Below are 72,089 nucleotides of genomic sequence, written 5' to 3'. Positions count from 1 at the left end.
AACTACAGACACACACATTATAAACCTGCACATTGTCTCAACTACAGACACACACACATTATAAACCTGCACGTTCTATCAACTACAGACACATTATAAACCTGCACGTTCTATCAACTACAGACACATTATAAACCTGCACGTTCTATCAACTACAGACACATTATAAACCTGCACATTCTATCAACTACAGACACATTATAAACCTGCACGTTCTATCAACTACAGACACATTATAAACCTGCACGTTCTATCAACTACAGACACATTATAAACCTGCACATTCTATCAACTACAGACACATTATAAACCTGCACATTCTATCAACTACAGACACATTATAAACCTGCACGTTCTATCAACTACAGACACATTATAAACCTGCACGTTCTATCAACTACAGACACATTATAAACCTGCACGTTCTATCAACTACAGACACATTATAAACCTGCACATTCTATCAACTACAGACACATTATAAACCTGCACGTTCTATCAACTACAGACACATTATAAACCTGCACGTTCTATCAACTACAGACACATTATAAACCTGCACATTCTATCAACTACAGACACATTATAAACCTGCACGTTCTATCAACTACACACACACACACATTATAAACCTGCACATTGTCTCAACTACAGACACACACACATTATAAACCTGCACGTTGTATCAACTACAGACACATTATAAACCTGCACATTGTCTCAACTACAGACACACACACATTATAAACCTGCACATTGTCTCAACTACAGACACACACACATTATAAACCTGCACGTTCTATCAACTACAGACACATTATAAACCTGCACGTTCTATCAACTACAGACACATTATAAACCTGCACGTTCTATCAACTACAGACACATTATAAACCTGCACGTTCTATCAACTACAGACACATTATAAACCTGCACGTTCTATCAACTACAGACACATTATAAACCTGCACGTTCTATCAACTACAGACACATTATAAACCTGCACGTTCTATCAACTACACACACATTATAAACCTGCACATTCTATCAACTACAGACACATTATAAACCTGCACGTTGTATCAACTACAGACACATTATAAACCTGCACATTCTATCAACTACAGACACATTATAAACCTGCACGTTGTATCAACTACAGACACATTATAAACCTGCACGTTGTATCAACTACAGACACACACACATTATAAACCTGCACGTTGTATCAACTACACACACATTATAAACCTGCACGTTGTATCAACTACAGACACACACACATTATAAACCTGAACTTCCATCGTTCAGACACACACATATGCGCTCTCTCACACACACACAGGCCCTGTTTGAGTGCATAAAATCTGTGATGCATTGTGGGTAAATTGTGACTGACTAAAATACCTACAAAACGGTAATGAGTAATTATGATGATAGTTGATTTTTTCAGTCAGATGAAAGTCACACTCTCTCTCTCTCTCTCACCCTCTTGACAGCCAACGTAGCGATGCCCAGCACCGCGGCCCCTCCCACTCCCAGGACCAATCGGGCATTAGCCAGCAGGAAGTTTATCACCACGGCGATGCCCTCCTCGCCCCGGCTCCTCCCCCACCGGAAGTCCATCACTTCCTGTCCGGCAGAGTCACCTGATAGAAACAAGAAGCAGAGAGAGAGATGACTTTCCGTTTCTGTTGAGGGGTATATATGTATAGGCAGGGGGGCGTAACTTTCACTGGGGAGATGGCCCCCCCCCACCCCACATTCTGAAATGGCATTTTTGTCCCCCCCCCAGTTTTATCATTGGAATGTGATACAAAACAAGGCTTTAGGACTAAGCAGACTGGTTCAGTCGGGTTTATGAGTGTTTATCTGACTGGAATTTAAAAAAATATACAGTACCAGTTAAAAGTTTAGACACGTCTACTCATTCAAGGGTTTTTCTTTATTTTTACTATTTTCTACATTGTAGAATAATAGTGAAGACATCAAAACTATGAAATAACACATATGGAATAATGTAGTAACCAAAAAAAGTGTTAAACAAATCAAAATATATTTAATATTTGAGATTCTTCAAAGTAGCAACCCTTTGCCTTGATGACAGCTTTGCACACTCTTGGAATTCTCTCAACCAGCTTCATGATGAATGCTTTTACAACAGTCTTGAAGGAGTTCCCACATATGCTGAGCACTTGTTGGCTGTTTTTCCTTCACTCTGCGGTCCAACTCATCCCAAACCATCTCAATTGGGTTGAGGTCGGGTGATTGTGGAGGCCAGGTTATCTGATGCAGCACTCCATCACCCTCCTTCTTGGTCAAATAGCCCTTATACAGCCTGGAGGTGTGTTGGGTCATTGTCCTGTTGAAAAACAAATTATAGTCCCACTAAGCACAAACCATGATTTTTGCCTTCATTATTATTCTACAATGTCCAAACTTTTGACTGGTACTGTATACGACTGGTTCAGTCTCCAGAACCTAGACCTATTAGTCAACACCAGAGATAGGAGGTGACAGGTCTAAGATCTAGAGACTGAACCAGTCCTGTCAGTCAACACCAGAGATAGGAGGTGACAGGTCTAGGTCCTAGAGACTGAACCAGTCCTGTCAGTCAACACCAGAGATAGGAGGTGACAGGTCTAGGTCCTAGAGACTGAACCAGTCAACACCAGAGATAGGAGGTGACAGGTCTAGGTCATAGAGACTGAACCAGTCCTGTCAGTCAACACCAGAGACAGGAGGTGACAGGTCTAGGTCCTAGAGACTGAACCAGTCCTGTCAGTCAACACCAGAGATAGGAGGTGACAGGTCTAGGTCCTAGAGACTGAACTAGTCAACACCAGAGATAGGAGGTGACAGGTCTAGGTTCTAGAGACTGAACCAGTCTAATCAGTCAACACCAGAGATAGGATGTGACAGGTCTAGGTCCTAGAGACTGAACCAGCCCTATCAGTCAACACCAGCGATAGGAGGTGACAGGTCTAGGTCCTAGAGACTGAACCAGTCCTGTCAGTCAACACCAGAGACAGGTGGTGACAGGTCTAGGTCCTAGAGACTGAACCAGTCCTGCCAGTCAACACCAGAGATAGGTGACATGTCTAGGTTCTAGAGACTGAACCAGTCCTGTCAGTCAACACCAGAGACAGGTGGTGACAGGTCTAGGTTCTAGAGACTGAACCAGTCGTATCAGTCAACACCAGAGACAGGTGGTGACAGGTCTAGGTTCTAGAGACTGAACCAGTCCTGTCAGTCAACACCAGAGATAGGAGGTGAAAGGTCTAGGTCCTAGAGACTGAACCAGTCCTGTCAGTCAACACCAGAGACTGGAGTTGACAGGTCTAGGTCCTAGAGACTGAACCAGTCAACACCAGAGATAGGATGTGACAGGTCTAGGTCGTAGAGACTGAACCAGTCCTGTCAGTCAACACCAGAGACCGGAGGTGACAGGTCTAGGTCCTAGAGACTGAACCAGTCCTGTCAGTCAACACCAGAGATAGGAGGTGACAGGTCTAGGTCCTAGAGACTGAACCAGTCCTGTCAGTCAACACCAAAGATAGGAGGTGACAGGTCTAGGTCCTAGAGACTGAACCAGTCCTATCAGTCAACACCAGAGATAGGAGGTGACAGGTCTAGATCCCGGAGACTGAACCAGTCCTATCTCTGGTGTTGACTGACAGGCCTGTGTCACACTTTCCTTTCCCAGCTCTACGTGACCGTTTTCTGTTGGTGTCATATTTATCTCCTGCTGCACCTGGCAGACAGAAATAGCCTCAGCAGATCACTCTGACAGAAAGCAGAGTCAGGTCATAGGATGTCCCCTTGGCTACCCTGGCACTAGATGGAGCCCAAGACTTCATCCCAAATGGCACCCTATTCTCTATGGGTCCTGGCCAAAAGTAGTGCACTATATAGGGAAAAGGGTGCTAGGGCCCTGGCCAAAAGTAGTGCACTATATAGGGAAAGGAGTGCTATGGGCCCTGGCCAAAAGTAGTGCACTATATAGGGAAAAGGGTGCTAGGGCCCTGGCCAAAAGTAGTGCACTATATAGGGAAATGGGTGTCATTTGGGATTCAGCCCAGTCTATTTAAAGACTGAGATGAGCTCCATTTGTGCAGGTCACATTATATTCCAGCTACTGTATATTCCTGGACCTGCTCAGATATAACAACCACCAACCAACTACCAGGGACCAGAACCTCAACGTCCAAACTCTCTACATATGTATCTGCCATGGACCCTATTGACTTATTCTCCCTGTGTCAGTATGTGCAACCCGAGACACGTTGTCCAATTCCAAATTCCAGGCATCAGCTGAGAAAGGGAGCTAGCTATTCATTCACCAAATGTTAACCCTTTTCTAGTACAATAGCACACATCAACATAACGGGGTCGATATATCTAACTCGCTGTAGCCATATCTATTGACAAGGTTAAGAGGACGTGTGTGATAGCTAGCTAGCCTGAGATAGTAGTTACAAAGCTAATACAGGTGCACCGTCTCTGTTTATCTCCCCTTCGCCCAGTGTTTAATTGCAGCTGGTCTGGTTAGGTGGGATGGGCGCCGTACATTGAAATGTTTGTTTTGAAACTAGCTAGGTTAGCTGGTTAGCAGTAAATCAACTATCCGTAAAAACGCTGTAATGTTACTGTGAAAAGACAGCGGCCCGGATCTCACCGCACATCAACATGGGCGGGACAAAACTTTTGTTTTGCATCCTGTAACTAGTTAAGTTAGCCACATTACGTTAGCTAGCTAAGTTAGCCACATTACGTTAGCGGGTTAAGTTAGCCACATTACGTTAGCTAGCTAAGTTTGCCACATTACGTTAGCAGGTTAAGTTAGCCACATTACGTTAGCTAGCTAAGTTAGCCACATTACGTTAGCTAGCTAAGTTAGCCACATTACGTTAGCAGGTTAAGTTAGCCACATTACGTTAGCTAGCTAAGTTAGCCACATTACGTTAGCTAGCTACAGCTGTTGTTATCATTTAGCTTAGCTGTTCGGGGACTACTCACCAATCTACAACTTCTGCTATATTGTATTCAAACTCCAATCCATTTTGTTAAAATAAAAAATATAAAAGCACCGTTATTTAGCCGACTAGTCGACCATATCTTGTCTTTTGATTATCTGTCACCATGAAAAGAACACACGTCATACATAGTTACGGTTACCTAGGGTCGGATCCCCTCTCGCAGACGTTACATGCCACACGTCATCGGATGGCAGATAATGTTCTTAGATTAAAAATTAAAAATATATTAAAACATATTTTTAAAAAAAAATATATATAATGTTCTTAGATTTAAAATGTAAAAAATATATATATAATGTTCTTAGAATATATACAAAAAAAAAATATATATATATATATTTTTTTAAATCTAAGAACATTATATATATGTAATTTGTATATATTTTATATATATATATATATATATATATATATATATAATGTCTTAGATTTAAAAAAATAAATAAGAACATTATATATATATATATATATATATATATATATATATATATATATATATATATATATATATATATATATATTTGTAATTTTTATATATATAATGTTCTTAGATGACACGTAAAATACCTGTCAAGGCGTTGTAAAATCTGGCAGGCGGGACAAAAAAGAATTGTAAGTGTATGCATGTCCCTTAAGGTCCTTGTGTAATTGTAATGTGATATTGTACCCCCTAGTTCGATTGTCCATTGTTTGTGTGCCCTCATGTGCTTTATGTATTGATTTGTTGTTAATAAAAAAATAAATTAAAAATCTGGCAGGCGGAAGAAACGCCTGTGCAGAGGAATAGGCCCATTACATTGTCCATATAATTGACAACCAGGCGGACCAATGGCAGGAGACGTTATGTTCTGACGTTGACGTTTGGGGTCTTTGCAGCTGAAGGGGTGGGAGTTGTATTTATTTATATTTTACCCCAAAACACGCATAAAAATATTGTGTGTAAAACATAATTTAGTCGGAACTAGGACATTTCCGACCTGCTAACTAACTGGTTTGCCTGTGTTCAAATAGTTAGCAAGTTGGACATTTCAGAGTTATTACCTTTTCAATTTGCGGAGAACATTAATTCGACCTGGTTTTGATCATTAATTAGCGTATAATCCTGCGTTTTTTCTCTTATTTTGGTTGTTGTTGTGTTTATTATGGATCCCCATTAGTTCCTGCAGCAGCTACTCTTCCTGGGGTTTATTATGGATCCCCATTAGTTCCTGCCAAGGCAGCAGCTACTCTTCCTGGGGTTTATTATGGATCCCCATTGGTTCCTGCCAAAGCAGCTCCTCTTCCTGTGGTTTATTATGGATCCCCATTAGTTCCTGCAGCAGCTACTCTTCCTGGGGTTTATTATGGATCCCCATTAGTTCCTGTTAAGGCAGCAGCTACTCTTCCTGGGGTTTATTATGGATCCCCATTAGTTCCTGCCAAGGCAGCAGCTACTCTTCCTGGGGTTTATTATGGATCCCCATTAGTTCCTGCCAAGGCAGCAGCTACTCTTCCTGGGGTTTATTATGGATCCCCATTAGTTCCTGCCAAAGCAGCTACTCTTCCTGGGGTTTATTATGGATCCCCATTAGTTCCTGCCAAAGCAGCTACTCTTCCTGGGGTTTATTATGGATCCCCATTAGTTCCTGCCAAGGCAGCAGCTACTCTTCCTGGGGTTTATTATGGATCCCCATTAGTTCCTGCCAAAGCAGCTACTCTTCCTGGGGTTTATTATGGATCCCCATTAGTTCCTGTTAAGGCAGCAGCTACTCTTCCTGGGGTTTATTATGGATCCCCATTAGTTCCTGCCAAGGCAGCAGCTACTCTTCCTGGGGTTTATTATGGATCCCCATTAGTTCCTGCCAAGGCAGCAGCTACTCTTCCTGGGGTTTATTATGGATCCCCATTAGTTCCTGCCAAGGCAGCAGCTACTCTTCCTGCGGTTTATTATGGATCCCCATGAGTTCCTGCCAAGGCAGCAGCTACTCTTCCTGGGGTTTATTATGGATCCCCATTAGTTCCTGTCAAGGCAGCAGCTACTCTTCCTGGGGTTTATTATGGATCCCCATTAGTTCCTGCCAAAGCAGCTACTCTTCCTGTGGTTTATTATGGATCCCCAGCTAGCTGGGTCCAGTAAAGTGAAGGCAGTTATATATAAAAAAAGTAAACCATTCCAATACATTTCACAACACATTGAGTGTCAAGCCACTACTCTACTACCACATATCTACAACACAAAATCCACGTGAACGTGTGTGTTGTCATGTGTCTGTGCCTGTTTTTTCTTCAGTCCCTGTTATTACCTGATGTGGAATAGAATTCCATGTAGTCATGGCTCTATGCAGTACTGTGGAATAGAGTTCCATGTAGTCATGGCTCTATGTAGTACTGTGGAATAGAGTTCCATGTAGTCATGGCTCTATGCAGTACTGTGGAATAGAGTTCCATGTAGTCATGGCTCTATGCAGTACTGTGGAATAGAGTTCCATGTAGTCATGGCTCTATGTAGTACTGTGGAATAGAGTTCCATGTAGTCATGGCTCTATGTGGTACTGTGGAATAGAGTTCCATGTAGTCATGGCTCTATGTGGTACTGTGGAATAGAGTTCCATGTAGTCATGGCTCTATGTAGTACTGTGGAATAGAGTTCCATGTAGTCATGGCTCTATGCAGTACTGTGGAATAGAGTTCCATGTAGTCATGGCTCTATGTGGTACTGTGGAATAGAGTTCCATGTAGTCATGGCTCTATGCAGTACTGTGGAATAGAGTTCCATGTAGTCATGGCTCTATGTAGTACTGTGGAATAGAGTTCCATGTAGTCATGGCTCTATGCAGTACTGTGGAATAGAGTTCCATGTAGTCATGGCTCTATGTAGTACTGTGGAATAGAGTTCCATGTAGTCATGGCTCTATGTAGTACTGTGGAATAGAGTTCCATGTAGTCATGGCTCCATGTAGTACTGTGGAATAGAGTTCCATGTAGTCATGGCTCTATGTAGTACTGTGGAATAGAGTTCCATGTAGTCATGGCTCTGTGTAGCACTGTGTGCCTCCCATAGTCTGTTCTGGACTTGGTGACTGTGAAGAGACCTCTGGTGGCATGTCTTGTGGGGTATGTATGGGTGTCTGAGCTGTGTGCCAGTAGTTCAAACAGACCTCTGGTGGCATGTCTTGTGGGGTATGTATGGGTGTCTGAGCTGTGTGCCAGTAATTTAAACAGACCTCTGGTGGCATGTCTTGTGGGGTATGTATGGGTGTCTGAGCTGTGTGCCAGTAATTTAAACAGACCTCTGGTGGCATGTCTTGTGGGGTATGTATGGGTGTCTGAGCTGTGTGCCAGTAATTTAAAACAGACCTCTGGTGGCATGGCATGTCTTGTGTCTTAAACAGAGAGCTTGGTGCATTCAGCATGTCAGCATATCTCTTACCAAAACAAGTAGCGATGAAGTCAACCTCTACTCTACTTTGAGCCAGGAGAGATTGACATGCATGTCATTCATGTTCGCTCTCCATGTGCATTTAAGGGTCCAAGTCCTCTTTGTGGCACCAGAGTACACAGTAGATCAGTAAATCATTATTGTCAATATTAGTGTGTTTTGTGATGACTGAGCCATCTGACAAATGAATAATGGAGCGGAGTTGACCCTTTTTGTCCTGCACACCTGTGCCCGTCACTCTCGGGGCCTGTCACTCTCTGGGCCTGTCACTCTGAACCTAGACCTGTCCCGTTGAGCCTGTCACTCTCTGGGCCTGTCACTCTCGGGGCCTGTCACTCTGAACCTAGACCTGTCCCGTTGAGCCTGTCACTCTCTGGGCCTGTCACTCTCTGGGCCTGTCACTCTGAACCTAGACCTGTCCCGTTGAGCCTGTCACTCTGGGCATGTCACTCTCTGGGCCTGTCACTCCCAGGGCCTGTCACTCTCTGGACCTAGACTTGTCCCATTGAGCCTGTCACTCTGGACCTAGACCTGTCACTCTCTGGACCTAGACCTGTCCAGTTGAGCCTGTCACTCTGGACCTAGACCTGTCCCATTGAGCCTGTCCAATTCTCCCAGGAGTAGAACTTTACAACCACTAACTCTGGTCCTGTCCCACTCTGGTCCTGTCCACCTCTCCCAGGAGGAGTAGAACTTTACAACCACTAACTCTGGTCCTGTCCCTCTGGTCCTGTCCCACTCTGGTCCTGTCCACCTCTCCCAGGAGTAGAACTTTACAACCACTAACTCTGGTCCAGTCCCACTCTGGTCCTGTCCCACTCTGGTCCTGTCCCTCTGGTCCTGTCCACCTCTCCCAGGAGTAGAACTTTACAACCACTAACTCTGGTCCAGTCCCACTCTGGTCCTGTCCCTCTGGTCCTGTCCCTCTGGTCCTGTCCACCTCTCCCAGGAGTAGAACTTTACAACCACTAACTCTGGTCCAGTCCCACTCTGGTCCTGTCCCTCTGGTCCTGTCCCACTCTGGTCCTGTCCACCTCTCCCAGGAGTAGAACTTTACAACCACTAACTCTGGTCCTGTCCTACTCTGGTCCAGTCCCTCTGGTCCTGTCCCTCTGGTCCTGTCCCTCTGGTCCTGTCCCTCTGGTCCTGTCCCTCTGGTCCTGTCCACCTCTCCCAGGAGGAGTAGAACTTTACAACCACTCAGTCCAATAAGAAGAGAAACAGTTTAGGAAGATATTATTTTAAAACGGAAGCATTTTTGTGGAACAGTTCTTTTTTTACAGTTTAAACTAAAACCTAAACAGATCATTACTATTATGTATCAGTCCACAGTTCTTTATACATGAACCCTGTCAGTCGAACAGCAGGTTTACAACAGGGCTTCCCTGAACAAACCCCCCCTGGTCTAACAGCAGGTTTACAACAGGGCTTCCCTGAACAAACCCCAACTGGTCTAACAGCAGGTTTACAACAGGGCTTCCCTGAACAAACCCCCCCTGGTCTAACAGCAGGTTTACAACAGGGCTTCCCTGAACAAACCCCAACTGGTCTAACAGCAGGTTTACAACAGGGCTTCCCTGAACAAACCCCCCCTGGTCTAACAGCAGGTTTACAACAGGGCTTCACTGAACAAACCCCCCCCACACTCACCTGCATCCCAAATGGCTTCCTGTAGTGAACTAGGTTTGACCAGGACCCATTGTGCTACCCCCCCCCCCCCTGGTCTAGCAAAGAGCACAGCACAGGGAACAGTGTACCAATAGGACATGTTATACAGTCCACGGTTCCTCTGTGTACCAGGCAGTAAACCAGGCAGTAAACCAGGCAGTAAACCAGGCAGTAAACCAGCCAGTCAGTCAGCTCTGTTCATAAATGTCTTTAAACTGTACATCTTATTACAAACAATGGTTACATACATGTCATCATCATCCTCATGGCATCTGAACAGACACAAACTAAGAGGTCAGCCCACTCCCGAACGGCTCCCTATTCCCTATTATAGTGCACTACTTTAGCCACTATGTTTTAGGTGTTAATTAGGTGTTTGTTGTGTAATTTGTTAGATATTAGGTTCTGATGAGGTGTCTGACCCTCTGGCCAATAGTAGTGTTACTTAGGGAACAGGATGGTGGCTGACCCTCTGGCCAGTAGTAGTGTTACCTAGGGAACGGGATGGTGGCTGACCCTCTGGCCAGTAGTAGTGTTACCTAGGGAACAGGATGCCGTTTGAGCTGAACAATAAAAAGGGATATAGCATAGATATATGTTTTCTAGAATATGCAACAGAACGTTTGACTGGCCGGTCGGACCGGTGAAGGGGGTGTTGACACGGTTACCAAGGTTACAGCGGGACGTAAGGTGTGGAAAAACGTTCAGGTAGAAATATGCTATGTAGAAGAAACACGCCTCTCTGACAGACGTAGAATAAGGAACCGTGGTCGGCTCTATCCGTGACATTTCTAGCTGCTCACGTTTCACAACGTTCGGCGACTGAACGTGGCCCCTGGTCAGGTGTTTAGCTGTAACCACGGTTACACCCCTTAGTTAAATCCTGTGTGTTTAATGATGTCAGATGCTCAAATTAAAGTGCTGGAGGGAGGAGGGGTTTGAAAAACGTACTGCCGTGACTCCTCTCCACCCCTCTGACGTTTCATTAAGTCTACGGGCCAAATCAGCACCTGAGAATTGGTGATTTGTCTAATTGATCAGCGCAGGGGAAATAACAGCTCCTCGCGAATCCAACAGTCTGTGGACAGACAGCTACTTATGCCATTTATGTTAGGTGCATCTGTCCACAAGAGAACGAGCCCCCCGCCCCCTACCCTCGCCCCCTACCCTCGCCTGTCCGCCCCCTACCCTCTCCCCCCGCCCCCTACCCTCGCCTGTCCAACAGCCAAACTAACAATAAAATAACTAACGATCAACCAATGGGGAAAGTCCAGGTAAAGATGTAGAAGTAAAAGAGGTGACTGTAACAACAGGTCCTGTAGTAAACAACGTAACATGCAGGACGGGGGGGGGGGGGGGGGGGGGGGGCTTAGAGAAACTAGAAGAAGATGTAGCTCTGGTCCAAGGCGTTACTACTGTAGGTGTCCCCCCCCAGGCAGACGGAGGGCCCCCCCCCCTACTCTGTCTATGATTATCAGGGTACATGGATACAGGCGGTTAGCAGAGGAACGCCCAGGACCAGAGCTATGGAAAACCCTGATCCAGGAACAGATACTACCTGCCTATAATGGTTCAGGGTGACAGCGTAGATCACTGATCCAGGAACAGATACTACCTCCCTATAATGGTTCAGGGTGACAGCGTAGATCACTGATCCAGGAACAGATACTACCTCCCTATAATGGTTCAGGGTGACAGGGTAGATCACTGATCCAGGAACAGATACTACCTCCCTATAATGGTTCAGGGTGACAGGGTAGATCACTGACCCAGGAACAGATACTACCTCCCTATAATGGTTCAGGGTGACAGGGTAGATCACTGACCCAGGAACAGATACTACCTCCCTATAATGGTTCAGGGTGACAGGGTAGATCACTGACCCAGGAACAGATACTACCTCCCTATAATGGTTCAGGGTGACAGGGTAGATCACTGACCCAGGAACAGATACTACCTCCCTATAATGGTTCAGGGTGACAGCGTAGATCACTGATCCAGGAACAGATACTACCTCCCTATAATGGTTCAGGGTGACAGGGTAGATCACTGATCCGGGAACAGATACTAACGGACAAACCCTATGGGGAAAGATCTGACTTTCCTCTGGTTCGTTCAGCCATTCCTACTGGTTCGTTCAGCCATTCCTACTGGTTCGTTCAGCCATTCCTACTGGTTTGTTCAGCCATTCCTACTGGTTCGTTCAGCCATTCCTACTGGTTTGTTCAGACATTCCTACTGGTTCGTTCAGACATTCCTACTGGTTCGTTCAGACATTCCTACTGGTTCGTTCAGACATTCCTACTGGTTCGTTCAGCCATTCCTACTGGTTCGTTCAGCCATTCCTACTGGTTCGTTCAGCCATTCCTACTGGTTTGTTCAGCCATTCCTACTGGTTCGTTCAGACATTCCTACTGGTTCGTTCAGACATTCCTACTGGTTCGTTCAGACATTCCTACTGGTTCGTTCAGCCATTCCTACTGGTTCGTTCAGCCATTCCTACTGGTTCGTTCAGCCATTCCTACTGCTTCGTTCAGACATTCTGATAATATCAGTCAGTTAACATCACCTTAATGATGAAGTCTTCACGTTGTGGTTCTCTGATAATATCAGTCTGTTAACATCATAGGGTCTCTGTCCAATGAACCACGGAGGAGTTAGTTCCTACAGAAACACCATTCATCTCCCCCATAGGGTCTCTGTCCAATGAACCACGGAGGAGTTAGTTCCTACAGAAACACCATTCATCTCCCCCATAGGGTCTCTGTCCAATGAACCACGGAGGAGTTAGTTCCTACAGAAACACCATTCATCTCCCCCATAGGGTCTCTGTCCAATGAACCACGGAGGAGTTAGTTCCTACAGAAACACCATTCATCTCCCCCATAGGGTCTCTGTCCAATGAACCACGGAGGAGTTAGTTCCTACAGAAACACCATTCATCTCCCCCATAGGGTCTCTGTCCAATGAACCACGGAGGAGTTAGTTCCTACAGAAACACCATTCATCTCCCCCATAGGGTTTCTGTCCAATGAACCACAGAGGAGTTAGTTCTTACAGAAACACCATTCATCTCCCCCATAGGGTCTCTGTCCAATGAACCACGGAGGAGTTAGTTCCTACAGAAACACCATTCATCTCCCCCATAGGGTCTCTGTCCAATGAACCACAGAGGAGTTAGTTCCTACAGAAACACCATTCATCTCCCCCATAGGGTCTCTGTCCAATGAACCACAGAGGAGTTAGTTCCTACAGAAACACCATTCATCTCCCCCATAGCGTCTCTGTCCAATGAACCACGGAGGAGTTAGTTCCTACAGAAACACCATTCATCTCCCCCATAGGGTCTCTGTCCAATGAACCACGGAGGAGTTAGTTCCTACAGAAACACCATTCATCTCCCCCATAGGGTCTCTGTCCAATGAACCACGGAGGAGTTAGTTCCTACAGAAACACTGTTTACTAGGACATGGGAGGGGGGGGGGGGGCGGCGTAGCAACAGGGGGGGGCAGCGTAGCAACAACAGAATTTCCCACAGTCTTACTGTAACCCCGCCCCCTGTCCTCAGGCCAGTCTCTGATTGGCTGACAGCCTCGTGGCGTGTTCCATCCATCCAAGCATGCAGGGGGGGGTTTAACAGACTGACGATCCAACGCCCTCACTCACACACACACACTCTCTCTCTCTCTCTCTCTCTCTGAGCCCATCCAGTCCGGTGTTCAGTGACGCCGCATCTTGACCTTGCGTGACACGTCGCCGTCTTGGCTCCGCCTCCAGTAGTTCTCGGAGCTGTTGCTACGGCGATGAAGGCGGGACGAAGAGGAGGAGTGACGATTCTCCTCCTTATCCATCTCCAGAACCCTCGGTCTGACAGAGAGAGAAGAGTTAGGGGGGAGGGGCTCTAGTCCTGTATCTCAGGTAGGAGGAGTTAGGGGAGGGGCTCTAGTCCTGTATCTCAGGTAGGAGGAGTTAGGGGAGGGGCTCTAGTCCTGTATCTCAGGTAGGATGAGTTAGGGGAGGAGCTCTAGTCCTGTATCTCAGGTAGGAGTAGTTAGGGGAGGGGCTATAGTCCTGTATCTCAGGTAGGAGGAGTTAGGGGAGGGGCTCTAGTCCTGTATCTCAGGTAGGAGTAGTTAGGGGAGGGGCTCTAGTCCTGTATCTCAGGTAGGAGGAGTTAGGGGAGGGGCTCTGGTCTGGTATCTCAGCTAGGAGGAGTTAGGGGAGGGCTCTAGTCCTGTATCTCAGGTAGGAGGAGTTAGGGGAGGGGCTCTGGTCTGGTATCTCAGCTAGGAGGAGTTAGGGGAGGGGCTCTGGTCCTGTATCTCAGGTAGGAGGAGTTAGGTGAGGGGCTCTGGTCCTGTATCTCAGGTAGGAGGAGTTCGGGGAGGGCTCTAGTCCTGTATCTCAGGTAGGAGGAGTTAGGTGAGGGGCTCTGGTCCTGTGTGTGAGTGTATGTCTACCAGTGTGTGAGTACCTGTGTGTGAGTGTGTCTACCAGTGTGTGAGTACCTGTGTGTGAGTGTGTGTCTACCAGTGTGTGAGTACCTGTGTGTGAGTGTGTGTCTACCTGTGTGTCTACCAGTGTGTGAGTACCTGTGTGTGAGTGTGTGTGTGTCTACCTGTGTGTCTACCAGTGTGTGAGTACCTGTGTGTGAGTGTGTGTCTACCAGTGTGTGAGTACCTGTGTGTGAGTGTGTGTCTACCAGTGTGTGAGTGTGTGTCTACCAGTGTGTGAGTGTATGTCTACCAGTGTGTGTCTACCTGTGTGTGTCTACCTGTGTGTCTACCAGTGTGTGAGTACCTGTGTATGTCTCCCAGTGTGTGAGTACCTGTGTGCAGCGTCTGGGTCAGCTCTGCGGTGAGAGCGTTTGGCCTTCAGAGGGGCGTGTCTCTCAGGGGGGGAGGGGTTAGGGGAGGGGCTCTGGTCTACACGGGGAGCATCTGGTCTCGTCCTGCACACACCAATACCACACCATAGACACACACACACAGAGAGAGAGAGAGAGAGAGTTAGTGCAATAGCCTGACGCCACAGTCAACCTGCTAACTCTTGGTTGTCATGGTGACAGACATACTTCCTGAGGATGATGACGGCTCGTCTCTCCTTGATGTCCTGGGGGCGGATACAGTGGGTGATGTCATCAGCCGCGTAGCCACTGAGAGGAGAGAGAACACTATGACATCACACCTCTCCCTCTCACACTCTCTCTCTCTCCACCTCCCTCGCCTACCTGAGGACAGTAACACTTCCTCTCCTGACAGGAAGCTCCAGGACGGGCTCAGACACTCTGATTGGTTTAAACTGGAAGCGGCAGCCAAAGCAGAGGGCCGAGTCTGAGAAGAAGGACACAGATACGATTGGCCGGGCGAAGATGTGGAGCGGGTCGACATGTGACACGATGCAGCCGCCTGGTTGGTAGTCGTTGATCACCGCTGAGTTCACAAAACCTACAGGACAACAACAACATCATCAACAACAGGCTTTTCCTGGAGACAGGAAGTGGGGTGGGCTGGAGCACAGTTAAGGTCAAATCGGAGACAGGAAGTGGGCTGGAGCACGTTAAGGTAAAATCTGAGACAGGAAGTGGGCTGGAGCACGTTAAGGTCAAATCGGAGACAGGAAGTGGGCTGGAACACAGTTAAGGTCAAGTCTGAGACAGGAAGTGGGCTGGAGCACAGTTAAGGTGAAGTCTGAGACAGGAAGTGGGCTGGAGCACAGTTAAGGTCAAATCAGAGACAGGAAGTGGGCTGGAGCACAGTTAAGGTCAAATCGGAGACAGGAAGTGGGCTGGAGCACGTTAAGGTAAAATCTGAGACAGGAAGTGGGCTGGAGCACGTTGTTAGAGGTTAAAAGTTATTACCTTCAGGTACGACCCCGCTGGCGACCAGTTTAGTGATGACGAGGTCGTGAACCCAGGTCGGGATGTCGTCCACCTCTCCTTTAGGGTACAATCTCTCCTGACCAGGTCCTCTCTTCTCTAGCTGGGCCCCGTATGTATAGCCCTGGAAGACGAGACGAGGTGAGAGACAGAGAGGAAGAGAGGGGTTTAGAGAGAGAGAGGGGCGTAGAGACAGAGAGAGGGAGGGGTTTGGAGACAGAGAGAGGGAGGAAGAGAGGGGTTTAGAGACAGAGAGAGAGGAAGAGAGGGGTTTAGAGACAGAGAGAGGGGAAGAGAGGGGTTTAGAGACAGAGAGAGGGGAAGAGAGGGGTTTAGAGACAGAGAGAGGGAGGGGTTTAGAGACAGAGAGAGGGAGGGGTTTAGAGACAGAGAGAGGGAGGGGTTTAGAGACAGAGAGAGGGAGGAAGAGAGGGGTTTAGAGACAGAGAGAGAGGAAGAGAGGGGTTTAGAGAGAGAGAGGGGTTTAGAGACAGAGAGAGGGAGGGGTTTAGAGACAGAGAGAGGGAGGAAGAGAGGGGTTTAGAGACAGAGAGAGAGGAAGAGAGGGGTTTAGAGACAGAGAGAGGGGAAGAGAGGGGTTTAGAGACAGAGAGAGGGAGGGGTTTAGAGACAGAGAGAGGGAGGAAGAGAGGGGTTTGGAGACAGAGAGAGGGAGGAAGAGAGGGGTTTAGAGACAGAGAGAGGGAGGAAGAGAGGGGTTTAGAGACAGAGAGAGAGGAAGAGAGGGGTTTAGAGACAGAGAGAGGGAGGAAGAGAGGGGTTTAGAGACAGAGAGAGGGAGGAAGAGAGGGGTTTAGAGACAGAGAGAGGGAGGAAGAGAGGGGTTTAGAGACAGAGAGAGGGAGGAAGAGAGGGGTTTAGAGACAGAGAGAGGGAGGAAGAGAGGGGTTTAGAGACAGAGCAAAAGAGAATGTTAGAGACAGAGAGGAAGATGGGGGGGTAGAGACCGAGAGAGGAACAGGTGCGTGACCTCACCTCTCCAAAGAAATATTTGTTCCGTAGCGGTGCCCGATCTACGGTGTGTTCCCGGTAAAGCCCTGCTTCTCCGTTAGCAACCACCTCATTTATCTTGCCCTCAATGACATCACAGTCCTCTTTAGAGAAGACCTCTACCTGAACAATGCCACTCTGGACACGCCTCGCCTCCTGGAGGGAGATGGGGGGGAGAGAGATGGGGAGAGCGAGATGGGGGGAGAGAGAGATGGGGGGAGAGAGAGATGGGGGGAGAGAGAGATGGGGGGAGAGAGAGATGGAGGGAGAGAGAGATGGAGGGAGAGAGAGATGGAGATGGAGGGAGAGAGAGATGGAGGGAGAGAGAGATGGAGGGAGAGAGAGGGAGGGAGAGAGAGATGGAGGGAGGGAGAGAGAGATGGAGGGAGAGAGAGAGATGGAGGGAGAGAGAGAGATGGAGGGAGAGAGAGATGGAGGGAGAGAGAGAGAGATGGAGGGAGAGAGAGATGGAGGGAGAGAGAGATGGAGGGAGAGAGAGATGGAGGGAGAGAGAGATGGAGGGAGAGAGAGATGGAGGGAGAGAGAGATGGAGGGAGAGAGAGATGGAGGGAGAGAGAGGGAGAGAGAGATGGAGGGAGAGAGAGATGGAGGGAGAGAGAGATGGAGGGAGAGAGAGATGGAGAGGGAGAGATGGAGGGAGAGAGATGGAGGGAGAGAGAGATGGCGGGAGAGAGAGATGGAGGGAAAGAGAGATGGAGGGAGAGAGAGATGGAGGGAGAGAGAGATGGAGGGAGAGAGATGGAGGGAAGGAAGGAGAGATGGAGGAAGAGAGAGAGAGAAAGTGGGGGGAAAGACAGAAATATTGATTCATACTTTGAATTGGATTCATCGCAGAGAAGTTCAGTGTCAACAGCAGGTCCAGGGTCATCATACCTGCTCACGGGACTCCACAGGCTCGACCTCATCCTCGGAGGAATCTCGGTGCTTCCGCTTCCGGCCGTTCCCGTTACTACTACCTCCGTCGGTAACTTTAACTTTCCTATTTTTGTAGCTGTCGTCCTTATCGGTAACTTTGTTTTTGTAATTGTCCCGGTGAGGAGTCATGGACTTCAGCTTTTCCCGCAGGTCGGAGAAACCACTGGCTGACATGTTTTATTTTATATATAAATGAACAATATGAAATGTAGGAGTTGGTTATATTAGAATTATTTAACTTCCATAATTGTCCGTCTGTAGACGCGGGGACCGGGAGGCTCCCGGTGACCGTCCTCACCGTAGTTATGTTGTGATGTGGCTAACAACTTAGCTCACTTAAAACGGGTTGTTTTCCAACCAACAAAAGTCGACGATTCAAGTAGTAAATTTATACTATTTTTACGAGTTAAATGACACGGAATGAATCTGCGTCTATTAGTTTAGTCGTTGCGTTATTCCTGTCCTGTTATTTGACTATTTTGATGTGAATACAGGCTAGATAGTTAGCATGGCTAACTGGTTAGCAACCCGTTCAGCAACAGTGTCGGAAGTACAAAAACGGCATTTCAAGTGACGAGGCAAAATCGGTAAAAACAAAAAAATATAATAATTAGGTTCTTACGGTGTTGTCTTGTCCATATGATTTTTAACGGAAGCTTTTTATTTTATTTTTAAATCGTTATTATATAAGTAAAACTCGTTAAAAAAAAACAAAACAACACCTCTAGTTATGAACACCACGCATTTGTCATTCCTCTGACCCGGGGGGTCTGAACCAACTACAGACTCGGGGACTTTCTTCTTGGCGGATCGCGTCCAACTGTTAGGTGTGTTTTTATACACCGCCACCTACCGGACTGGAGTGAGAGGGAAGTTCTCATTTACAACTGCGACCCTGACCACGATAAAGCAAAGCAGTTCGACACAAAACAACAACACAGAGTTACACATGGAGTAAAACAAAACATACAGTCAATAATACAGTAGAAACATGAGTCTTATATACGATGTGAGCCAATGAGGTGAGATAAGGGAGGTGAAGGCAAAAAAGATCTACATTCAATTCCCCTTCATTAGTCTTGTTCCTCTAAGAAATAAAGTAAATAGAGCCCCTTGACATCACCGTCTGTACTCATCTTTAAAAAGCCACTTACCCCATTCCCACACACTTTGACCCCTATCTGCTCGTTTCACCATGCCAACGGTCTGATAGGACGGGACACCCCCCCCTCAACACACTAACTCTTCTGAAGTCAACATTTCATATACCCAAAATACATCTCTGCAGTTGCCACCACAGCATCTATTTTTTCCTGTTGTTTTTACATTCCGTTTATGTGGTACAGATTTATATCCATTGTTATGAATGCTAAGATCTGTCTCAGCCTCCAGTATTTATGCTGCAGTAGTTTATGTGGTACAGTGTTATAAACATTGTTATGAATGCTAAGATCTGTCTCAGCCTCCAGTATTTATGCTGCAGTAGTTTATGTGGTACAGTGTTATAAACATTGTTATGAATGCTAAGATCTGTCTCAGCCTCCAGTATTTATGCTGCAGTAGTTTATGTGGTACAGTGTTATAACCATTGTTATGAATGCTAAGATCTGTCTCAGCCTCCAGTATTTATGCTGTAGTAGTTTATGTGGTACAGTGTTATAACCATTGTTATGAATGCTAAGATCTGTCTCAGCCTCCAGTATTTATGCTGCAGTAGTTTATGTGGTACAGTGTTATAACCATTGTTATGAATGCTAAGATCTGTCTCAGCCTCCAGTATTTATGCTGCAGTAGTTTATGTGGTACAGTGTTATAACCATTGTTATGAATGCTAAGATCTGTCTCAGCCTCCAGTATTTATGCTGCAGTAGTTTATGTGGTACAGTGTTATAACCATTGTTATGAATGCTAAGATCTGTCTCAGCCTCCAGTATTTATGCTGCAGTAGTTTATGTGGTACAGTGTTATAACCATTGTTATGAATGCTAAGATCTGTCTCAGCCTCCAGTATTTATGCTGTAGTAGTTTATGTGGTACAGTGTTATAACCATTGTTATGAATGCTAAGATCTGTCTCAGCCTCCAGTATTTATGCTGCAGTAGTTTATGTGGTACAGTGTTATAACCATTGTTATGAATGCTAAGATCTGTCTCAGCCTCCAGTATTTATGCTGCAGTAGTTTATGTGGTACAGTGTTATAACCATTGTTATGAATGCTAAGATCTGTCTCAGCCTCCAGTATTTATGCTGCAGTAGTTTATGTGGTACAGTGTTATAAACATTGTTATGAATGCTAAGATCTGTCTCAGCCTCCAGTATTTATGCTGCAGTAGTTTATGTGGTACAGTGTTATAAACATTGTTATGAATGCTAAGATCTGTCTCAGCCTCCAGTATTTATGCTGCAGTAGTTTATGTGGTACAGTGTTATAACCATTGTTATGAATGCTAAGATCTGTCTCAGCCTCCAGTATTTATGCTGTAGTAGTTTATGTGGTACAGTGTTATAACCATTGTTATGAATGCTAAGATCTGTCTCAGCCTCCAGTATTTATGCTGCAGTAGTTTATGTGGTACAGTGTTATAACCATTGTTATGAATGCTAAGATCTGTCTCAGCCTCCAGTATTTATGCTGCAGTAGTTTATGTGGTACAGTGTTATAACCATTGTTATGAATGCTAAGATCTGTCTCAGCCTCCAGTATTTATGCTGCAGTAGTTTATGTGGTACAGTGTTATAACCATTGTTATGAATGCTAAGATCTGTCTCAGCCTCCAGTATTTATGCTGCAGTAGTTTATGTGGTACAGTGTTATAACCATTGTTATGAATGCTAAGATCTGTCTCAGCCTCCAGTATTTATGCTGTAGTAGTTTATGTGGTACAGTGTTATAACCATTGTTATGAATGCTAAGATCTGTCTCAGCCTCCAGTATTTATGCTGCAGTAGTTTATGTGGTACAGTGTTATAACCATTGTTATGAATGCTAAGATCTGTCTCAGCCTCCAGTATTTATGCTGCAGTAGTTTATGTGGTACAGTGTTATAACCATTGTTATGAATGCTAAGATCTGTCTCAGCCTCCAGTATTTATGCTGCAGTAGTTTATGTGGTACAGTGTTATAACCATTGTTATGAATGCTAAGATCTGTCTCAGCCTCCAGTATTTATGCTGCAGTAGTTTATGTGGTACAGTGTTATAACCATTGTTATGAATGCTAAGATCTGTCTCAGCCTCCAGTATTTATGCTGCAGTAGTTTATGTGGTACAGTGTTATAACCATTGTTATGAATGCTAAGATCTGTCTCAGCCTCCAGTATTTATGCTGTAGTAGTTTATGTGGTACAGTGTTATAACCATTGTTATGAATGCTAAGATCTGTCTCAGCCTCCAGTATTTATGCTGCAGTAGTTTATGTGGTACAGTGTTATAACCATTGTTATGAATGCTAAGATCTGTCTCAGCCTCCAGTATTTATGCTGTAGTAGTTTATGTGGTACAGTGTTATAACCATTGTTATGAATGCTAAGATCTGTCTCAGCCTCCAGTATTTATGTTGCAGTAGTTTATGTGGTACAGTGTTATAACCATTGTTATGAATGCTAAGATCTGTCTCAGCCTCCAGTATTTATGCTGTAGTAGTTTATGTGGTACAGTGTTATAACCATTGTTATGAATGCTAAGATCTGTCTCAGCCTCCAGTATTTATGTTGCAGTAGTTTATGTGGTACAGTGTTATAACCATTGTTATGAATGCTAAGATCTGTCTCAGCCTCCAGTATTTATGTTGCAGTAGTTTATGTGTTACAGTTTTATATCCATTGTTATGAATGCTAAGAAGCCAACCTTTACTGAAGTATAAATCAAGCGTTGGCTGATCCCTAATGCGCTGGAACAAATTCTACTACTCACAGGGATCCTCTTGGGATCCCCCTCGACTTTCTTCACTGCCTCAGCATACAACACCTTCTGCATGACCCTGACTCTGACTCTGGCCATTTTAACCTGCCTCTCTCACACCGGAGACTTTCTGATCCCCAGCAACATCACCCCCTCCACAGTTAACACACACAACATTATCCACCTTCAGATACCCAGCAACATCACCCCCTCTACAGTTAACACACACAACATTATCCACCTTCAGATACCCATCGAGGAGAGGAGTAAAACTCATCCATTCATCTATTAACAAGTTGACTCTCTCTCTAACAGGTAAACTCATCCATTCATCTATTAACAAGTTGACTCTGTCTAACAGGTAGACTCATCCATTTACCTATTAACAAGTTGACTCTCTCTCTAACAGGTAAACTCATCCATTCACCTATTAACAAGTTGACTCTGTCTAACAGGTAAACTCATCCATTTATCTATTAACAAGTTGACTATCTCTCTAACAGGTAAACTCATCCATTCCCCTATTAACAAGTTGACTCTGTCTAACAGGTAAACTCATCCATTCCCCTATTATATAACAATCATGGTCAATCAAACAATCATCCCTCATGGTGATTTATCATGCTCTAGTCCCTTTACCATGCTCTGGCCTCTCATGGTGATTTATCATGCTCTAGTCCCTTTACCATGCTCTGGCCTCTCATGGTGATTTATCATGCTCTAGTCCCTTTACCATGCTCTGGCCTCTCATGGTGATTTATCATGCTCTAGTCCCTTTACCATGCTCTGGCCTCTCATGGTGATTTATCATGCTCTAGTCCCTTTACCATGCTCTGGCCTCTCATGGTGATTTATCATGCTCTGTTCCCTTTACCATGCTCTGGCCTCTCATGGTGATTTATCATGCTCTAGTCCCTTTACCATGCTCTGGCCTCTCATGGTGATTTATCATGCTCTGTTCCCTTTACCATGCTCTGGCCTCTCATGGTGATTTATCATGCTCTAGTCCCTTTACCATGCTCTGGCCTCTCATGGTGATTTATCATGCTCTAGTCCCTTTACCATGCTCTGGCCTCTCATGGTGATTTATCATGCTCTAGTCCCTTTACCATGCTCTGGCCTCTCATGGTGATTTATCATGCTCTAGTCCCTTTACCATGCTCTGGCCTCTCATGGTGATTTATCATGCTCTAGTCCCTTTACCATGCTCTGGCCTCTCATGGTGATTTATCATGCTCTAGTCCCTTTACCATGCTCTGGCCTCTCATGGTGATTTATCATGCTCTAGTCCCTTTACCATGCTCTGGCCTCTCATGGTGATTTATCATGCTCTAGTCCCTTTACCATGCTCTGGCCTCTCATGGTGATTTATCATGCTCTAGTCCCTTTACCATGCTCTGGCCTCTCATGGTGATTTATCATGCTCTAGTCCCTTTACCATGCTCCGGCCTCTCATGGTGATTTATCATGCTCTAGTCCCTTTACCATGCTCTGGCCTCTCATGGTGATTTATCATGCTCTAGTCCCTTTACCATGCTCTGGCCTCTCATGGTGATTTATCATGCTCTAGTCCCTTTACCATGCTCTGGCCTCTCATGGTGATTTATCATGCTCTAGTCCCTTTACCATGCTCTGGCCTCTCATGGTGATTTATCATGCTCTGGTCCCTTTACCATGCTCTGGCCTCTCATGGTGATTTACCATGCTCTGGCCCCTTTACCATGCTCTGGTCCCTTTACCATGCTCTGGCCCCTTTACCATGCTCTGGTCCCTCTGGTCCCTTTACCATGCTCTGGCCCCTTTACCATGCTCTGGCCCCTTTACCATGCTCTGGTCCCTTTACCATGCTCTGGCCCCTTTACCATGCTCTGGTCCCTCTGGTCCCTTTACCATGCTCTGGTCCCTTTACCATGCTCTGGTCCCTCTGGTCCCTTTACCATGCTCTGGTCCCTTTACCATGCTCTGGTCCCTTTACCATGCTCTGGTCCCTCTGGTCCCTTTACCATGCTCTGGTCCCTTTACCATGCTCTGGTCCCTTTACCATGCTCTGGTCCCTCTGGCCCCTTTACCATGCTCTGGTCCCTCTGGTCCCTTTACCATGCTCTGGCCCCTTTACCATGCTCTGGTCCCTTTAACGTGCTCTGGTCCCTTTACCATGCTCTGGTCCCTTTACCATGCTCTGGCCCCTTTACCATGCTCTGGTCCCTCTGGTCCCTTTACCATGCTCTGGTCCCTTTACCATGCTCTGGTCCCTCTGGTCCCTCTGGTCCCTTTACCATGCTCTGGTCCCTTTAACGTGCTCTGGTCCCTTTACCATGCTCTGGTCCCTCTGGTCCCTTTACCATGCTCTGGTCCCTCTGGTCCCTTTACCATGCTCTGGTCCCTCTGGTCCCTTTACCATGCTCTGGTCCCTCTGGTCCCTTTACCATGCTCTGGTCCCTCTGGTCCCTTTACCATGCTCTGGTCCCTCTGGCCCCTTTACCATGCTCTGGTCCCTCTGGTCCCTTTACCATGCTCTGGCCCCTTTACCATGCTCTGGCCCCTTTACCATGCTCTGGTCCCTCTGGTCCCTTTACCATGCTCTGGTCCCTTTACAACACAGTAATTTAGTGGTGATATTGTCCCTTTACAACACAGTAATTTAGTGGGGATATTGTCCCTTTACAACACAGTAATTTAGTGGTGATATTTTCCCTTTACAATACAGTAATTTAGTGCTGATATTGTCCCTTTACAACACAGTCATTTAGTGCTGATATTGTCCCTTTACAACACAGTAATTTAGTGGCGATATTATTGACTACTGTCTTCTATAGGGATTTAGTGGTGATACTGTCCCTTTACAACACAGTATTTTAGTGGTGATATTGTCCCTTTACAATACAGTAATTTAGTGGTGATATTGTCCCTTTACAATACAGTAATTTAGTGGTGATATTGTCCCTTTACAACACAGTAATTTAGTGGTGATATTGTCCCTTTACAATACAGTAATTTAGTGGTGATATTGTCCCTTTACAACACAGTATTTTAGTGCTGATATTGTCCCTTTACAATATAGTAATTTAGTGGTGATATTGTCCCTTTACAACACAGTCATTTAGTGCTGATATTGTCCCTTTACAACACAGTAATTTAGTGGTGATATTATTGACTACTGTCTTCTATAGGGATTTAGTGGTGATATTGTCTCTTTACAACACAGTAATTTAGTGGTGATATTGTCCCTTTACAATACAGTAATTTAGTGCTGATATTGTCCCTTTACAACACAGTAATTTAGTGGGGATATTGTCCCTTTACAATACAGTAATTTAGTGGTGATATTGTCCCTTTACAATACAGTAATTTAGTGGTGATATTGTCCCTTTACAACACAGTAATTTAGTGGTGATATTGTCCCTTTACAACACAGTAAATTAGTGGGGATATTGTCCCTTTACAACACAGTAATTTAGTGGGGATATTGGCCCTTTACAACACAGTAATTTAGCAGAAGTTTTTTTTATCGGGGCGGCAGGGTAGCCTAGTTGTTAGAGCGTTGGACTAGTAACCGGAAGGTTGCAAGTTCAAACCCCGGACTGACAAGGTACAAATCTGTCATTCTGCCCCTGAACAGGCAGTTAACCCACTAGGCTGTCATTGAAAATAAGAATTTGTTCTTAACTTGCCTAGTTAAATAAAGGTTAAATAAAGGTTAAATAAAGGTTAAATAAAGGTTAAATAAAAATAAAAAATCCTGAAAGATGTACAGCATTTTTATTCAGGTGTATTCATTAACAAACTAAACAACATCCACATGATGTAAACAGTCTGACAAACTAAACAACATCCACATGATGTAAACAGTCTGACAAACTAAACAACATCCACATGATGTAAACAGTCTGACAAACTAAACAACATCCACATGATGTAAACAGTCTGACAAACTAAACAACATCCACATGATACAAACAGTCTGACAAACTAAACAACATCCACATGATGTAAACAGTCTGACAAACTAAACAACATCCACATGATGTAAACAGTCTGACAAACTAAACAACATCCACATGATGTAAACAGTCTGACAAACTAAACAACATCCACATGATGTAAACAGTCTGACAAACTAAACAGTCTGACAAACTAAACAACATCCACATGATGTAAACAGTCTGACAAACTAAACAACATCCACATGATGTAAACAGTCTGACAAACTAAACAACATCCACATGATGTAAACAGTCTGACAAACTAAACAACATCCACATGATGTAAACAGTCTGACAAACTAAACAACATCCACATGATGTAAACAGTCTGACAAACTAAACAACATCCACATGATGTAAACAGTCTGACAAACTAAACAACATCCACATGATGTAAACAGTCTGACAAACTAAACAACATCCACATGATGTAAACAGTCTGACAAACTAAACAACATCCACATGATGTAAACAGTCTGACAAACTAAACAACATCCACATGATGTAAACAGTCTGACAAACTAAACAACATCCACATGATGTAAACAGTCTGACAAACTAAACAACATCCACATGATACAAACAGTCTGACAAACTAAACAACATCCACATGATGTAAACAGTCTGACAAACTAAACAACATCCACATGATGTAAACAGTCTGACAAACTAAACAACATCCACATGATGTAAACAGTCTGACAAACTAAACAACATCCACATGATGTAAACAGTCTGACAAACTAAACAACATCCACATGATGTAAACAGTCTGACAAACTAAACAACATCCACATGATGTAAACAGTCTGACAAACTAAACAACATCCACATGATACAAACAGTCTGACAAACTAAACAACATCCACATGATACAAACAGTCTGACAAACTAAACAACATCCACATGATGTAAACAGTCTGACAAACTAAACAACATCCACATGATGTAAACAGTCTGACAAACTAAACAACATCCACATGATGTAAACAGTCTGACAAACTAAACAACATCCACATGATACAAACAGTCTGACAAACTAAACAACATCCACATGATGTAAACAGTCTGACAAACTAAACAACATCCACATGATGTAAACAGTCTGACAAACTAAACAACATCCACATGATGTAAACAGTCTGACAAACTAAACAACATCCACATGATGTAAACAGTCTGACAAACTAAACAACATCCACATGATACAAACAGTCTGACAAACTAAACAACATCCACATGATGTAAACAGTCTGACAAACTAAACAACATCCACATGATGTAAACAGTCTGACAAACTAAACAACATCCACATGATGTAAACAGTCTGACAAACTAAACAACATCCACATGATGTAAACAGTCTGACAAACTAAACAACATCCACATGATGTAAACATGGCCCAGTAAACAGTCTGACAAACTAAACAACATCCACATGATGTAAACAGTCTGACAAACTAAACAACATCCACATGATACAAACAGTCTGACAAACTAAACAACATCCACATGATACAAACAGTCTGACAAACTAAACAACATCCACATGATGTAAACAGTCTGACAAACTAAACAACATCCACATGATGTAAACAGTCTGACAAACTAAACAACATCCACATGATGTAAACAGTCTGACAAACTAAACAACATCCACATGATGTAAACAGTCTGACAAACTAAACAACATCCACATGATGTAAACAGTCTGACAAACTAAACAACATCCACATGATACAAACAGTCTGACAAACTAAACAACATCCACATGATGTAAACATGGCCCAGTAAACAGTCTGACAAACTAAACAACATTCACATGATGTAAACATGGCCCAGTAAACAGTCTGACAAACTAAACAACATCCACATGATGTAAACATGGCCCAGTAAACAGTCTGACAAACTAAACAACATCCACATGATGTAAACAGTCTGACAAACTAAACAACATCCACATGATGTAAACAGTCTGACAAACTAAACAACATCCACATGATACAAACAGTCTGACAAACTAAACAACATCCACATGATGTAAACAGTCTGACAAACTAAACAACATCCACATGATGTAAACAGTCTGACAAACTAAACAACATCCACATGATGTAAACAGTCTGACAAACTAAACAACATCCACATGATGTAAACAGTCTGACAAACTAAACAACATCCACATGATGTAAACAGTCTGACAAACTAAACAACATCCACATGATGTAAACAGTCTGACAAACTAAACAACATCTACATGATGTAAACAGTCTGACAAACTAAACAACATCCACATGATGTAAACAGTCTGACAAACTAAACAACATCCACATGATGTAAACAGTCTGACAAACTAAACAACATCCACATGATGTAAACAGTCTGACAAACTAAACAACATCCACATGATACAAACAGTCTGACAAACTAAACAACATCCACATGATGTAAACATGGCCCAGTAAACAGTCTGACAAACTAAACAACATCCACATGATATAAACAGTCTGACAAACTAAACAACATCCACATGATGTAAACAGTCTGACAAACTAAACAACATCCACATGATACAAACAGTCTGACAAACTAAACAACATCCACATGATGTAAACAGTCTGACAAACTAAACAACATCCACATGATACAAACAGTCTGACAAACTAAACAACATCCACATGATGTAAACAGTCTGACAAACTAAACAACATCCACATGATGTAAACAGTCTGACAAACTAAACAACATCCACATGATGTAAACAGTCTGACAAACTAAACAACATCCACATGATATAAACAGTCTGACAAACTAAACAACATTCACATGATGTAAACAGTCTGACAAACTAAACAACATCCACATGATGTAAACAGTCTGACAAACTAAACAACATCCACATGATACAAACAGTCTGACAAACTAAACAACATCCACATGATATAAACAGTCTGACAAACTAAACAACATCCACATGATGTAAACAGTCTGACAAACTAAATAACATCCACATGATGTAAACAGTCTGACAAACTAAACAACATCCACATGATGTAAACAGTCTGACAAACTAAACAACATCCACATGATACAAACAGTCTGACAAACTAAACAACATCCACATGATGTAAACAGTCTGACAAACTAAACAACATCCACATGATGTAAACAGTCTGACAAACTAAACAACATCCACATGATGTAAACAGTCTGACAAACTAAACAACATCCACATGATGTAAACAGTCTGACAAACTAAACAACATCCACATGATGTAAACAGTCTGACAAACTAAACAACATCCACATGATGTAAACATGGCCCAGTAAACAGTCTGACAAACTAAACAACATTCACATGATGTAAACAGTCTGACAAACTAAACAACATTCACATGATGTAAACAGTCTGACAAACTAAACAACATTCACATGATGTAAACAGTCTGACAAACTAAACAACATCCACATGATGTAAACAGTCTGACAAACTAAACAACATCCACATGATGTAAACAGTCTGACAAACTAAACAACATCCACATGATACAAACAGTCTGACAAACTAAACAACATCCACATGATGTAAACAGTCTGACAAACTAAACAACATCCACATGATGTAAACAGTCTGACAAACTAAACAACATCCACATGATGTAAACAGTCTGACAAACTAAACAACATCCACATGATGTAAACAGTCTGACAAACTAAACAACATCCACATGATGTAAACAGTCTGACAAACTAAACAACATCCACATGATGTAAACAGTCTGACAAACTAAACAACATCCACATGATGTAAACAGTCTGACAAACTAAACAACATCCACATGATGTAAACAGTCTGACAAACTAAACAACATCCACATGATGTAAACAGTCTGACAAACTAAACAACATCCACATGATGTAAACAGTCTGACAAACTAAACAACATCCACATGATGTAAACAGTCTGACAAACTAAACAACATCCACATGATGTAAACAGTCTGACAAACTAAACAACATCCACATGATGTAAACAGTCTGACAAACTAAACAACATCCACATGATGTAAACATGGCCCAGTAAACAGTCTGACAAACTAAACAACATCCACATGATGTAAACAGTCTGACAAACTAAACAACATCCACATGATGTAAACATGGCCCAGTAAACAGTCTGACAAACTAAACATGGTACGTTACTGTACTGAAAACAGATTCCAGAGTCTTAACTAATCAGTTTGTCAATCGACTTGGTGTCCAATCACTGACACGTTATATATATATGTAGACTACTGCTGTAGTATTCAACTCTAACCCAGGTTAAATAAAGGTTAAATAAAGGTTAAATAAAGGTTAAATAAATATAAATACAAATGGGATCCGGCTGGGTTTCTGTTCAACCTGATAATTAACACACTTTGTTGTGATAGGTCTAAATCGGTCCCTGATTGAAATGGAAACAAAGTAGTGGGACTGGATTTGCCAAGATGTCTCTTTCTACCTTCCTCCCCGTGTCTCTTCCTGCTATACTATATATATATATATATATATATATATATATATACACAGGGGACTCAGCTTGTTCCTTCTAACAAGGGACTCAGCGGTGTAGCTTGTTCCTTCTAACAGGGGACCCAGCGGGGTAGCTTGTTCCTTCTAACAGGGGACTCAGTGGGGTAGCTTGTTCCTTCTAACAGGGGACTCAGTGGGGTAGCTTGTTCCGTCTAACAGGTTGGAGGCTTGTTCCTTCTAACAGGGGACTCAGTGGGGTAGATTTTTCCTCCTAACAGGGGACCCAGCGGGTTAGCTTGTTCCTTCTAACAGGGGACTCAGTGGGGTAGCTTGTTCCTTCTAACAGGGGACCCAGCGGGTTAGCTTGTTCCTTCTAACAGGGGACTCAGTGGGGTAGCTTGTTCCTCCTAACAGGGGACCCAGCGGGTTAGCTTGTTCCTTCTAACAGGGGACTCAGTGGGGTAGCTTGTTCCTTCTAACAGGGGACCCAGCGGGTTAGCTTGTTCCTTCTAACAGGGGACTCAGTGGGGTAGCTTGTTCCTTCTAACAGGGGACTCAGTGCTAAGGGCTGTACTAAGGGCTGTACTAAGGGCTGTACTAAGGGCTGTACTAAGGGCTGTATCCAGGCTGTACTAAGGGCTGTATCCAGGCTGTACTAAGGGCTGTATCCAGGCTGTACTAAGGGATGTACTAAGGGCTGTATCCAGGCTGTACTAAGGGCTGTACTAAGGGCTGTACTAAGGGCTGTATCCAGGCTGTACTAAGGGCTGTACTAAGGGCTGTATCCAGGCTGTACTAAGGGCTTTACTAAGGGCTGTATCCAGGCTGTACTAAGGGCTGTACTAAGGGCTGTACTAAGGGCTGTATCCAGGCTGTACTAAGGGCTGTATTAAGGGCTGTATCCAGGCTGTACTAAGGGCTGTACTAAGGGCTGTACTAAGGGCTGTATCCAGGCTGTACTAAGGGCTGTACTAAGGGCTGTACTAAGGGCTGTATCCAGGCTGTACTAAGGGCTGTATCCAGGCTGTACTAAGGGCTGTATCCAGGCTGTACTAAGGGATGTACTAAGGGCTGTACTAAGGGCTGTACTAAGGGCTGTATCCAGGCTGTACTAAGGGCTGTATCCAGGCTGTACTAAGGGCTGTATCCAGGCTGTACTAAGGGCTGTATCCAGGCTGTACTAAGGGCTGTATCCAGGCTGTACTAAGGGCTGTATCCAGGCTGTACCAAGGGCTGTACCAAGGGCTGTATCCAGGCTGTACTAAGGGCTGTACTAAGGGCTGTATCCAGGCTGTACTAAGGGCTGTATCCAGGCTGTACTAAGGGCTGTATCCAGGCTGTATTAAGGGCTGTACTAAGGGCTGTACTAAGGGCTGTACTAAGGGCTGTACTAAGGGCTGTATCCAGGCTGTACTAAGGGCTGTATCCAGGCTGTACTAAGGGCTGTATCCAGGCTGTACTAAGGGCTGTATCCAGGCTGTACTAAGGGCTGTATCCAGTCTGTACTAAGGGCTGTATCCAGGCTGTACTAAGGGCTGTATCCAGGCTGTACTAAGGGCTGTATCCAGGCTGTAGTAAGGGCTGTACCTAGGGCTGTATCCAGGCTGTACTAAGGGCTGTACTAAGGGCTGTATCCAGGCTGTAGTAAGGGCTGTACCTAGGGCTGTATCCAGGTTGTACTAAGGGCTGTACTAAGGGCTGTATCCAGGCTGTAGTAAGGGCTGTACTAAGGGCTGTATCCAGGCTGTACTAAGGGCTGTACTAAGGGCTGTATCCAGGCTGTAGTAAGGGCTGTACCTAGGGCTGTATCCAGGCTGTACTAAGGGCTGTACTAAGGGCTGTATCCAGGCTGTACTAAGGGCTGTACTAAGGGCTGTATCCAGGCTGTAGTAAGGGCTGTACCTAGGGCTGTATCCAGGCTGTACTAAGGGCTGTACTAAGGGCTGTATCCAGGTTGTACTAAGGGCTGTACTAAGGGCTGTATCCAGGCTGTAGTAAGGGCTGTACTAAGGGCTGTATCCAGGCTGTACTAAGGGCTGTACTAAGGGCTGTATCCAGGCTGTAGTAAGGGCTGTACCTAGGGCTGTATCCAGGCTGTACTAAGGGCTGTACTAAGGGCTGTATCCAGGCTGTAGTAAGGGCTGTACCTAGGGCTGTATCCAGGTTGTACTAAGGGCTGTATCCAGGCTGTACTAAGGGCTGTATCCAGGCTGTACTAAGGGCTGTACTAAGGGCTGTATCCAGGCTGTAGTAAGGGCTGTACCTAGGGCTGTATCCAGGTTGTACTAAGGGCTGTATCCAGGCTGTACCTAGGGCTGTATCCAGGCTGTACTAAGGGCTGTATCCAGTCTGTACTAAGGGCTGTATCCAGGCTGTACTAAGGGCTGTACTAAGGGCTGTATCCAGGCTGTACTAAGGGCTGTATCCAGGTTGTACTAAAGGTAATAGTCACCACCTCAGGCCTTATTGCTAATTAAATTATACTACAGGTCAGTCCCTGATCATACGTTTTCCAGCAGGCTGTAACATGAGTTGGTCTTTAAACCCATCCACAATGTGCTGCAGTCTGGTGTAACAGTCTAATCTCTAGACTTCAGGGCGAAGAGGGGTTTGAGTCCCATCTCAAACCACCCTCCGTCTATGCCCCTACTATCTGTCTCCATCTCTACACGCTGTACCGTCCACATTTAAATAAAGATGATTAAGGAGGTTGGAATTCCCATCTCCTTTAAAAAAAAATCCATCGAGAGAGAGAGAGAGAGAGTTGTGTCTCTCGCTCTCTCACTCTTTTCTTTTCAAAATAAACTTTATTTAACCAGAACGTCCTAACCAACCCAGTACTGTCTTAGGTGGCATCAACAGCCTGTCTTCCCTCCTCTCTCTCCTGATCTTCTAGAGCATCAACAGCCTGTCTTCCTTCCTCTCTCTCCTGGTCTTCCAGAGCATCAACAGCCTGTCTTCCCTCCTCTCTCTCCTGGTCTTCCAGAGCATCAACAGCCTGTCTTCCCTCCTCTCTCTCCTGATCTTCTAGAGCATCAACAGCCTGTCTTCCCTCCTCTCTCTCCTGGTCTTCTAGAGCATCAACAGTCTGTCTTCCCTCCTCTCTCTCCTGGTCTTCTAGAGCATCAACAGCCTGTCTTCCCTCCTCTCTCTCCTGGTCTTCTAGAGCATCAACAGCCTGTCTTCCCTCCTCTCTCTCCTGGTCTTCTAGAGCATCAACAGCCTGTCTTCCCTCCTCTCCCTCCTGTTCTTCTAGAGCATCAACAGCCTGTCTTCCCTCCTCTCTCTCCTGATCTTCTAGAGCATCAACAGCCTGTCTTCCCTCCTCTCTCTCCTGGTCTTCTAGAGCATCAACAGCCTGTCTTCCCTCCTCTCTCTCCTGGTCTTCTAGAGCATCAACAGCCTGTCTTCCTCCTCTCTCCGTCTCTGATCCAGGACCCAGTAAAGGTTGCATCTCCATCATTTCAACTCTGTTACTCCCAGACTCATCTGTTGAAATAAAATATAGAAAGGATGATTCAGAAGGAAACAACAACATTCACACAGAATAACCTGACCAGTAATTTACACATTAGACTCATAAAGCCTGAGGTCTACTCTCCCTGAGGACAACAACATTAATAACCTGACCAGTAATTACACATTAGACTCATAAAGCCTGAGGTCTTCTCTCCCTGAGGACAACAACATTAATAACCTGACCAGGACACATTAGACTCATAAAGCCTGAGGTCTTCTCTCCCTGAGGACAACAACATTAATAACCTGACCAGGACACATTAGACTCATAAAGCCTGAGGTCTACTCTCCCTGAGGGCAACAACATTAATAACCTGACCAGTAATTACACATTAGACTCATAAAGCCTGAGGTCTTCTCTCCCTGAGGACAACAACATTAATAACCTGACCAGTAATTACACATTAGACTCATAAAGCCTGAGGTCTTATATATAATAATTTAAATCATTCTGTGTGGCAAACAACTTATTTATTGAGGTGGGTGACATCAACTGGTAATATTTCCCATCTCGGAGAGTTGTTGATATGTGACATTACTGTATGTTACAGGAATGTGGGACGGAGAGACAGACAGACAGAGACAGACAGGCAGACAGAAAAGCAAACAGGCATTTGACATGTTAGTAATCCAGCAGACTCTCTTATCCAGAGCGATTTACAGCAGTGAGTGCATAGATTTTAATACATTTTTTGTACTGGTCCCCCGGGGGAATGGGAACCCACAACCCTGGCCATGCTCCAACTGAACTACACAGGACAGGCAGACATACACACAGGCAGGCAGGCAGGCAGGCAGGCAGGCAGGCAGGCAGGCAGGCAGAGGCAGGCAGGCAGGCAGAGACAGATAGACAGGCAGAGAGACAGACAGGCAGGCAGAGACAGATAGACAGGCAGAGAGACAGACAGGCAGGCAGGCAGAGACAGATAGACAGGCATAGAGACAGACAGGCAGGCAGGCAGAGACAGATAGACAGGCAGAGACAGACAGGCAGGCAGGCAGGCAGTAATGAAGACAGGCAGGCAGTAATGAAGACAGGCAGGCAGTAAGGAAGACAGGCAGGCAGTGAGGCAGACAGGCAGGCAGGCAGTAAGGAAGACAGGCAGGCAGTGAGGCAGACAGGCACGCAGGCAGTAAGGAAGACAGGCAGGCAGTGAGGCAGACAGGCAGGCAGGCAGTAAGGAAGACAGGCAGGCAGGCAGTAAGGAAGGCCGGCAGGCAGGCAGGCAGTAAGGAAGACAGGCAGGCAGGCAGTAAGGAAGACAGGCAGGCAGTAAGGAAGGAAGGCAGGCAGGCAGGCAGGCAGGCAGTAAGGAAGACAGGCAGGCAGTAAGGAAGACAGGCAGGCAGGCAGGCAGGCAGTAAGGAAGACAGGCAGGCAGGCAGGCAGGCAGTAAGGAAGACAGGCAGGCAGGCAGTAAGGAAGACAGGAAGGCAGGCAGGCAGTAAGGAAGACAGGAAGGCAGGCAGGCAGTAAGGAAGACAGGAAAGCAGGCAGGCAGTAAGGAAGACAGGCAGGCAGTAAGGAAGACAGGAAGGCAGGAAGGCAGGCAGTAAGGAAGACAGGAAGGCAGGCAGGCAGTAAGGAAGACAGGAAGGCAGGCAGGCAGTAAGGAAGACAAAGGTCTTGTTTCTCTTTATTCAACCCGCCACCCACCTCCCCCTTTAATGGCCCTAAACCCATCTCCGTCGCGCGGATCTGAACCAAGTGGACTGTGGGTTATGACCCACACCATACCAACGAGTTCATCTGACTCTGGGTAAGTAGATGAAAGGGTCTCATTACCTAAACCCAAAGTATCCCTGTATTCTTTCTCTTTATTTAACACCCACTATCCCTTTAAGGTATTATTATACCCCCAGATATCCCTTTAAGACTCCCCCAGATATCCCTTTAAGACCCCCCAGATATCCCTTTAAGACGCATTCTGTATCAAGAGGTTGGCTGGACTTCACCATGGACCCATAGATCTCTGCATTCTGTATCAAGAGGTTGGCTGGACTTCACCATGGACCCATAGATCTCTGCATTCTGTATCAAGAGGTTGGCTGGACTTCACCATGGACCCATAGATCTCTGCATTCTGTATCAAGAGGTTGGCTGGACTTCACCATGGACCCATAGATCTCTGCATTCTGTATCAAGAGGTTGGCTGGACTTTACCATGGACCCATAGATCTCTGCATTCTGTATCAAGAGGTTGGCTGGACTTCACCATGGACCCATAGATCTCTGCATTCTGTATCAAGAGGTTGGCTGGACTTCACCATGGACCCATAGATCTCTGCATTCTGTATCAAGAGGTTGGCTGGACTTCACCATGGACCCATAGATCTCTGCATTCTGTATCAAGAGGTTGGCTGGACTTCACCATGGACCCATAGATCTCTGCATTCTGTATCAAGAGGTTGGCTGGACTTCACCATGGACCCATAAATCTCTGCATTCTGTATCAAGAGGTTGGCTGGACTTCACCATGGACCCATAGATCTCTGCATTCTGTATCAAGAGGTTGGCTGGACTTCACCATGGACCCATAGATCTCTGCATTCTGTATCAAGAGGTTGGCTGGACTTCACCATGGACCCATAGATCTCTGCATTCCTCCCTTTTTGTTTACAAGGTCCTAGTTCATAAGACAGAAGTTTATCTAACTTTGCAGTTGAAGTATAGACACCTGAGTTGGGTAACCCATTAATTCTTGAGGTTCCTAGGTTCTCCATGAGCAAATCTGCTTTTAGTTTTAATGCATCGTATTCCTAGAACAAAGCTAAAAATAAATGTTATCTTTAACTCTGCATTGTTGGAAACGGACCATTTCAGTGTTAGTCTACACCTGTTGTTTACGAAGCAACACTTAAAATTACAGATAAATAGTTACAAATCAATAATTAAAATGGCAGCACAAAGGAAACAAGCAAGTAAAATGGTACAAAACCAAGAAGTTGATCGTAACAATCACAGAGTTCAAGACAAAAAACTACCTTCTTTCTTGAGTTTATGACGACGTTTTCTGCGAAAGTAGAACAGCACAACAACAGCTACAATGGCTGCTACAGCTGGTATTATTATACCAACAATCCACCACACGCTAGGAAACATATCGTCTGAAACAGAGAGGAACCATCATAACATTAAAACATTACACAACATAAAAACACATACATATCTCCTGTATGACAGGTAGAACCATTATAACACCTATATATGTACTGTATGACAGGTAGAACCATTATAACACCTATATATCTCCTGTATGACAGGTAGAACCATTATAACACCTATATATGTACTGTATGACAGGTAGAACCATTATAACACCTATATATCTACTGTATTACAGGTAGAACAATTATAACACCTATATATCTACTGTATGACAGATATAACCCTTATAACACATTATGACACCTATATATCAACTGTATGACAGGTAGAACCATTATAACACCTATATATCTACTGTATGACAGGTAGAACCATTATAACATTAAAACATTACACAACATAAAAACACATACATATCGCCTGTATGACAGGTAGAACCATTATAACACCTATATATCAACTGTATGACAGGTAGAACCATTATAACACCTATATATCTACTGTATGACAGGTAGAACCATTATAACACCTATATATCTCCTGTATGACAGGTAGAACCATTATAACGCATTATAACACCTATATATATCCTGTATGACAGGTAGAACCATTATAACGCATTATAACACCTATATATCTCCTGTATGACAGGTAGAACCATTATAACGCATTATAACACCTATATATCTCCTGTATAACAGGTAGAACCATTATAACACCTATATATCTCCTGTATGACAGGTAGAACCATTATAACACCTATATATCTACTGTATGACAGATAGAACCCTTATAACACATTATAACACCTATATATCTACTGTATGACAAGTAGAACCATTATAACACCTATATATCTACTGTATGACAGGTAGAACCATTATAACACATTATAACACCTATATATCTACTGTATGACAGATAGAACCCTTAACACATTATAACACCTATATATCTACTGTATGACAGGTAGAACCATTATAACATAAAAACATTACACAACATAAAAACACATACATATCGCCTGTATGACAGGTAGAACCATTATAATGCATTATGACACCTATATATATCTCCTGTATGCCAGGTCGCAGTTGCAAATGAGAACTTGTTCTCAACTAGCCTACCTGGTTAAATAAAGGTAAAATAAAAAAAATAAAAAAAATGACAGGTAGAACCATTATAACGCATTATAACACCTATATATCTCCTGTAAGACAGGTAGAACCATTATAACACATTATAACACCTATATCTACTGTATGACAGGTAGAACCATTATAACACATTATAACACCTATATATCTACTGTATGACAGGTAGAATAATTATAACACCTATATATCTACTGTATGACAGGTAGAACCATTATAACACCTATATATCTACTGTTAGACAGGTAGAACCATTATAACACATTATAACACCTATATATCTACTGTATGACAGGTAGAACCATTATAACACCTATATATCTACTGTATGACAGGTAGAACCATTATAACACCTATATATCTACTGTATGACAGGTAGAACCATTACAACACATTATAACACCTAAATATCTACTGTATGACAGGTAGAACCATTATAACACATTATAACACCTATATATCTACTGTATGACAGGTAGAACCATTATAACACATTATAACACCTATATATCTACTGTGTGACAGGTAGCACCATTACAACACCTATATATCTACTGTATGACAGGTAGAACCATTATAACACATTATAACACCTATATATCTACTGTATGACTGGTAGAACCATTATAACACATTATAACACCTATATATCTACTGTATGACAGGGAGTAAATTATAGTATATAACATAATACAACTCAAAACAACTTAGACCATCAAGGTCATCCTATTGGAAACCTGATCTTTTCCACTAGTCTATCTAAAGAAAAGGTCTCAGGTACGTGGGTTAACCAATGAAAACCTCACCTGGGACATGAATCTGTGTCTCCCTTGTCTGGTTGATCTGCGGCTGTACAACTCTACAGGTGAACCTGTTGTTGTCAGTGTTCCGGACGGTGACATATCGTCTCACGGTGTAGCGACCCTCAGGGTTCATCTCGGTCTCTGTTGAGTTGCTTGTCTCAGTGGGTTCAGTAGCAGAGAGGACGTTTCCATGACTGTCCAACCACTCAAGCTCAGGCTGTGGGTACCAGCCTCCGGAGTCACACTTCAGGACCACCCCCCAGTCTTTGGTTCCATTAATAGAGATCACTGGCTGAGAAACAACACCTACACAGATACAAGATAAAACAGAGATCACCGGCTGAGATACAGCACCTACAGATACAAGATAAAACAGAGATCACTGGCTGAGATACAGCACCTACACAGATACAAGATAAAAACAGACACGATAATTTCCCCTTTCAGCATATAGAGCTATGATTGTACTCAGAAACCTCTGATCACTTGTTCACTCCAGTATTTATGATTTACCAACTATGAGTGGAATGGTTGTTTCCTTCAGTGTTGGAATGAAGCACTTGTAGTCTCCAGCATCAGAGAGGGTAACTCCGGTCAGTTTTAAAGAGACATTGCTGTTCTTCAGTTCTTCTTTAAACAGTGATGTCCTTCCCCTGTAGGACGGAAGCTGTTCACCGTCGGAGTCTCGACCTTCACGGTAAAGATGGACCCTTTGAGGTTTCAGGTCAGATCTTGTCCACTCCACCATCTTGTCCACAGCACTGACGTTGGGTTCCAGGTAACATGGTAGTATGACGTTGTCACCAGCCAAGGCAACGACTGGATCAGCTGAACCGACAAGTTGAATCTGAGACGACCCTGGAGAAAAAAAAACAAAATGACACGATGAATGAAATACTTGAATTTTCTCCTTATGTGCTCCCTCTACTGACAAGAGTCTTAGCTAGCGCGAGCATGCTAACGTTAGCTAATGTTTTTATAACTAACCCGAGAGTGTCACGACTTCCGCCGAAGTCCCTCTCCTTGTTCGGGCGGCGTTCGACGGTCGACGTCACCGGCTTTCTAGCTTATCGCCGATCCACTTTTCATTTTCCATTTGTTTTGTCTTTTGTTTTCTACAAACCTGGTTTCTATTCCCCAATTACATGTTCATTATTTAACCCTCTGGTTCCCCCATATTTGTGTGCGTGTTTGTATATAATGTTCAGGTCGTTACTGGTTGGCTGGTATTGTTTGTATATAATGTTCAGGTCGTTACTGGTTGGCTGGTATTGTTTGTATATAATGTTCAGGTCGTTACTGGTTGGCTGGTATTGTTTGTATATAATGTTCAGGTCGTTACTGGTTGGCTGGTATTGTTTGCCGGGTTTGTTGCTACGCCCGTTATTTACGAGCGACCGGTTATTTCACGCACCTTTAGTATTTGTTTTATACTTGGTGCTGTTCATGGAATAAATTACCTTACTACACTCATCTCTGCTCTCCTGCGCCTGATTCCATGCACCAGTTACCCACAGCCTGACGAAGATAGACCACAGCCTGTTGTTTCCAATGGGTGAAAATTAATAATTGTGGGCAGAACAAGCAAGGAGGTGGGCAGAGCCAAAAATCGTGCTAGTGAGATCCTATTGGCTCGTTCTAGCATTTATTTGCATATTTTCGTGTGACAAAAGTCACAAAAAAAACAGTCCACTCTGACGTCGATAATGTCATATTTTAGGCTTTTAAGCTCTGATTTAACTAGCTATGTATCTCATCTGGTTTCGGCGTGAGGAAATTAGTGAAGTCCAAAAAATGTCCACGAGAATTTATACACTCGTGGATGTGGCACCTCAGAAATAAAAGATGTGTCGGGGATTAGGAGCCCAAAAGAAGAACAGAAACCGCTTCAGGCTGGTTTCCACTTTAATGACTGTATGTGGTAGACAGTGTTTAATGACTGTATGTGGTAGACAGTGTTTAATGACTGTATGTGGTAGACAGTGTTTAATGACTGTATGTGGCAGACAGTGTTTAATGACTGTATGTGGTAGACAGTGTTTAATGACTGTATGTGGTAGACAGTGTTTAATGACTGTATGTGGTAGACAGTGTTTAATGACTGTATGTGGCAGACAGTGTTTAATGACTGTATGTGGCAGACAGTGTTTAATGACTGTATGTGGCAGACAGGGTTTAATGACTGTATGTGGTAGACAGTGTTTAATGACTGTATGTGGTAGACAGTGTTTAATGACTGTACGTGGCAGACAGTGTTTAATGACTGTATGTGGTAGACAGTGTTTAATGACTGTATGTGGTAGACAGTGTTTAATGACTGTATGTGGCAGACAGTGTTTAATGACTGTATGTGGCAGACAGGGTTTAATGACTGTATGTGGTAGACAGTGTTTAATGACTGTATGTGGTAGACAGTGTTTAATGACTGTACGTGGCAGACAGTGTTTAATGACTGTATGTGGTAGACAGTGTTTAATGACTGTATGTGGTAGACAGTGTTTAATGACTGTATGTGGCAGACAGTGTTTAATGACTGTATGTGGTAGACAGTGTTTAATGACTGTATGTGGCAGACAGTGTTTAATGACTGTATGTGGTAGACAGTGTTTAATGACTGTATGTGGTAGACAGTGTTTAATGACTGTATGGGGTAGACAGTGTTTAATGACTGTATGTGGTAGACAGTGTTTAATGACTGTAGGTTTCCACTTGGTTTAATGACTGTATGTCTGTTTTGATACTAGAACATGAAAACTGCATTTTTGTTACTTTCAGTAGTTCTGTGAAAATGTTTCTCACGTCGTCTACTAATTGACAGAGGATCGTGTCTGCCGATGTCCCCTTATAACGCGAGCACACAGTGTCAAAAACGGAATTTAAATGTATTTGGCTAAGGTGTATGTAAACTTCCGACTTCAACTGTAACTACCTCATCTATCACCAGTGTCACTGATATGGTTATTGTTCTTGTATTCTTCTTTCTCTACTGGCATTGACACTTGTTGTTCTTGTTTTAATATATTGACACGTTCTGTTTTTTGTTACTGTACAGTTTACACCTCCTGTATCCTGCACATGTGACAAATAAACTTGGATTTAATTTGATATAGTGTGTGTTTACCAGAGATGGTAACGTGTAAAACAACATGACCTGCACCAAAGTCAGTATATTGACCAAGGACTAGATGAAGTGTATTTTAACCTGGAGTTTTTCCTTATTGTAGTCTACTACTTTCACCACTTTCAGTCTAAATCTTTGGTTGTTTACTACACTACTCCGTCTGTTTAGCACATGGCCTCACATGTGAATCCTTAAAGAGATGGGTGGGGGCTAAGGCTTAAGAGGGTGTGAACGTTGCTGAATGAGCGTAGAGAAAGAAGAGCTCCCCAGTAGGTGCACCAAAACATTCAAGGGCCATTTCCTCAGAAGTAGAGTTACAAGTTTCTCAACATTCAAAGCAGAATGACTTTCTCCAGTGTTCCTCAACTGCAGTGTATGATACACCATTGTGTAGCTCTGAGTCTCTGCTTTTAATTTTAACCAATGTAAAAACACCATTTAAAATGTAGCTACATATGGATGAAAAGCGGTACTGGGTCACGATTGGTCAGGAGCCCATAAAACAGCCCTCGTTTACTTCAGGCACCATTTTAGTGGAAGCAACACAATAACTGTTCGTCGGGAGTGTCTTGAAATGGGTCTCCATGGCCGAGCAGCTGCACACAAGCATAAGATCACCTCAATGTCAAGCATCGGCTGGAGTGGAAAGCTTGCTGCCATTGGAATCTGGAGCAGTGGAAACACGTTCTCTGGAGTGATGATGCTGTTTTTCATGGTTCAGGCCTAAGCACCCAACATCGGTGCCCGACCTCACTAACGCTCTTGTGGCTGAATGGGAAGCAAGACCCCTCAGCAATGTCACAACATCTAGTGGAAAGCCTTCCCAGAAGAGTGGAGGCTGTTATAGCAGCAATGTTCCTGCATCTAGTGGAAAGCCTTCCCAGAAGAGTGGAGGCTGTTATAGCAGCAATGTTCCTGCATCTAGTGGAAAACCTTCCCAGAAGAGTGGAGTCTGTTATAGCAGCAATGTTCCAACATCTAGTGGAAAACCTTATACAGCAACACCTGAGGGAATGGCATCTAAAACAATGGCAACATCTTTAGGTGTTACAGGGACCTTGTAAAGTGATCAGAATTCCTTATAACTGAGTAAAAGAGCCTCTGCATTTACCAGTTGGCACCAATAGGATATTATTTCGGAACCAATATTCTGAAAACAAAGAAGTATTTTTATACAATATGTCCCGATTACTTCATATATAATATCTGTGTGAAGAAATCTGAGTTTATAAATCAAGGACCATGACAAGAAAACCTGCAGATGGAAAACAGAAAGTTTCACTGGAACTTTGTCAATATTATAATGTAAGACCACCAAAAGTAGAGAAGACATGATGAGGAATACAATTCCACATAGAATTGTATCCTCTGAGGAATTGTTTTATCCAATTGATCTTAAAAGTATTATTTACAATTCAGCCCCCCATAAGTGTTCATTAAAACAGTTTTCCTATAATGTAACGGGTACGGTTTCTCCACAGAAAGTTGAAAAGCATCTGGTCTATCTCCTTGCTTATTTTACTGTCAAGATATAAAGATAGAGTGGCCGTATGTTAGTCTAGAGATACCTTCAGCCTTTGTTATTAGGAATCTACCTTTTAAAGATAAGTCCCTCTGTAGCCATTGATTTTGCTTCTTCTGGGGTTTTTTAATAAGAAGGTTAAAATGTATTAAGCCTCTAGACTTCTGATCCTTGGTAATGGTTATGCATAAATATGTAAGTTATTCTATCATTGGAATACCATGATATGAAGATAAGAACACAATCTTTTCTAGTTGATTTTAATCCATCTCTATTATCCAGTTGATTTTAATCTCCCTATATTATCCAGTTGATTTAATCCATCTCTATTAACCAGTTGATTTTAATCTCCCTCTATTATCCAGTTGATTTAATCTCCCTCTGTTATCCAGTTGATTTAATCTCCCTCTATTATCCAGTTGATTTAATCTACCTCTATTATCCAGTTGATTTAATCCATCTCTGTTATCCAGTTGATTTAATCTCCCTCTATTATTCAGTTGATTTAATCCATCTCTATCATCCAGTTGATTTTAATCTCTCTCTATTATCTCCCTCTATTATCCAGTTGATTTAATCCATCTCTATTATCCAGTTGATTTAATCTCCCTCTATTATCCAGTTGATTTAATCTCCCTCTATTATCCAGTTGATTTAATCTCCCTCTATTATCCAGTTGATTTTAATCTCCCTCTATTATCCAGTTGATTTTAATCTCCCTCTATTATCCAGTTGATTTTAATCCATCTCTATTATCCAGTTGATTTTAATCTCCATCTCTATTATCCAGTTGTTTTTAATCTCCCTCTATTATCCAGTTGATTTTAATCTCCCTCTATTATCCAGTTGATTTTAATCTCCCTCTATTATCCAGTTGATTTTAATCTCCCTCTATTATCCAGTTGATTTTAATCTCCATCTCTATTATCCAGTTGATTTTAATCTCCCTCTATTATCCAGTTGATTTTAATCTCCCTCTATTATCCAGTTGATTTTAATCCATCTCTATTATCCAGTTGATTTTAATCTCCATCTCTATTATCCAGTTGTTTTTAATCTCCCTCTATTATCCAGTTGATTTTAATCTCCCTCTATTATCCAGTTGATTTAATCTCCCTCTATTATCCAGTTGATTTAATCCATCTCTATTATCCAGTTAACTAAATCATTATTTAATAACGAGCTATTTAGCTTCCAGTAGGATGCTCTACCAAGGTTCGTATCAGGGGGAAAATGTTGATATCAATGTAAATGGCCCTATGGTCTGTGAGGGGAGCAGTACAAATATGTGTAGTAACACACTCACTTTCAATACATTTCGATATAAACCTAAATCTATTCTGGGTTGTCTGGAACCTGTTTTGTTGGAAACCTCTCTCTCCATATATCAGTAAGATCAAACTTCTCCATAAAAAGTATTACACCCAAATTCTGATTGGTTGGCCTACCTGAGGGCCATCTATCAGTTGAATTATCTATAGTGATGTTAAAGTCCCCTCCTATCAATAATAACGAATTGGGAAACGTAGATAATAGATTCATTTAGATAACCAATGAAGTATATGTTTCTCTATAGATTCAAGCAACTCATCATTCTCATGTTTGGTGTTGTACCCGTAGAAGTTTACAGTAATGAGTGTAATGTCATTGTAACTCATCATTCTCATGTTTAGTGTTGTACCCGTAGAAGTTTACAGTAATGAGTGTAATGTCATTGTAACTGATCATTCTCATGTTTGGTGTTGTACCCGTAGAAGTTTACAGTAATGAGTGTAATGTCATTGTAACGGATCACAAGACAAATAAAGTGACCAAAGGGATCACAGAGTATAGAATATTACCACCAAAGGGGCCACAGAGTGTAGAATATTACCACCAAAGGGGTCACAGAGTGTAGAATATTACCACCAAAGGGGTCACAGAGTGTAGAATATTACCACCAAAGGGGTCACAGAGTGTAGAATATTACCACCAAAGGGGTCACAGAGTGTAGAATATTACCACCAAAGGGGTCACAGAGTGTAGAATATTACCACCAAAGGGGTCACAGTGTAGAATATTACCACCAAAGGGGTCACAGAGTGTAGAATATTACCACCAAAGGGGTAACAGAGTGTAGAATATTACCACCAAAAAGGTCACAGAGTGTAGAATATTACCACCAAAGGGGTCACAGAGTGTAGAATATTACCACCAAAGGGGTCACATAGTGTAGAATATTACCACCAAAGGGGTCACAGAGTGTAGAATATTACCACCAAAGGGGTCACAGAGTGTAGAATATTACCACCAAAGGGGTCACAGAGTGTAGAATATTACCACCAAAGGGATCATAGAGTGTAGAATATTACCACCAAAGGGGTCACAGAGTGTAGAATATTACCACCAAAGGGGTCACAGAGTGTAGAATATTACCACCAAAGGGATCACAGAGTGTAGAATATTACCACCAAAGGGGTCACAGAGTGTAGAATATTACCACCAAAGGGGTCACAGAGTGTAGAATATTACCACCAAAGGGGTCACAGAGTGTAGAATATTACAACCAAAGGGGTCACAGTGTAGAATATTACCACCAAAGGGGTCACAGAGTGTAGAATATTACCACCAAAGGGGTCACAGAGTGTACAATATTACCACCAAAGGGGTCACAGAGTGTAGAATATTACCACCAAAGGGGTCACAGAGTGTAGAATATTACCACCAAAGGGGTCACAGAGTGTAGAATATTACCACCAAAGGGGTCACAGAGTGTAGAATATTACCACCAAAGGGGTCACAGAGTGTAGAATATTACCACCAGAGGGGTCACAGAGTGTAGAATATTACCACCAGAGGGGTCACAGAGAACAGAATATTACCACCAAAGGGGTCACAGAGTGTAGAATATTACCACCAAAGGGGTCACAGAGTGTAGAATATTACCACCAAAGGTGTCACAGAGTGTAGAATATTACCACCAAAGGGATCACAGAGTGTAGAATATTACCACCAAAGGGGTCACAGAGTGTAGAATATTACCACCAAAGGGGTCACAGTGTAGAATATTACCACCAAAGGGGTCACAGAGTGTAGAATATTACCACCAAAGGGGTCACAGAGTGTAGAATATTACCACCAAAGGGGTCACAGAGTGTAGAATATTACCACCAAAGGGGTCACAGAGTGTAGAATATTACCACCAAAGGGGTCACAGTGTAGAATATTACCACCAAAGGGGTCACAGAGTGTAGAATATTACCACCAAAGAGGTCACAGAGTGTAGAATATTACCACCAAAGGGGTCACAGAGTGTAGAATATTACCACCAAAGGGGTCACAGAGTGTAGAATATTACCACCAAAGGGGTCACAGTGTAGAATATTACCACCAAAGGGGTCACAGAGTGTAGAATATTACCACCAAAGGGGTCACAGAGTGTAGAATATTACCACCAAAGGGGTCACAGAGTGTAGAATATTACCACCAAAGGGGTAACAGAGTGTAGAATATTACCACCAAAGGGGTCACAGAGTGTAGAATATTTCCACCAAAGGGGTCACAGAGTGTAGAATATTACCACCAAAGGGGTCACAGAGTGTAGAATATTACCACCAAAGGGGTCACAGAGTGTAGAATATTACCACCAAAGGGGTCACAGAGTGTAGAATATTACCACCAAAGGGATCACAGAGTGTAGAATATTACCACCAAAGGGGTCACAGAGTGTAGAATATAACCACCAAAGGGGTCACAGAGTGTAGAATATAACCACCAAAGGGGTCACAGAGTGTAGAATATTACCACCAAAGGGGTCACAGAGTGTAGAATATTACCACCAAAGGGGTCACAGAGTGTAGAATATTACCACCAAAGGGGTCACAGAGTGTAGAATATTACCACCAAAGGGGTCACAGAGTGTAGAATATTACCACCAAAGGGGTCACAGAGTGTAGAATATTACCACCAAAGGGGTCACAGAGTGTAGAATATTACCACCAAAGGGGTCACAGAGTGTAGAATATTTCCACCAAAGGAGTCACAGAGTGTAGAATATTACCACCAAAGGGGTCACAGAGTGTAGAATATTACCACCAGAGGGGTCACAGAGTGTAGAATATTACCACCAAAGGGGTCACAGAGTGTAGAATATTACCACCAAAGGGGTCACAGAGTGTAGAATATTACCACCAAAGGGGTCACAGAGTGTAGAATATTTCCACCAAAGGAGTCACAGAGTGTAGAATATTACCACCAAAGGGGTCACAGAGTGTAGAATATTACCACCAAAGGGGTCACAGAGAGTAGAATATTACCACCAAAGGGGTCACAGAGTGTAGAATATTACCACCAAAGGGGTCACAGAGTGTAGAATATTACCACCAAAGGGGTCACAGAGAGTAGAATATTACCACCAAAGGGGTCACAGAGTGTAGAATATTTCCACCAAAGGGGTCATAGTGTAGAATATTACCACCAAAGGGGTCACAGAGTGTAGAATATTACCACCAAAGGGGTCACAGAGTGTAGAATATTACCACCAAAGGGGTCACAGAGTGTAGAATATTACCACCAAAGGGGTCACAGAGTGTAGAATATTACCACCAAAGGGGTCACATAGTGTAGAATATTACCACCAAAGGGGTCACAGAGTGTAGAATATTACCACCAAAGGGGTCACAGAGTGTAGAATATTACCACCAAAGGGGTCACAGAGTGTAGAATATTACCACCAGAGGGGTCACAGAGTGTAGAATATTACCACCAAAGGGATCACAGAGTGTAGAATATTACCACCAGAGGGGTCACAGAGTGTAGAATATTACCACCAAAGGGGTCACAGAGTGTAGAATATTACCACCAAAGGGGTCACAGAGTGTAGAATATTACCACCAAAGGGATCACAGAGTGTAGAATATTACCACCAAAGGGGTCACAGAGTGTAGAATATTACCACCAAAGGGGTCACAGAGTGTAGAATATTACCACCAAAGGTATTTTTCATTGTAGTGACACCAGCGGAGCGTTCAGAGCCATGGGAAATACAAATATCGTCGCCCCACTGTGACCTCCAGAAGTTGGCCTCAGCCGAAATTGAGTGAGACTCAAAATCTGTTCTAAATTGTTTAGCAAATAAAAATAAGGCCTTGTGCTTTTTACATTGTTTCGTATCCCCCCTAGCATTAAGAGAAACTATAGACAAAGACAAAACAAACAAAGATTATATAAAATGAATAACTGTAGGAGCAGTGAAGGTAAACGACAAGGAACCGAGATCTGCACCATTTAAGTCAATTTAAAGTGAAAATAGCTTATTCCATCAACCTCAGAGTTGATGGAATAAGCTATTTTCACTTTAAATTGACTTAAATGGTGCAGATCTCGGTTCCTTGTCGTTATCCGGCTTTTGAAATTCAACTGAACAGAAAATTATGTTCAAGACCAAACCAAGGGTTCTCTGTAGTAAGAGAGACCAAAAACCCTCTTTAGTGTAATCAGGAACTATTCTGAGAAAAAAAAAAAAAAAAAAAATGAATAAAAAATGTTTTACAAATACACGTTCCTAAGACCTTTTTCACTTGGAAATATGTTAATAACTAAATAGAACAATAATCGTGTACAGTCAGAGCAGACCTGTAACACAGCATCTTAGTTACTGTAGACATAAACAAAATACAACTTTTCAGTCTTCTTCGTAGGTTTGTAAACAGGCCTTCTCCTTCCTCCCTCCCCTTGTAAGCGTAAACTCGTCAGACGTCATGAAACGTCATCAGAAGTGAGGGTGTGTCTGTTAAGTGTTTGGAATGTAACCAAGGTTTGTTGTCAACGACACCTGTCGCCTTGGAATGGTCTCCAGACATGACGCTGGACAGAGTATTTACTTACGTTACGAGCGTAAGGAAATAAAAAACATGTCGTTCTGTCTTTTTGACGATGGGGCCGAAAATCAACGGGAGGGTTTGATAAAAACAAGTGCCTGTTTTTGAATAACATTTCTCTGGTATCGTAATTAAAAACTATAATTAAAGTTTAAACCTACCTGCTGCTCTCAACGAAAGGCCGATGCACAGAATAATTCCCCCGAAACAACAAGCTGCTGACGTCTTCATTTCACATGTTTTTTAAAATGTAAATATTGTTGCTGAAAGCTGTTTGTAATAGGAAATTAAAACTGAGTTCCGGTCAGTAAACCCGGGAAAAAAAGCCCAAAAGTCTCATAGGAACATAATCTAGGACCAACATAACAATTAAACGCGACACAAACGTGTTCAAGGAAAGACGGCAAGTAGAAGAGTGAAACAAAACAAAAGTTACTTTCACTTTGTTTCACCGTGAGTTTAGTTGGTTATGGAAGCACGGAGAAAGAGAGCCAGCTAGTGGTTTTGATGTTTATTCATACAGGAATGAGGAAATTAATTTATGTTACAAAATGTCAGATAGTATCTAGATGTTAAATTGAAAAATAAAAAACACGAGGCCTATATTACTTGTATATTCAAATCATTCAGTTATATTCTCAGATAGTCGTATTCATATCAATGTCATGAACAAAAACACACGTCGGCTGTATAGGTTACACAGCTGTTTACCAAAACAGTGGCTGGGTGGTTTTGTATTTTTGATCTGCAGATTACCCATTTAAAAGGACTGCTGCTGAATGAATTATACAACACAACATATATTGAAACAGCTTAAAATAAGACAAATACATCAAAGCAGTTAAATAAATCGTTTCATTTTATTTTATTTTTTAAATGCCACTATGGGCCAGGAGAAGAATAAATGTTTTGGGTGTAAATCACAGGTCCAGAATTAGAATGTTGTGTGTTCCATTCTGAGTGTTGTCATGGTGATCAGGTGTTTCTCAGCCTCACTGTTCTTCAAAACGGTCACCTGTCAATCACACGGAAATACTGTGTTTAGTTATTTAGAGATATACAGTATTTCATAGAATCAGTAGGGTTAGTCACCTGTCAATCACACAGAAATACTGTGTTTAGTTACTTAGAGATATACAGTATTACATAGAATCGGTAGGGTTTAACCCCTTAAACACCTGTCAATCAACATGGTTCAATCAGAGCTCCAGTTATCAACACTTTAACATGGTTCAATCAGAGATACAGTTATCAACACTCTACAACATGGTTCAATCAGAGATACAGTTATCAACACTTTAAACATGGTTCAATCAGAGCTACTTGTCAAGCTAGTTGTCAACTCTTTAAATCATGGTTCAATCAGAGCTAGTTGTCAACTCTTTACAACATGGTTCAATCAGAGCTAGTTGTCAACTCTTTACAACATGGTTCAATCAGAGCTAGTTATCAACTCTTTAAATCATGGTTCAATCAGAGCTAGTTGTCAACTCTTTACAACATGGTTCAATCAGAGCTAGTTATCAACTCTTTAAATCACGGTTCAATCAGAGCTAGTTGTCAACTCTTTACAACATGGTTCAATCAGAGCTAGTTATCAACTCTTTAAATCATGGTTCAATCAGAGCTAGTTATCAACTCTTTACAACATGGTTCAATCAGAGCTAGTAATCAACACTAAGACATGGTTCAATCAGAGCTACAGTAATCAACACATTACAACATGGTTCAATCAGAGATACAGTGATCAACACTAAGACATGGTTCAGTCAGAGATACAGTGATCAACACTAAGACATGGTTCAATCAGAGATACAGTGATCAACACTAAATCATGGTTCAATCAGAGCTACAGTAATCAACACTAAGACATGGTTCAATCAGAGCTAGTTGTCAACTCTTTAAATCATGGATCAATCAGAGCTACAGTAATCAACACTAAGACATGGTTCAGCGTTGTGACCCCGTTATAATGTATTTGGACAACAGGTTGTTGGAGCCAGTGGAATGTATGAACTCAGGTTCTTACCTTGAGCCCTACGTCTGTTGCCTTTCACCAGCAGTATGACGGTCACCAGCAGGTAGGGACACACCACCAGTAGACTACCCAGCAGCCTGGGCAGAGACATGGACAACACCGGCACTGTAGTGGGGTCTTGGGGTTGGAGACAGGGGAGAAAGTTGACAAAATCTTTCATACACACTAATACACACATTTTAACTGAAGGATTTTTTCCCCCCTGAAATGAATATATTTGTTACTGCAAAATACAACTTAATGGATGTATTTACCATAGGTTTAATGGATGTATTTACCGTAGGTTTAATGGATGTATTTACCGTAGGTTTAATGGATGTATTTACCGTAGGTTTAATGGATGTATATACTGTAGGTTTAATGGATGTATTTACCGTAGGTTTAATGGATGTATTTACTGTAGGTTTAATGGATGTATATACTGTAGGTTTAATGGATGTATTTACCGTAGGTTTAATGGATGTATTTACCGTAGGTTTAATGGATGTATTTACTGTAGGTTTAATGGATGTATATACTGTAGGTTTAATGGATGTATTTACCGTAGGTTTAATGGATGTATTTACCGTAGGTTTAATGGATGTATTTACCATAGGTTTAATGGATGTATTTACCGTAGGTTTAATGGATGTATTTACTGTAGGTTTAAACTTAATGGATGTATTTACTGTAGGTTTAATGGATGTATTTACTGTAGGCTTCAACTTAATGGATGTATTTACCGTAGGTTTAATGGATGTATTTACTGTAGGTTTAATGGATGTATTTACCGTAGGTTTAATGGATGTATTTACCGTAGGTTTAATGGATGTATTTACCGTAGGGTTAATGGATGTATTTACTGTAGGTTTCAACTTAATGGATGTATTTACCGTAGGTTTAATGGATGTATTTACTGTAGGCTTCAACTTAATGGATGTATTTACCGTAGGTTTAATGGATGTATTTACTGTAGGTTTAATGGATGTATTTACCGTAGGTTTAATGGATGTATTTACCGTAGGTTTAATGGATGTATTTATCGTAGGTTTCAACTTAATGGATGTATTTACCGTAGGTTTAATGGATGTATTTACCGTAGGTTTAATGGATGTATTTACCGTAGGTTTAATGGATGTATTTACCGTAGGTTTAATGGATGTATTTACCATAGGTTTAATGGATGTATTTACCGTAGGTTTAATGGATGTATTTACCGTAGGTTTAATGGATGTATTTACCATAGGTTTAATGGATGTATTTACCGTAGGTTTAATGGATGTATTTACCGTAGGTTTAATGGATGTATTTACTGTAGGTTTAATGGATGTATTTACCGTAGGTTTAATGGATGTATTTACTGTAGGTTTAATGGATGTATTTACCGTAGGTTTCAACTTAATGGATGTATTTACCGTAGGTTTAATGGATGTATTTACCGTAGGGTTAATGGATGTATTTACCGTAGGTTTCAACTTAATGGATGTATTTACCGTAGGTTTAATGGATGTATTTACTGTAGGTTTCAACTTAATGGATGTATTTACTGTAGGTTTAATGGATGTATTTACCGTAGGTTTCAACTTAATGGATGTATTTACCGTAGGTTTCAACTTAATGGATGTATTTACCGTAGCTTTAATGGATGTATTTACCGTAGGTTTCAACTTAATGGATGTATTTACCGTAGGTTTCAACTTAATGGATGTATTTACTGTAGGTTTCAACTTAATGGATGTATTTACCGTAGGTTTAATGGATGTATTTACTGTAGGTTTAATGGATGTATTTACCGTAGGTTTAATGGATGTATTTACCGTAGGTTTCAACTTAATGGATGTATTTACCGTAGGTTTAATGGATGTATTTACTGTAGGTTTAATGGATGTATTTACCGTAGGTTTAATGGATGTATTTACCGTAGGTTTAATGGATGTATTTACCGTAGGTTTAATGGATGTATTTACCGTAGGTTTAATGGATGTATTTACCGTAGGTTTCAACTTAATGGATGCATTTACCATAGGTTTAATGGATGTATTTACCGTAGGTTTAATGGATGTATTTACCGTAGGTTTACTGGATGTATTTACCGTAGGTTTAATGGATGTATTTACCGTAGGTTTAATGGATGTATTTACCGTAGGTTTAATGGATGTATTTACCGTAGGCTTCATCTTAATGGATGTATTTACCGTAGGTTTAATGGATGTATTTACCGTAGGTTTAATTGATGTATTTACCGTAGGTTTAATGGATCTATTTACCGTAGGCTTCATCTTAATGGATGTATTTACCGTAGGTTTAATGGATGTATTTACCGTAGGTTTAATGGATGTATTTACCGTAGGTTTAATGGATGTATTTACCGTAGGCTTCATCTTAATGGATGTATTTACCGTAGGTTTAATGGATGTATTTACCGTAGGTTTAATTGATGTATTTACCGTAGGTTTAATGGATGTATTTACCGTAGGTTTAATGGATGTATTTACCGTAGGTTTAATGGATGTATTTACCGTAGGCTTCATCTTAATGGATGTATTTACCGTAGGTTTAATGGATGTATTTACCGTAGGTTTAATGGATGTATTTACCGTAGGTTTAATGGATGTATTTACCGTAGGTTTAATTGATGTATTTACCGTAGGTTTAATGGATGTATTTACCGTAGGTTTAATGGATGTATTTACCGTAGGTTTAATGGATGTATTTACCGTAGGTTTAATGGATGTATTTACTGTAGGTTTAATGGATGTATTTACCGTAGGTTTAATGGATGTATTTACTGTAGGTTTAATGGATGTATTTACCGTAGGCTTCATCTTAATGGATGTATTTACCGTAGGTTTAATGGATGTATTTACCGTAGGTTTAATGGATGTATTTACCATAGGTTTAATGGATGTATTTACCGTAGGTTTAATGGATGTATTTACCGTAGGTTTAATGAATGTATTTACCGTAGGTTTCAACTTAATGGATGTATTTACCGTAGGTTTAATGGATGTATTTACCATAGGTTTAATGAATGTATTTACCGTAGGTTTCAACTTAATGGATGTATTTACCGTAGGTTTAATGGATGTATTTACCGTAGGTTTCAACTTAATGGATGTATTTACCGTAGGTTTCAACTTAATGGATGTATTTACCGTAGGTTTAATGGATGTATTTACCGTAGGTTTCAACTTAATGGATGTATTTACCGTAGGTTTCAACTTAATGGATGTATTTACCGTAGGTTTAATGGATGTATTTACCGTAGGTTTAATGGATGTATTTACCGTAGGTTTAATGGATGTATTTACCGTAGGTTTCAACTTAATGGATGTATTTACCGTAGGTTTAATGGATGTATTTACTGTAGGTTTCAACTTAATGGATGTATTTACCGTAGGCATCAACTTAATGGATGTATTTACTGTAGGTTTAATGGATGTATTTACCGTAGGTTTCAACTTAATGGATGTATTTACCGTAGGTTTAATGGATGTATTTACCGTAGGTTTCAACTTAATGGATGTATTTACTGTAGGTTTAATGGATGTATTTACCGTAGGTTTAATGGATGTATTTACCGTAGGTTTCAACTTAATGGATGTATTTACCGTAGGTTTAATGGATGTATTTACCGTAGGTTTAATGGATGTATTTACTGTAGGTTTAATGGATGTATTTACCGTAGGTTTAATGGATGTATTTACCGTAGGTTTAATGGATGTATTTACCGTAGGTTTAATGGATGTATTTACCGTAGGCTTCATCTTAATGGATGTATTTACCGTAGGTTTAATGGATGTATTTACCGTAGGCATCAACTTAATGGTACAAAGAGGGATTTAATTCACACCTGTCAGAGTCATCCGTCTCTCCGGTGATTCTCCTTCAGAGTTGGAACACTTGTAGAGTCCTTCGTCTGACCTGGATACTGCAGGGATGGTCATCTCTCCCGTAGTCTCGGTCCTGACGAGGGATCCATCTTTGTAGAAATCGGCTGTGAGGTCAGAGGGAGTTCCCTGATATCTGCAGCGCAGAGTCACAGAATGTCCCTCAGTCACAGGAAGGGCAGGGCTCTCCAGGATCACACCTCCAGCTGTATATAATATATAAACATGTATAAACAGGTCTCTCCAGGATCACAGCTCCAGGTGTATATAATATATAAACATCATATATAAACAGGTCTCTCCAGGATCACAGCTCCAGGTGTATATAATATATAAACATCATATATAAACAGGTTTCTCCAGGATCACAGCCCCAGCTGTATATAATATATAAACAGGTATCTCCAGGATCACAGCTCCAGGTGTATATAATATATAAACATCATATATAAACAGGTCTCTCCAGGATCACAGCCCCAGCTGTATATAATATATAAACATCATATATAAACAGGTCTCTCCAGGATCACAGCACCAGGTGTATATAATATATAAACATCATATATAAACAGGTTTCTCCAGGATCACAGCCCCAGCTGTATATAATATATAAACAGGTATCTCCAGGATCACAGCTCCAGGTGTATATAATATATAAACATCATATATAAACAGGTTTCTCCAGGATCACAGCCCCAGCTGTATATAATATATAAACATCATATATAAACAGGTTTCTCCAGGATCACAGCCCCAGCTGTATATAATATATAAACAGGTATCTCCAGGATCACAGCTCCAGGTGTATATAATATATAAACATCATATATAAACAGGGCTCTCCAGGATCACAGCCCCAGCTGTATATAATATATAAACAGGTCTCTCCAGGATCACAGCCCCAGCTGTATATAATATATAAACAGGTCTCTCCAGGATCACAGCCCCAGCTGTATATAATATATAAACAGGTCTCTCCAGGATCACAGCCCCAGCTGTATATAATATATAAACATCATATATAAACAGGGCTCTCCAGGATCACAGCCCCAGCTGTATATAATATATAAACAGGTCTCTCCAGGATCACAGCCCCAGCTGTATATAATATATAAACAGGTCTCTCCAGGATCACAGCCCCAGCTGTATATAATATACAAACATCATATATAAACAGGTCTCTCCAGGATCACACCTCCAGCTGTATATAATATATAAACATATATAAACAGGTCTCTCCAGGATCACAGCCCCAGCTGTATATAATATATAAACAGGTCTCTCCAGGATCACAGCACCAGCTGTATATAATATATAAACAGGTCTCTCCAGGATCACAGCCCCAGCTGTATATAATATATAAACATCATATATAAACAGGTCTCTCCAGGATCACAGCCCCAGCTGTATATAATATATAAACAGGTCTCTCCAGGATCACAGCTCCAGCTGTATATAATATATAAACATCATATATAAACAGGTCTCTCCAGGATCACAGCACCAGCTGTATATAATATATAAACATCATATATAAACAGGTCTCTCCAGGATCACAACTCCAGCTGTATATAATATATAAACAGGTCTCTCCAGGATCACAGCTCCAGCTGTATATAATATATAAACATCATATATAAACAGGTCTCTCCAGGATCACAGCACCAGCTGTATATAATATATAAACATCATATATAAACAGGTCTCTCCAGGATCACAGCTCCAGCTGTATATAATATATCAACATCATATATAAACATAACATCAGCTATCTGAAACCAGATTAAACACTAAACACTATAATATCAGTAGATTTGTGGACACACCGTGTACTGTGATGTTGACAGCAGTGCTGTGTTCTCCAGACCCAGACTCACACCAGTACACTCCACTGTCTGATAGTATTAGTGACACGATGCATGAAGAACCTTGTTGTTTTCCCCAGTCGCTTCCACAAGCTGAAAGCTTCCCAGTCGATGTGTATCTCTTCAGTGTCCATCCAGCAGAGCTCCCCTGAACCTCACAGCTCACAGTTAAAGACTCATATTCAAAGAACTGAGATCGGTTGGGACGGACGCTCAGAGATACTGGAGGAAGAGAGAGGGGGAGACAGAGAGGAGTGGGACACAGAGAGACAGAAAGACAGAGGAGGGGGAGACAGAGAGAGATAGAGGAAGGGGAGACAGAAAGAGAGAGAAAGGGTCAGTCTGAGAGCTGTATCAATCTCACATCCAAGTTACTCTTTGATGTGTTCTACCAGTCTACACCAGATTCTATATGAAACCCATTGATTAGTTATACCAGTCTACACCAGATTCAATATGAAACCATTTGATTAGTTCTACCAGTCTACACCAGATTCAATATGAAACCCATTGATTAGTTCTACCAGTCTACACCAGATTCAATATGAGACCCATTGATTAGTTCTACCAGTCTACACCAGATTCTATATGAAACCCATTGATTAGTTCTACCAGTCTACACCAGATTCAATATGAAACCCATTGATTAGTTCTACCAGTCTACACCAGATTCAATATGAGACCCATTGATTAGTTCTACCAGTCTACACCAGATTCAATATGAAACCCATTGATTAGTTCTACCAGTCTACACCAGATTCAATATGAAACCCATTGATTAGTTATACCAGTCTACACCAGATTCAATATGAAACCCTTGGATTAGTTCTACCAGTCTACACCAGATTCAATATGACATCCTCTGATTAGTTCTACTAGTCTACACCAGATTCCATATGAGACCCATTGATTAGTTCTACCAGTCTACACCAGATTCAATATGACACCCTCTGATTAGTTCTACCAGTCTACACCAGATTCAATATGACACCCTCTGATTAGTTCTACCAGTCTACACCAGATTCAATATGAAACCCTTGGATTAGTTCTACCAGTCTACACCAGATTCAATATGAAACCCATTGATTAGTTCTACCAGTCTACACCAGATTCAATATGAAACCCATTGATTAGTTATACCAGTCTACACCAGATTCAATATGAAACCCTTGGATTAGTTCTACCAGTCTACACCAGATTCAATATGACATCCTCTGATTAGTTCTACTAGTCTACACCAGATTCAATATGAGACCCATTGATTAGTTCTACCAGTCTACACCAGATTCAATATGACACCCTCTGATTAGTTCTACCAGTCTACACCAGATTCAATATGACACCCTCTGATTAGTTCTACCAGTCTACACCAGATTCAATATGAAACCCTTGGATTAGTTCTACCAGTCTACACCAGATTCAATATGAAACCCTTGGATTAGTTCTACCAGTCTACACCAGATTCAATATGAAACCCATTGATTAGTTCTACCAGTCTACACCAGATTCAATATGAAACCCATTGATTAGTTCTACCAGTCTACACCAGATTCAATATGAAACCCTTGGATTAGTTCTACCAGTCTACACCAGATTCAATATGAAACCCTTGGATTAGTTCTACCAGTCTACACCAGATTCAATATGAAACCCATTGATTAGTTCTACCAGTCTACACCAGATTCAATATGAAACCCATTGATTAGTTCTACCAGTCTACACCAGATTCAATATGAAACCCATTGATTAGTTCTACCAGTCTACACCAGATTCAATATGAGACCCTCTGATTAGTTCTACCAGTCTACACCAGATTCAATATGAAACCCTTGGATTAGTTCTACCAGTCTACACCAGATTCAATATGAAACCCTTGGATTAGTTCTACCAGTCAACACCAGATTCAATATGAAACCCATTGATTAGTTCTACCAGTCAACACCAGATTCAATATGAAACCCTTGGATTAGTTCTACCAGTCTACACCAGATTCTATATGAAACCCATTGATGAGTTCTACCAGTCTACACCAGATTCTATATGAAACCCATTGATTAGTTCTACCAGTCTACACCAGATTCTATATGAAACCCATTGATTAGTTCTACCAGTCTACACCAGATTCAATATGAAACCCATTGATTAGTTCTACCAGTCTACACCAGATTCAATATGAAACCCTTGGATTAGTTCTACCAGTCTACACCAGATTCAATATGAAACCCATTGATTAGTTCTACCAGTCTACACCAGATTCTATATGAAACCCATTTATTAGTTCTACCAGTCTACACCAGATTCAATATGACACCCATTGATTAGTTCTACCAGTCTACACCAGATTCAATATGAAACCCATTGATTAGTTCTACCAGTCTACACCAGATTCAATATGAAAACCATTGATTAGTTCTACCAGCATACACCAGATTCAATATGAAACCCATTGATTGGTTCTACCAGTCTACACCAGATTCAATATGAAACCCATTGATGAGTTCTACCAGTCTACACCAGATTCAATATGAAAACCATTGATTAGTTCTACCAGTCTACACCAGATTCAATATGAGACCTGGTTTGAACCCAGATCTCCTGCACTGCAAATGGCTGTTTTAGCCCGCTGAGCTTAAGCCTCGTGTACCCAATACAAGTCATCATGTCTCAGACCAGGTTACTTGTCATCACGTGGGGGCGTGTTTCAACAAACCACCTCTGTTACACAGTAGTCTTTCCAACTAAACCAAATCATTGACTCAGTCATTCAAACTGTTGGCTGTTGAAGAGGCTGACTGAGACTGCAGGCAGGTGACGTCACAGAGAGAATAGTCTAAAAGCACTGACTCACATCCAGGTGTCATCACAGAGAGAATAGTCTTGTAAAAAGCACTAGCTGACTCACATCCAGGTGTCATCACAGAGAGAATAGTCTAAAAGCACTGACTCACATCCAGGTGTCATCACAGAGAGAATAGTCTTGTAAAAAGCACTGACTCACATCCAGGTGACATCACAGAGAGAATAGTCTAAAAGCACTGACTCACATCCAGGTGACATCACAGAGAGAATAGTCTAAAAGCTGACTCACATCCAGGTGACATCACAGAGAGAATAGTCTAAAAGCACTGACTCACATCCAGGTGACATCACAGAGAGAATAGTCTAAAAGCTGACTCACATCCAGGTGTCATCACAGAGAGAATAGTCTAAAAGCACTGACTCACATCCAGGTGACATCACAGAGAGAATAGTCTAAAAGCTGACTCACATCCAGGTGTCATCACAGAGAGAATAGTCTAAAAGCACTGACTCACATCCAGGTGTCATCACAGAGAGAATAGTCTAAAAGCACTGACTCACATCCAGGTGTCATCACAGAGAGAATAGTCTAAAAGCACTGACTCACATCCAGGTGTCATCACAGAGAGAATAGTCTAAAAGCACTAGCTGACTCACATCCAGGTGACATCACAGAGAGAATAGTCTAAAAGCACTGACTCACATCCAGGTGTCATCACAGAGAGAATAGTCTAAAAGCACTGACTCACATCCAGGTGACATCACAGAGAGAATAGTCTAAAAGCACTGACTCACATCCAGGTGACATCACAGAGAGAATAGTCTAAAAGCTGACTCACATCCAGGTGACATCACAGAGAGAATAGTCTAAAAGCACTGACTCACATCCAGGTGTCATCACAGAGAGAATAGTCTAAAAGCACTGACTCACATCCAGGTGACATCACAGAGAGAATAGTCTAAAAGCACTGACTCACATCCAGGTGTCATCACAGAGAGAATAGTCTAAAAGCACTGACTCACATCCAGGTGTCATCACAGAGAGAATAGTCTAAAAGCACTGACTCACATCCAGGTGTCATCACAGAGAGAATAGTCTAAAAGCACTGACTCACATCCAGGTGACGTCACAGAGAGAATAGTCTAAAAGCACTGACTCACATCCAGGTGTCATCACAGAGAGAATAGTCTAAAAGCACTAGCTGACTCACATCCAGGTGACATCACAGAGAGAATAGTCTAAAAGCACTGACTCACATCCAGGTGTCATCACAGAGAGAATAGTCTAAAAGCACTGACTCACATCCAGGTGACATCACAGAGAGAATAGTCTAAAAGCACTGACTCACATCCAGGTGACATCACAGAGAGAATAGTCTAAAAGCTGACTCACATCCAGGTGACATCACAGAGAGAATAGTCTAAAAGCACTGACTCACATCCAGGTGTCATCACAGAGAGAATAGTCTAAAAGCACTGACTCACATCCAGGTGACATCACAGAGAGAATAGTCTAAAAGCACTGACTCACATCCAGGTGTCATCACAGAGAGAATAGTCTAAAAGCACTGACTCACATCCAGGTGTCATCACAGAGAGAATAGTCTAAAAGCACTGACTCACATCCAGGTGTCATCACAGAGAGAATAGTCTAAAAGCACTGACTCACATCCAGGTGACGTCACAGAGAGAATAGTCTAAAAGCACTGACTCACATCCAGGTGTCATCACAGAGAGAATAGTCTAAAAGCACTGACTCACATCCAGGTGACATCACAGAGAGAATAGTCTAAAAGCACTGACTCACATCCAGGTGACGTCACAGAGAGAATAGTCTAAAAGCACTGACTCACATCCAGGTGTCATCACAGAGAGAATAGTCTAAAAGCACTGACTCACATCCAGGTGTCATCACAGAGAGAATAGTCTGGTAAAAAGCACTGACTCACATCCAGAAAGGTGCTGAATCAGTACAGTACAGTACAGAATCAACAGGTATTACAGTGAACTGGTGACTTACAAGCCCTTAACCAACACAACAGGTATTACAGTGAACTGGTGACTTACAAGCCCTTAACCAACACAACAGGTATTACAGTGAACTGTTGACTTATTATTATGGTACAGAGTCAGTGTGGAGGCTATATACAGGGGGTACTGGTACAGAGTCAATGTGGAGGCTAAATGCAGGGGGTACCGGTACAGAGTCCATGTGGAGGCTATATAGAGGGGGTACCGGTACAGAGTCAATGTGGAGGCTATATACAGGGGGTACTGGTACAGAGTCAATGTGGAGGCTATATACAGGGGGTACCGGTACAGATTCAATGTGGAGGCTATATACAGGGGGTACCGGTACAGAGTCAATGTGGAGGCTATATACAGGGGGTATCGGTACAGAGTCAATGTGGAGGCTATATACAGGGTGTTACAGTACAGAGTCAATGTGGAGGCTATATACAGGGGGTACCGGTACAGAGTCAATGTGGAGGCTATATACAGGGGGTACCGGTACAGAGTCAATGTGGAGGCTATATACAGGGGGTACCGGTACAGAGTCAATGTGGAGGCTATATACAGGGGGTACCGGTACAGAGTCAATGTGGAGGCTATATACAGGGGGTACCGGTACAGAGTCAATGTGGAGGCTATACACAGGGGGTACCGGTACAGAGTCAATGTAGAGGCTATGCACAGGGGGTACCGGTACAGAGTCAATGTAGAGGCTATGCACAGGGGGTACCGGTACTGAGTCAATGTGGAGACTATATACAGGGGGTAGCAGCAGGGAGTAGTCTGGGTAGCCATTCGATTAGCTGTTCAGGAGTCTGAATACTTGGCACTCTGGTACAGCTTGCCATGCGGTAGCAGAGAGAACAGTCTATGACTAGTGTGGCTGGAGTCTTTGACAATTTTAAGGGCCTTCCTCTGACACCGCCTGGTATAGAGGTCCTGGATGGCAGGCAGCTCAGCCCCAGTGATGTCCCGGGTTGAATGCATTCCCCTCTGTAGTGCCTTGCGGTCGGAGGCAGAGCAGTAGCCATTCCAGTCAGTGATGCAACCCGTCAGGATGCTCTCGATGGTGCAGCTGTAAAACCTTTTGAGGCTCTGAGGACCCATGCTAAATCTTTTCAGTCTACTGAAGAGGAAAAGGTTTTGTCTGGAGTAAATCCATCTCGTCTGACTCATTTAAAGAAAAATGATTTGTCTAGTTCAAAATGACTAATCGCTGTTCTGATTTCCAGAAGCTCTTTTCGGTCATAAGAGACGGGTAGCAACAACATTATGCATAAAATAAGTTACAAACAATGCAAAATAAACGAACAAAATAGCACAGAGCCCATAAAACAGCAGCCATCCACTCCGGCGCCGTCTTAAATCACATTTAAGATTAAAGAAAGAATTTTACAATCTAAATCTGCTCCAAACAATTAGAACGTCAGGAAGATGACCTCACAGAGAGAAACAACTAGCTTTGGTTGACAGGAAGGTGACCTCACAGAGAGAAACAACTAGCTTTGGTTGTCAGGAAGGTGACCTCACAGAGAGAAACAACAAGCTTTGGTTGTCAGGAAGGTGACCTCACAGAGAGAAACAACTAGCTTTGGTTGTCAGGAAGGTGACCTCACAGAGAGAAACAACAAGCTTTGGTTGTCAGGAAGGTGACCTCACAGAGAGAAACAACTAGCTTTGGTTGTCAGGAAGGTGACCTCACAGAGAGAAACAACAAGCTTTGGTTGTCAGGAAGGTGACCTCACAGAGAGAAACAACTAGCTTGTGTCTGCTACGTTGTTGGAGACAGACCTCCCAATTGTATTCCTGTGCAGTTTTTTGTTGTCGTCTTGTCTAGCTAGAAGAGAACTGAGAAGGGAACTGAGAAGAGAAACGCTTTACCTGCTTGACCACAAGACCTTCCTTCTGGCCCTGCTCATGCGTAAGCTACTCAGTAACCTATGTACTGCTCACTGACTGGTTGCAGAAACACAACACACACAACACACACACACAAGATCACAACACCAGACAGAGAATCACAACTACAGACTAGATATGAGAGGAGTAGCAGGAGTAGAGAGAGAGAGAGAGAGAAGAGGAGAGGAGAATAAGAGGAGAAGAAGAGGAGGGAGAGACTTGATATGAGAGGAGTAGCAGGAGTAGAGAGAGAGAGAGAAGAGGAGATGAGAAGAAGAGGAGAAGAAGAGGAGGGAGAGACTTGATATGAGAGGAGTAGCAGGAGTAGAGAGAGAGAGAAGAGGAGAGGAAGAGGAGAAGAAGAGGAGGGAGAGACTTGATATGAGAGGAGAAACAGGAGTAGAGAGAGAGAAGAGGAGAGGAGAGGAAGAGGAGAAGAAGAGGAGGGAGAGACTTGATATGAGAAGAGAAACAGGAGTAGAGAGAGAGAAGAGGAGAAGAAGAGGAGAAGAAGAGGAGGGAGAGACTTGATATGAGAGGAGTAGCAGGAGTAGAGAGAGAGAGAGAAGAGGAGAAGAAGAGGAGGAGAAGAGAAGGAGAGACTTGATATGAGAGGAGTAGCAGGAGTAAACAGAGAGAGAGAGAAGAGGAGAAGAAGAGGAGGAGAAGAGGAGGGAGAGACTTGATATGAGAGGAGTAGCAGGAGTAAACAGAGAGAGAGAAGAGGAGAATAAGAGGAGGAGGAAAATTGAGCAGGTGATGAATGAATAGATACGTACCTCCATTATGACCGAGGCCGGAGTATACCAGTGCACTGAACAGCACTGAAACACAGAGGAAAATCACTACGGTACATGATGTAAACACTGAGCTGTTCCACAGATATTAAACTATATGGATATTAAACAATACAGATATTAAACTATACACATATTAAACTATAGAGATATTAAACTATATAGATATTAAACTATAGAGATATTAAACTATACACATATTAAACTATAGAGATATTAAACTATATATATATTAAACTATATAGATATTAAACTATACAGATATTAAACTATACAGGTATTAAACTATATAGATATTAAACTATAGAGATATTAAACTATAGAGATATTAAACTATAGAGATATTAAACTATAGAGATATTAAACTATAGAGATATTAAACTATATAGATATTAAACTATAGAGATATTAAACTATATAGATATTAAATTATATAGATATTAAACTATACAGATATTAAACTATACAGATATTAAACTATACAGATATTAAACTATATATATATATTAAACTATATAGATATTAAATTATAGAGATATTAAACTATATAGATATTAAACTATATAGATATTAAACTATAGAGATATTAAACTATAGAGATATTAAACTATACAGATATTAAACTATAGAGATATTAAACTATAGAGATATTAAATTATAGAGATATTAAACTATACAGGTATTAAACTATACAGATATTAAACTATACAGATATTAAACTATACAGGTATTAAACCATATAGTTACTCACAGAGTAGAAGACAGGTGTGTTCCATCTCAATGTATTCTATCACTTCCTCTCTCTAAACTCTTTAATGACTTATATCCTGTCCACCCCACCTATTCCCTCCACACTGCCCACTTCCTCTCTGCTGAGAAGGGCTGGGAGGTGTGAAAGACCGTGTGGTGATGTAAGGGGGGTAGAGAGAGAAGAATGCTTATTTGAGTTTTTCTTGCCATAATATGGATTTATAGGGCTATCTTCTGTATACAACACCTACCTTGTAACAACACAACTGATGGCGTTCTGCATTAGCATCGAACAGCCCCCGTGATATGCAGCTGTTCAGGGAAGCTAGAAACCATTATACACAGGCAGTTAGAAAAGCCAAGGCTAGCTTTTTCAAGCAGAAATTTGCTTCCTGCAACACTAACTCAAAAAAGTTCTGGGACACTGTAAAGTCCATGGAGAATAAAAACACCTCCTCCCAGCTGCCCACTGCACTGAAGATAGGAAACACTGTCACCACTGATAAATCCACCATAATTGAGAATTTCAATAAGCATTTTTCTACGGATGGCCATGCTTTCCACCTGGCTACTCCTACCCCGGTCAACAGCACTGTAACCCCCACAGCAACTCGCCCAAGCCTTCCCCATTTCTCCTTCTCCCAAATCCGTTCAGCTGATGTTCTGAAAGAGCTGCAAAATCTGGACCCCTACAAATCAGCCGGGCTAGACAATCTGGACCCTTTCTTTCTAAAATTATCTGCCGAAATTGTTGCCACCCCTATTACTAGCCTGCTCTTTCTGAGATTCCCAAAGATTGGAAAGCAGCTGCGGTCATCCCCCTCTTCAAAGGGGGGGGACACTCTTGACCCAAACTGCTACAGACCTATATCTATCCTACCATGCCTTTCTAAGGTCTTCGAAAGCCAAGTCAACAAACAGATTACCGACCATTTCGAATCTCACCATACCTTCTCTGCTATGCAATCTGATTTACACCCCCCTGACTCTCTTTTTCTGCAGGTTCACCCAACTCAGTGAACCTCGCTCTCACAAGCCTGGCCCACAATCTGCCAGAGATGAGCACTCTGGTCATGTCACTGCCAGATGTACACATCCTAGTGATGTCTATCTAAATGAGGGATCAGATCCTGATCATACATCCTAGTGATGTCTATCTAAATGAGGGATCAGATCCTGATCATACATCCTAGTGATGTCTATCTAAATGAGGGATCAGATCCTGATCATACATCCTAGTGATGTCTATCTAAATGAGGGATCAAATCACACATCCAAGTGATGTCTATCTAAATGAGTCTCCTCTACACTATATATAGCATGACCTCTACACTATATATAGCATGACCTCTACACTATATATAGCATGATCTCTACACTATATATAGCATGACCTCTAGATACACTATAAATAGCATGACCTCTAGATACACTATATATAGCATGACCTCTAGATAGACTATATATAGCATGACCTCTAGATACACTATATATAGCATGACCTCTAGATACACTATAGCATGACCTCTAGATACACTATATATAGCATGACCTCTACACTATATATAGCATGACCTCTAGATACACTATAGCATGACCTCTAGATACACTATATATAGCATGACCTCTAGATACACTATATATAGCATGACCTCTACACTATATATAGCATGACCTCTAGATACACTATAGCATGACCTCTAGATACACTATATATAGCATGACCTCTAGATACACTATATATAGCATGACCTCTACACTATATATAGCATGACCTCTAGATACACTATATATAGCATGACCTCTAGATACACTATATATAGCATGACCTCTACACTATATATAGCATGACCTCTACACTATATATAGCATGACCTCTACACTATATATAGCATGACCTCTACACTATATATAGCATGAACTATAGATACACTATATATAGCATGACCTCTAGATACACTATATATAGCATGACCTCTAGATACACTATATATAGCATGACCTCTAGATACACTATAGCATGACCTCTAGATACACTATATATAGCATGACCTCTACACTATATATAGCATGACCTCTAGATACACTATATATAGCATGACCTCTAGATACACTCTATATAGCATGACCTCTACACTATATTTAGCATGACCTCTACACTATATATAGCACGACCTCTACACTATATATAGCATGACCTCTAGATACATTATATATAGCATGACCTCTAGATTCACTATATATAGCATGACCTCTAGATACACTATATATAGCATGACCTCTACACTATATATAGCACGACCTCTACACTATATATAGCATGACCTCTACACTATATATAGCATGACCTCTACACTATATATAGCATGACCTCTACACTATATATAGCATGACCTCTACATTATATATAGCATGACCTCCACACTATATATAGCATGACCTCTAGATACACTGTATATAGCATGACCTCTACACTATATATAGCATGACCTCTACACTATATATAGCACGACCTCTACACTATATATAGCACGACCTCTACACTATATATAGTATGACCTCTAGATACACTATATATAGCATGACCTCTACACTATATATAGCATGACCTCTACACTATATATAGCACGACCTCTACACTATATATAGCACGACCTCTACACTATATATAGCATGACCTCTAGATACACTATATATAGTATGACCTATAGATACACTATATATAGCATGACCTCTACACTATATATAGCATGACCTCTACACTATATATAGCATGACCTCTACACTATATATAGCACGACCTCTACACTATATATAGCATGACCTCTAGATACACTATATATAGCATGACCTCTACACTATATATAGCATGACCTCTAACCTATATATAGCATGACGTCTACACTATATATAGCATGACCTCTAGATACAGTATATATAGCGTGACCTCTAGATACAGTATATATAGCATGACCTCTAGATACAGTACATATAGCATGACCTCTACACTATATATAGCATGACCTCTACACTATATATAGCATGACCTCTGCACTATATATAGCATGACCTCTAGATACAGTATATATAGCATGACCTCTAGATACAGTATATATAGCATGACCTCTACACTATATATAGCATGACCTCTACACTATATGTATCATGACCTCTAGATACAGTATATATAGCATGACCTCTACACTATATATAGCATGACCTCTGCACTATATATAGCATGACCTCTACACTATATATAGCATGACCTCTACACTATATATAGCATGACCTCTACACTATATATAGCATGACCTCTACACTATATATAGCATGACCTCTAGATACAGTATATATAGCATGACCTCTACACTATATATAGCACGACCTCTACACTATATATAGCATGCCCTCTACACTATATATAGCATGACCTCTAGATACAGTATATATAGCATGACCTCTACACTATATATAGCATGACCTCTAGATACAGTATATATAGCATGACCTCTACACTATATATAGCACGACCTCTACACTATATGTATCATGACCTCTAGATACAGTATATATAGCATGACCTCTACACTATATATAGCATGACCTCTAGATACAGTATATATAGCATGACCTCTAGATACAGTATATATAGCATGACCTCTAGATACACTATATATAGCATGACCTCTACACTATATATAGCATGACCTCTAGATACACTATATATAGCATGACCTCTAGATACACTATATATAGCATGACCTCTAGATACACTATATATAGCATGACCTCTAGATACACTATATATAGCATGACCTCTAGATACACTATATATAGCATGACCTCTAGATACACTATATATAGCATGACCTCTAGATACACTATATATAGCATGACCTCTAGATACACTATATATAGCATGACCTCTAGATACACTATATATAGCATGACCTCTAGATACACTATATATAGCATGACCTCTAGATACACTATATATAGCATGACCTCTAGATACACTATATATAGCATGACCTCTACACTATATATAGCATGACCTCTAGATACACTATATATAGCATGACCTCTAGATACACTATATATAGCATGACCTCTAGATACACTATATATAGCATGACCTCTACACTATATATAGCATGACCTCTAGATACACTATATATAGCATGACCTCTAGATACACTATATATAGCATGACCTCTGGATACACTATATATAGCATGACCTCTAGATACACTATAGCATGACCTCTAGATACACCATATATAGCATGACCTCTAGATACACTATATATAGCATGACCTCTAGATACACTATATATAGCATGACCTCTAGATACACTATATATAGCATGACCTCTAGATACACTATATATAGCATGACCTCTAGATACACTATAGCATGACCTCTAGATACACTATATACAGCATGACCTCTACACTATATATAGCATGACCTCTACACTATATATAGCATGACCTCTACACTATATATAGCATGACCTCTACACTATATATAGCACAACCTCTACACTATATATAGCATGACCTCAAGATACACTATATATAGCATGACCTCTAGATACACTATATATAGCATGACCTCTACACTATATATAGCACGACCTCTACACTATATATATCATGACCTCTAGATACACTATATATAGCATGACCTCTACACTATATATAGCATGACCTCTACACTATATATAGCATGACCTCTAGATACACTATATATAGCATGACCTCTACACTAGATATAGCACAACCTCTAGACTATATATAGCATGACCTCTAGATACACTATATATAGCATGACCTCTAGATACACTATATATAGCATGACCTTTAGATACACTATATATAGCATGACCTCTAGATACACTATATATAGCATGACCTCTAGATACACTATATATAGCATGACCTCTACACTATATATAGCATGACCTCTAGATACACTATATATAGCATGACCTCTAGATACACTATATATAGTATGACCTCTACACTATATATAGCATGACCTCTAGATACACTATATATAGCATGACCTCTGGATACACTATATATAGCATGACCTCTAGATACACTATAGCATGACCTCTAGATACACTATATATAGCATGACCTCTAGATAGACTATATATAGCATGACCTCTAGATACACTATATATAGCATGACCTCTAGATACACTATAGCATGACCTCTAGATACACTATATATAGCATGACCTCTACACTATATATAGCATGACCTCTAGATACACTATAGCATGACCTCTAGATACACTATATATAGCATGACCTCTAGATACACTATATATAGCATGACCTCTACACTATATATAGCATGACCTCTAGATACACTATAGCATGACCTCTAGATACACTATATATAGCATGACCTCTAGATACACTATATATAGCATGACCTCTACACTATATATAGCATGACCTCTAGATACACTATATATAGCATGACCTCTAGATACACTATATATAGCATGACCTCTACACTATATATAGCATGACCTCTACACTATATATAGCATGACCTCTACACTATATATAGCATGACCTCTACACTATATATAGCATGAACTATAGATACACTATATATAGCATGACCTCTAGATACACTATATATAGCATGACCTCTAGATACACTATATATAGCATGACCTCTAGATACACTATAGCATGACCTCTAGATACACTATATATAGCATGACCTCTACACTATATATAGCATGACCTCTAGATACACTATATATAGCATGACCTCTAGATACACTCTATATAGCATGACCTCTACACTATATTTAGCATGACCTCTACACTATATATAGCACGACCTCTACACTATATATAGCATGACCTCTAGATACATTATATATAGCATGACCTCTAGATTCACTATATATAGCATGACCTCTAGATACACTATATATAGCATGACCTCTACACTATATATAGCACGACCTCTACACTATATATAGCATGACCTCTACACTATATATAGCATGACCTCTACACTATATATAGCATGACCTCTACACTATATATAGCATGACCTCTACATTATATATAGCATGACCTCCACACTATATATAGCATGACCTCTAGATACACTGTATATAGCATGACCTCTACACTATATATAGCATGACCTCTACACTATATATAGCACGACCTCTACACTATATATAGCACGACCTCTACACTATATATAGTATGACCTCTAGATACACTATATATAGCATGACCTCTACACTATATATAGCATGACCTCTACACTATATATATAGCACGACCTCTACACTATATATAGCACGACCTCTACACTATATATAGCATGACCTCTAGATACACTATATATAGTATGACCTATAGATACACTATATATAGCATGACCTCTACACTATATATAGCATGACCTCTACACTATATATAGCATGACCTCTACACTATATATAGCACGACCTCTACACTATATATAGCATGACCTCTAGATACACTATATATAGCATGACCTCTACACTATATATAGCATGACCTCTAACCTATATATAGCATGACGTCTACACTATATATAGCATGACCTC

At 41.7% G+C, this 72,089-nt stretch overlaps 4 protein-coding genes and 1 long non-coding RNA gene across 6 annotated transcripts in view; 1 reads left to right on the top strand and 4 right to left on the bottom strand.

Moving 5' to 3' along the window:
• LOC110516030 (mitochondrial dynamics protein MID51) overlaps positions 1 to 5,213 on the bottom strand; it is a 66,316-nt gene extending 61,103 nt beyond the window's left edge. The window contains exons 1-2 of the mRNA XM_036973710.1: positions 5,179 to 5,213; positions 1,489 to 1,649 (exon numbers count right to left, since the gene is read on the bottom strand). Of these exons, the coding sequence (XP_036829605.1) occupies positions 1,489 to 1,626 (138 nt within the window). The 5' untranslated portion in view covers positions 1,627 to 1,649; positions 5,179 to 5,213. The remainder of the gene's footprint in view (positions 1 to 1,488; positions 1,650 to 5,178) is intronic.
• Positions 5,214 to 9,662: 4,449 nt separating this feature from the next.
• On the top strand, positions 9,663 to 10,104 carry LOC118949618. Its single transcript, XR_005042280.1, has 2 exons — positions 9,663 to 9,824; positions 9,921 to 10,104. It is a non-coding gene; the product is annotated as an uncharacterized LOC118949618 (long non-coding RNA).
• A 559-nt stretch (positions 10,105 to 10,663) lies between these two features.
• LOC118949617 (RNA demethylase ALKBH5-like) lies at positions 10,664 to 18,733 on the bottom strand. The gene is made up of 7 exons (XM_036973711.1): positions 17,909 to 18,733; positions 17,000 to 17,170; positions 15,986 to 16,127; positions 15,356 to 15,572; positions 15,200 to 15,280; positions 14,954 to 15,076; positions 10,664 to 13,992 (listed from the first exon to the last, which is right to left on the bottom strand). Exons 1-7 carry the CDS (start codon positions 18,122 to 18,124, stop codon positions 13,845 to 13,847), a joined length of 1,098 nt encoding a protein of 365 aa, XP_036829606.1. The 5' UTR covers positions 18,125 to 18,733; the 3' UTR covers positions 10,664 to 13,844.
• Positions 18,734 to 36,742: 18,009 nt separating this feature from the next.
• On the bottom strand, positions 36,743 to 49,899 carry LOC110517780 (butyrophilin subfamily 2 member A1). Of its 2 annotated transcripts, XM_036973713.1 has the most exons (4): positions 49,596 to 49,899; positions 39,447 to 39,791; positions 38,937 to 39,239; positions 36,743 to 36,975 (listed from the first exon to the last, which is right to left on the bottom strand). In XM_036973713.1, the coding sequence occupies exons 1-4, from the start codon at positions 49,663 to 49,665 to the stop codon at positions 36,836 to 36,838; spliced, it is 858 nt and encodes a 285-aa protein (XP_036829608.1). In that variant the 5' UTR covers positions 49,666 to 49,899; the 3' UTR covers positions 36,743 to 36,835. The 2 variants fall into 2 exon arrangements, with proteins under 2 accessions (XP_036829608.1, XP_036829609.1); XM_036973714.1 differs by lacking the exon at positions 36,743 to 36,975 and having other exon boundaries at positions 38,917 to 39,239.
• Positions 49,900 to 49,938: 39 nt separating this feature from the next.
• LOC110517777 (Fc receptor-like protein 5) lies at positions 49,939 to 65,658 on the bottom strand. Its single transcript, XM_036973712.1, has 6 exons — positions 65,466 to 65,658; positions 64,697 to 64,741; positions 57,168 to 57,428; positions 55,305 to 55,547; positions 51,464 to 51,589; positions 49,939 to 50,449 (listed from the first exon to the last, which is right to left on the bottom strand). Exons 1-6 carry the CDS (start codon positions 65,488 to 65,490, stop codon positions 50,427 to 50,429), a joined length of 723 nt encoding a protein of 240 aa, XP_036829607.1. The 5' UTR covers positions 65,491 to 65,658; the 3' UTR covers positions 49,939 to 50,426.
• Between the last annotated feature and the right edge of the window lie 6,431 nt (positions 65,659 to 72,089).

This window comes from Oncorhynchus mykiss, unplaced genomic scaffold (assembly GCF_013265735.2).
Source record: "Oncorhynchus mykiss isolate Arlee unplaced genomic scaffold, USDA_OmykA_1.1 un_scaffold_296, whole genome shotgun sequence".
Taxonomy (NCBI): Eukaryota; Metazoa; Chordata; class Actinopteri; order Salmoniformes; family Salmonidae; genus Oncorhynchus; species Oncorhynchus mykiss.
Note: the sequence above shows the minus strand (reverse complement) of the source record. Positions and strands in the feature narration are given on the sequence as shown.

Coding starts and splice junctions, on each gene's coding strand:
- LOC110517780 (XM_036973713.1), bottom strand. CDS start 49,665: ATGAAGACGTCAGCAGCTTGTTGTTTCGGGGGAATTATTCTGTGCATC. Junction 39,792..49,595: donor CCTTTCGTTGAGAGCAGCAG/GTAGGTTTAAAC, acceptor TTTTTTCTCCAG/GGTCGTCTCAGATTCAACTT. Junction 39,240..39,446: donor AACCATTCCACTCATAGTTG/GTAAATCATAAA, acceptor GTATCTGTGTAG/GTGTTGTTTCTCAGCCAGTG.
- LOC110517777 (XM_036973712.1), bottom strand. CDS start 65,490: ATGGAACACACCTGTCTTCTACTCT. Junction 57,429..64,696: donor CGGCCTCGGTCATAATGGAG/GTACGTATCTAT, acceptor CTCTTCCTCCAG/TATCTCTGAGCGTCCGTCCC. Junction 50,450..51,463: donor CAACAGACGTAGGGCTCAAG/GTAAGAACCTGA, acceptor TGTGATTGACAG/GTGACCGTTTTGAAGAACAG.
- LOC118949617 (XM_036973711.1), bottom strand. CDS start 18,124: ATGTCAGCCAGTGGTTTCTCCGACCTGCGGGAAAAGCTGAAGTCCATG. Junction 17,171..17,908: donor CTGTGGAGTCCCGTGAGCAG/GTATGATGACCC, acceptor ATCTCCCTCCAG/GAGGCGAGGCGTGTCCAGAG. Junction 15,077..15,199: donor GCCGTCATCATCCTCAGGAA/GTATGTCTGTCA, acceptor TGGTGTGTGCAG/GACGAGACCAGATGCTCCCC.